The sequence below is a fragment of the Podarcis vaucheri genome, assembly GCF_965113315.1.
Source record: "Podarcis vaucheri genome assembly, chromosome: 4".
NCBI classification, from domain to species: domain Eukaryota; kingdom Metazoa; phylum Chordata; class Lepidosauria; order Squamata; family Lacertidae; genus Podarcis; species Podarcis vaucheri.
Genome location: NC_138762.1, coordinates 71,845,737 through 71,917,825, shown reverse-complemented (window position 1 = coordinate 71,917,825; position 72,089 = coordinate 71,845,737). Strand labels below are relative to the sequence as shown.

Genomic DNA, 72,089 nt, shown 5'->3' with positions numbered 1-72,089 from the left:
CTAAGGACCCTGAGGTGGAAAGTGAGGCCATAGCAAACAAGCTGTCTGTACTGGCCAGGGATTACAAATCATTATCATTCAATCACCTGACAACTCATGTACTTCTAGGAGTTTGCTTCCTGTCCCATTAGCACTAACCTCTGTTTGAATAAGCTACAAAACAACACTCCTGAAACACATCAGCAACAAACCTTTTAAAAAAGAACGAATGAACTGGCACATGAAGAGTTCAGGTGTGGGAGACCTTGCACCCTCCAAATGTTGCTGAAGTACAATGCTTGCTGAGGCTGATGGGAGTTGAAGTTTAGCAAATATCTGGAGGACCAAGGGTTACCCACACCTGAAAGCGTTCTTCTAAGCATGTACGGAACATGAAGTACTGCTTCAAACGATTGCCAACAGCCGAGATTCAGGGGTTCCTGTGAAATGCACTTTCCTCTGTCAACAGAACATTTGTGAACAAGGCACTTCAAACCATCTCTACCCAGGTCCAGTAGCAGCAGCTGATTTTTGAAAAACAATCCAATTTGAAGGCAGGTGAATGGCTAGTTGTCCCGACTCTCCTTGATTTAAGCACATTATGTGCAATTAAATGCGGCTGTTACACATATTTTATATCTTTAAAGAGGAGATTAGTCTTAAATGACAATTATGTTACTAGAGAATAACTATAATCTCACTTCATAAATATTGATGAAGGAGCGAAATTATGGGTAAGCAGCTCTTTCGCTGATTCACAGAAACTTCCGTACATTTTACATGTCTCTCCCAACTTTGTGACTGTATTTTAACTGAATGTCATTTCCCCTGATGAGTGTTAGAATCAGTTCAACACTAGTTTTCCTGTTATATCACTAATGCATATATCTGTGTAAACGCCCAGCATGTATCCTTTGGGTTTCAGAGCCATTCAATTTATGATTTAATATTGAGTGAGTTGTGTTACATTCTAAGGTGATATACAAGGTGGAAAATAAGTTCTAATAAATACTTAGAATAAAACATGTGTGTGTGTGTGTGTGTGTGTGTGGAGGGGGTATTGTTCAGCTTTTTGCATATAGAAACCTTTTACTCAGCAAATTTCATCGTGTCCTTAACAAAACCTGAAACCAATGAACTTGAAAGCTGGAAACTCATGAGCAAGTTGACAACGCTTCACTTTTAACTATGAAGAGCCTGTCTGATAGTTTAGTTGGCAGAGTATGAGGCTCTTAAGCTCAGAGTCATCTGTTTGAGCCCCACATTGGGCAAAACATTTGTGCATTGCAGGGGGTTGGATTAGATGACCCTCACAGTCCCTTCCAATTCTACAGTTCTATTATTCTAATGCCTTATAGCATAGGGATGGAGGAGAAATTCAATTTTAATTTTAATGTAAGCCTACCTTGTTTGCATGCACTGAAACAATATGTGAACCAAAATGCACCTCCCTGTCACAATTTGCCCTTCTCTGAATTTTGCAATCCAGTTCTCCATCTCAGTGTTAGAAACTGAGATATGAAAGCTAGGAGCTAAATGGCACCTTAAACCTAGGCTATGTTCTGCAACAATGGAATGTCTAGGCAAACTTTTTTAATAGCAAGAATACAAAGCTGAAAATGAATGAGCTGCAGCTAAAATCTTATATTCATTTTTCACATGGTCTAGTCCTCATCTGAAGACTGCAGAAAAACAAAGTCATGCTCCCCCTGACCACCCCCTAATATTCTTAATAGGGGGTCTTCTCCAGTCTTCAGACAGCGGCTGGAAGTGGGGAGGCAGAGAAAGGTACTCTTCCCATTCCACTCTGCAGTTTTAATCTGAAATCTTAGGTGCAGTACCGTGTCCAGCGCTCAGAAACGCTAATGAAATTCCTTGTCGCAAAGTGCGCCTAGAACAATGGGAGTTTTGAATGCTGCTCCAGCTCCCTCCCCCTCAAAAACTGTGTACAAAAATGCATGTATTAGGGGAAAGGGAAATTTGTATAATGTTTAAGAGTCTTCTGAAATCAGCTAAGCTGGGCATTGACTGGACCAACCTAGAGAATCATGTGTAGAGCACTGATTTTTTTTGAAATTCTGAACATTTGCTGTTTCCCCAACACTTCCATGGCACATTCTTTTGCCATAGAGACTGGTAACTTCAAATTTCGAAATCGATCAATCTTGGGGGTAGATATAATTCTTAACAAAGGCAACACTGCATACACATACAAAATTGTGGAATACAAGCCTGATAACGAAGGTGAGTTTCAAGGAGTCATTGTGAAGATAGATGGAGAGATATTGTACAATAGAATACACAGTAAAATCCCTATATTGCAGTACTAATTTAGCTATTTTTCAGTATGGCATGAGTAACAGATGGTGCTCCCTTAGGGTAAAAAACAAATGTGAATGAAACCAAAGGAGTGTGCATGAGCATCTAATGTCAACTTGTAGCAGTGGTTGGTGGAATCTGATCCTTTTATGTGCAGAAAGTGTGTTTCTTTAGCAACAAGTTTTAAAACTAAGTTAAGAAATTAGCATATTGCTTTTAAATATCTCTGAAATGTAGGCTTAATTTTTCAGCATCTCATAACACAAATAATGCACTGCTCTAATGATTTTCATTAGCAGCTGAGCTTAATTTGTAGCAAGGGATTTCTGGATTATTATCGTATTTATGGGTATCGCAATTTTGTTACTGAAAACCAACTGAAGGGTAAAATGTTTAATTATTTTGTTCATAGCTGTTGAAGTCTTTAATGGCAACAATGTTTGACAAACATGAGATACACGAAGTTGATCAGTACAATCATGGACAAGTGGGTTGCATTAGGAATACTAACACACAAGTATAGTCCATTAACAAACTTGATTTAGAACATTAATATAAATGTAAAGATTAATAATGCAAATCTCACTTTCTTTCACATCTTTCTCCATATCAACACACCTAAGAATATATTGTTTTCCATCTGTAGGAGCCCTGTTCAAAATATATTTCTTTCATAATGGCAAGTGAGCCTTAGTTGTGGTGTGTAGGACTTGAACAATATGGAAATATTCTCATACCCATATAGGTTTTGGAGTACACTGTTGTCAGCACTATGCTGATGACATGCAGTTCTACTCCTCCTTACATCTGGAGGTATAACAGTGGAAATGCTGGACCGTTGTCTTGCCTTGATGGTGGACTGCATGAGAGCCAACAAACTGAAGCTCCATCCAGATAGGACTGAGGCACTGTTAGTGGGTGGTTCCCGAGAACAGATGGATGTGAGGTTGCCTACTCTTGATGGGGTTAAACTCCTTCTGAAGAAGCAGGTATTTAGCTTGGGGGTACTTCTGGACCCATGGCTGTCTTTTTTCACTACTTATTGGGACAAACTTAATGGACTCTGAGTATGCATTTCTAAGCATTATGGTAGGATTACACTTCGAGATCTACGGGTGTCAGGGACTGGCTTAATGAGGGAAAGGGACCTAAGGGGGAAGGGGACTTTAAACCAGGTTCAGACTGGTGGGACAGGAAGGAATCATCAGCAGAGTGTGAGGGTGAAGGGGAGAGACTTGAGGTAGCCACAGACGCTGACAGACAAGGAGCAGGGGAAAGCTAAATCACAGCTTTAAAAAAAATGCATGGAGGGAGATATAAATAAGGGGCAAGAGAGGATGGAAGTTTAGCTTCTGCAACTGATTTGCTTAGGTGATGGATGTGTTGTGAGCTGTCTCCTTGGTTACTGGGCAATACAGTTAATTACTATTAAGCCATGCCTGTTTCTGCTTACCGTGTTGAACCAACAGATGGAAGGGCTTTTCTGGCAGCCTGGCAACGGGTGGCACTGTGGTCTAAACTACTGAGCTTCTTGGGCTTGCCGATCGGAAGGTTGGCAGTTTGAATCCATGCGATGAGGTGAACTCCCATTGCTCTGTCCCAGCTTCTGTCAACCTAGCAATTCGAAAGCAGACCAGTGCAAGTAGGTACTGCTGCAGCAGGAAGGTAAATGCCATTTCCATGCACTCTGACTTCCATCATGGTGTCCTGTTGCACGAGAAGCGGTTTAGTCATGCTGGCCATGCCCCAGAAAGCTGTTTGTGGACAAACGCCAGCTCCCTTGGCCTGAAAAGTGAGATGAGCGCCAGACCCCATAGTTGCCTATGACTGGACTTAACCATCCAGGGGTTCTTTACCTTTTACCTACCTAACATATCCCACCTAAAAAAAATCACACTACAACTGGTGATGTGATTAGATGCATATATGATCAGTGGACTATGTACTGTACTTGGACTATCAGGCCTATGGCATAAATGAGTACATGAAAAAGTAATCAGATTACCCTTTCCTAGGCATTTGCTGCAATGTGCGCTGCACTTCACCAACATCTTAGCATATGCAAAAGGCCTCATTGTGAACTGGCCTCTAGGTAAAGGTAAAGGGACCACTGACTATTAGGTCCAGTCGTGGCCGTCTGGGGTTGTGGCACTCATCTCGCTTTATTGGCTGAGGGAGCTGGCCTACAGCTTCTGGGTCATGTGGCCAGCATGACTAAGCCACTTCTGGTGAACCAGAGCAGCGCACGGAAACACCGTTTACCTTCCCACCGGAGTGGTACCTATTTATCTACTTGCACTTTGAGGTGCTTTCGAACTGCTAGGTTGACAGGAGCAGGGACCGAGCAACGGGAGCTCACCCCATTGCGGGGATTCAAACCACCGACCTTCTAATCAGCAAGTTCTAGGCTCTGTGGTTTAACCCACAGTGCCAAATGGCCTCTAGTTCACTCCAAAAAGGAATAATCAACCAAGTGATTAAAATGGTTGGTGTCTAAATGCTTTCTGCTCTGATGTGTCTTTTTAAATGAGATGATGGCTCCACACTACAAGATCGCAACTCTGCCATTGTCCCTCCCAACCTGCAAAATTTGCGTTGCTGCCCAGAATGGCAAATATTTGCAAACTCATCTGCTGGCAGAGCTGCACAGTTCAATTAGCAACACAGAAGCTCAAGCCACAGTCCTCAGAAGCATTAGGATTTACATGCTAACCCTCTGGCATAAATTTAACCCAGCACTTCTCCTCCCCTATGGAGTTGTTCAGCAGCTGCCATTAGAAATAACATTTGCGATACATTTAATCTATAAGCCATGCTGAAAAGACTATTTTATGGTCTTCTGTGCCTGGAGCGCTATTTCCCAATGATAAATAGAGCCTAGAAAGCAGAATAATTAGTGCATCATAATCTGACAGGAGGATTACTGCTGTGACCTGTAGGCATCAAGAGATTCACTGAAACATGTAGAATCGTTTTAATTCCTTTTTTCAAGTTCCACAGAAGAACTGGAAATGCCGGCTCAAGTGCTATTTATATTCCTGAAAGACACGAGTTCTAAATCTAGCTGTAAGAAGCCCACATATATATGCCTTCATTGTCAGAAAGCTCAGTTAGCCAAATCCTTGCTTGACTTTTCATACAGAGTCCCATGGAGCTTCACATCAATGGAACCCTATAGGAATAACGTGCACATTTATACAAATGTCTGATTGTCTGAATTATTTGAATACTTCCCTGCTGATTGGGGGGTGGGGTGGGCTTTTATTGTATTGATGAAGGCATGTGGGGCATTTGGAAACGTTATTAGATACCGTTGTGTTGTTGGAAATTTAGAAAACCTCTCAAAAATTTAAAATAATCTGCCTAAAGTCTTGTCTCTCAGTGGAGCTGGACTAGTCAAAATTGTGGAATTTGGAATGCTACCATGGAGAATAAATTAGCACTTCCCACTAATGTTTCTAAACAGGGACATTTCCTCTTCTAAAAAAAAAACTGGTGCAGAAAAGAATATAAGGGGCTTATTATTATTATTATTATTATTATTATTATTATTATTATTATTTATTGAATTTATATACTGCCCTATACCCAGAGGTCTCTCTGAGCTCAGGCATGTCCCTGTATGTGCTTTGTTTCTGACTTTTGACTTACTCCTTGATTCTGACTCATGGGCTGCTTAAAAAAATAAAACAACAGCAACAGCAACAACACTTGTATGCCACTTCAAATGTCAACAGAAATCTTGAAGCAATTTACATATCCTCCCATTCCATCCACAACAACAGTAACAAAATGACAACTCCTGGTTCAAGCCTTCAGTCCTGACTTCTGGCATGATTGTCAACCAGGCATCGATCCGGATCTTGATTTCCAGCTTGCTTTCCCGCTAAGCCTGTCTTGTTCTTCCACATTCTGGCTTGTTCCTGGTTCCCATTTCTTGGCCTTCCTCAGACTGCTGCCCACACCCCATCCCTGATGCCATGAAACCAGCTCCACACAAATAAAATGTGGTATCTTGATTGATAGGTGGGCATGGAACTGCTTACTTGAGGGAGTTGAGAGGAGTGCTTTTCTATTTGCTTTTCTGTTTGGAACGATCTCTTTGACACATTGTAATTCATTTTTGTATATGAAGGCAGTTAAAGATACTGTACATAAAAATTGATTCAGCCATCATGAAGGCATCATTCAGAGGCCATAAAAGATGATCATAATACTTCAGCAACTAAAACTCATCTCAACACATTAAAATACCACATTTCCATGGTTATATTTATAATGCATGAGAAGGTTAACTCTCAAACTAGTTTTTATTTCCACAACTTCAAGCTGAATGAGATCTCTTCCCAACAAATATCATATAAGCATTATTGAGAGTTCTCATCTTGCTTTTTTAAAATGTTCTCACAAAAACACACCAAAAGAAGACTCAGGAAACACAACCATGGAGAAAAAAGGTTATTGTTTTTGGCATCCACCTGTCTCAGGAGACAATGGAAGAGTGTGCTTTTGGAGGTGAGGTCAAAGTGTTAGAAAGTTGCAGCAACTGCTGTGGCTGTAGAGACGGATCTGGGATAGACATGTTTTGTTGCAGCTGGGGCAGATGAAGTTTGTGTTGCTGCAGATGCACCATAGCATTTCTTCTCTCTGTGCTCCTCTCACAGTCATTCCTCCTCTGGTCACTGCTATGGATACACAACAGATGTCAGACATCTTTGTAACTCTGCCAACAGGCATGGTGCCTAAAGCCAGCTCCCTGGAGACCACGCCCTTGAGGATCTTGCCATCTTCCATTCTGTGGGCATGACCAAGCCAAAGTAGATGTTGCTGAGACAGGAGTATGAACATGCTGGGAATGTGAGCTTGGGAGAACACAGCTTTGTTTGAAACTATGTCATGCCATGTGATGCCCAAAGTCTCCCTGATGCAGAGCACATGGAATGTGTTGAGCCATCACTCCAGCGGTTGTAAGTTGCCCATGACTCCCTTCCATAAAACAGTGTTTTCAACATGCAAGCCTGGTAGACCTGCTGCTACAGTTATCATTCAGTACTTGTGAACATAATTCCCCACTGGCTTTAATGAAGGCCTCTTCTTATATATAAAGAATAGTTCAGTTCAGTTATTCACAGACTTGAAGTTAAGCACAAAATTGGTGCAATATAAAAATCTACTTGCAGTAATTTATTTTATTCTTTTACTCCCAGTAAAAGAAATTAAAGAGTTGGGGGTTTTTGTATAACCGGTTTTGTTTTAATTAAACTTGCATATAATCCTACATGCATATAATCCTATATTTTAGATATTTCAACTAGCAAAGCTATCTGCAATACCATCATAATGTCCTTCAATGCTGGTATAACTTTGCTCTGGTGCACCAATTTATTTACACTTCATCCTGAACACTCTGCAGCTAGAACAGGAAATCAAAAGAACAGGTTGGAGGTCACAACCCATTTCCACTGAGGCCAGCGAGATGGTGAAGTCAGATCCAACAGAACATTTTTCACTCTGGCAGTAGACTAAAGAACAACTTAAATATTTAGGGCATCTTTATTAATCTGAACTATCCGCTATTTCTCCTTTTTCACTGGAAAGTGCTTCATTGTAAACTCCCAGAATCTGGTACATCCCTAATTAAGAAAAATTCTGCTATGAGGATTACTGATAATTCAGAGCACCCAAACACACTCACACATATATATTATCAGCAGATGCCTGTTTTCTGTTTTTACTAGCACACGTCTTTACTTTTCCTTTGAAAAAAGAACTCTGTTACTTTCTGTATTTTCAAGATATAGTTTCAAATTCTTCTGCTTGACAGAATTATTAAAGCCATTAGTATTGTTAAAAGCAGCAGTGTGGAATAAATTATCTCCCTTATCTTTCACGAGCTAAAAATGGGCACATAGATCTGATTCCTCAAGGAATTAGATATATTTTCTATTATATTTTATTCTGCGAATAAATCCTGCACAAAAGCATAAGAGATTGAAGTACAATTTGTAGTTCAAACATAACCATTATTATACAGGGTGTGTGTGAAATGGGTTGGTTTGGCTGAGGTCTAGTTGGAAAAACTGGAGGCAGAATGCAGTTATCTTTCTTCCATATTCCCTAAGGCTGTGTCAGGGTTGGGCCATGACTGCCAAGACCCAAGCCGGAGCACCGATTTTACAAAATTTGCTCTAGCTTTTTGTAAAAACCATGCCTTTTCATTTCTCACAAGGCAGTTTCCATTTCAAGAATGAGAGGGGTTTTTGTTTGTTGATTTTAGAACAGGGAATGTTCTTGTTTAAATCATCAGTGGCAGCTGGTAACTAACCACCACCTTCCAACATCCACTCATTTGGTGGGTCCAGCTCGGCCTATGTAATACTTTTCCTGACTCTGGGTGGATTTAAATGCACTACCATCCCTATAATGCTTAAGGTAAGGTAAAGATAAAGGGACTCCTGACCATTAGGTCCAGTCGTGGCAGACTCAGGGGTTGCAGCACTCATCTCGCTTTACTGGCTGAGGGAGCCGGCGTACAGCTTCCGGGTCATGTGGCCAGCATGACTCAGCCGCTTCTGGCAAACCAGAGCAGTGCACGGAAACGCCGTTTACCTTCCCGCCGGAGCAGTATCTATTTATCTACTTGCACTTTGATGTGCTTTCAAACTGCTAGGTTGGCAGGAGCAGGGACCGAGCAACAGGAGCTCACCCCGTCACGGGGATTTGAACCACCGACCTTCTGATCAGCAAGTCCTAGGCTCTGTGGTTTAACCCACAGCGCCACCCGCGTCCCTAATGCTTAAGGTAGTAAAACATAAAAAACAATTCTTAATTACATTTATATCCCACCTCTCCTCCAAGGTGGTATACATGCTTCCCCTCCTCTCCATTTTATCCTCACAACAACTCTGTAGTGCAAAAGCTAGGCTGAGAGTGACTGACCCAGTGTGTTTCCTGACTGGGTGGGGATTTGAACTCTGGTCTCCCATGTTCTAGTCCAACATTTGAACCACCACACCACACTGGCTGTGTCTACACTACCCATGTGTTTATTAAGCATCTACAGTTCTTATATTTCAACATCCCAAATACACACAAACATGGTTTTTGGAAACAAGGTGTAGGTGCTTCTCTTGCTTATGACTAAATAGGCAATTCCCCATTGATTTTTAAGCTACTGGAAATGTGATGTGTGTGCATATATCACTGGGTAACCTTGGGTCAGTATAAATACTGACAACTGGGAAACACTGGCCTGCAAGCTCTCCAGTTGGAGAACAGCCTTTACCAAAGGTGTCATGGGCTTTGAAGACACTCAAACTCAGGATGCAAAGTAGAAACATTCTAAGAGGAAGGCACGCTTGGCAAATCCACACCGCGATCAACTCCTGCCCAGAAACCAATGTCCCCACTGTGGAAGGATGTGTGGATCCAGAACTGGCCTCCACAGTCACTTATGAACTCATTGTTAAAACCATGTTTATAGAACACAATCTTACTCGGCTACAAGTAATAGCCAAAAAAGAAGAAGAAAGAAGGCATATATCTACACAGAAGTGCTACTAAATTCAATAGAACTTACTCCAAGATAAGTGTGTATAGGATTGTAACCTTGGTGAATACAACTGAATACAGCCCTCAGTCTCCCCTCCCCTCACTATAAAGAAAGTTGCCATGATGAATGCATACTATGGTAATTGCCAGTGGCCTGGGGACTTGTGGAGGAAAGGAGGAGATGCTAAAAATATCAACAAACAGATTTTCTTTTACAGCAACACACCAGTGGTTATGCGTAGCTCTAAGCTCCTAATAAGAATGCATAAGCATCCTACTGTTTGACCCCCAATGGTCTGTGAGCCTTTGTGAGCATTCCAAATGAAGGCTTAGCAAGATCACACTGAGCGCTTGTAAAGCGGGCCATTGCTGGGGCCTTCCCATTTCCCCAAGGCTGAGAAACACACCTTGGGCAGGGTAAAGGAAGGCAAGAGGTGTATCCAAGTCTTTGATCTTTACTGCCACTGGGATGAAGATCCTCAGCAGAAAGCTGGCAACTATGCACATCATTTCTCCCAGGAAGGAGGCCCTCCAAGGGCCTTCTTCCTGGTAGAAATGACACATAGTCCAAGGGCAATGCAAAAAAATGGGACACTACTGGAAACCGCAGCATGCCCACTCTTTCCCTTCCTTTTTGGCTAAGTTCCTGGCCTTTGGAGCAGGGAAAGGGGGAGGCCAAGATTGCTCTCCAGACTTAAGTTTGCCTGCTTGTGATCCCTGAACAGTGTGCTCACTTTTGCTGGTACTTCTACTTACCAGTATCTCTAGTATTCAGAATGCATTACATAGTATAAAAAAGAATTTCTCTTTGATATATTATATAGTAAGACCATAGTAAGACCCTTTGCGGCTGTTTTAACTGCACATTTCATTTTCATGGCCTTATACTATACTGTGCAACTCTGAGCATGATTTGGCCCAGTGAATTTATTATATTAGTGTAAAACTATTATTAACAGAGGGTCTTTTATTAATTCCCTCTGTAATCCACATTGTTCTCTAGAACAAGATGGGTCCTTACATGGTAGATGATTCAGGGAGCAGAAATATATCTGTGTGAATTTTAAATAAAGATTTCAATGCAAGGGTTTATTATGCATGATTTATTCAGCTCTGTTTTCATACATAAAATTAGCATGACTTTTTAAAGGGAGGGGTGTGTAAAAATGATGACTCCCAGTCTAATTTAAGGTCAACTCTTATGTTCTCAAGTGGTTCGTTTGCTTTTGTGTCAGTGATATCTGAATTAGAATGAGTTCTGCCCTATGCCCAGTGTTGTTTTTTTCCTGGGGGGGATGCAGGGGGGTCCATACCCTAAACATTTTATGAATCTTTGTATTTTTGTCAATTTACTGTACTGGTATTTATTTTTCCCAATATAAAATGGTGATTTTCTTGAGTCAAAATGAGAGCATCCTAAACAGTTTTTAAGGGGGGAAAGCACTGCCTATGCCTATCTCTTGCAGAGTCATTATATGTGGAAATTTTGCCCAGTGCTGGTTTCAGAAATATAAACTCCTGTAGGTCTACTTAGTGTTCCCTTTTCGGCTGCGACTTTTCCCATGGCAAAATTCAGTGAGTGCCACAACAGAAGCAAGGATAAAAGACGGCCTGCAATAAAGTCAGGTTTCATTGCATATTAGCAGAAGGGGGTATCAGATAATATTCCATGCCATAGTTCCTTTATGATGATTCATGCTGCCTAGAGTGATTATAGATCAACGCAGTGTGTTCTCGTGCAATTTGTTCCAAGTGAATCAGCATGTATGAGCAAGCTCCAGGATATTCATTATAAGCTTTCCCCCCAATATCCACAATCTTGAGCTTGCCTTTTTTCAGTCCAACAATCCCATTCCTTTCTGGACAATCTTTGAGAGTGGGCGGGGGGACAGGGGGACACATGTCAGTGTCGGGTGGGGCCAAAGACAAAAGTGGATGGAGCAATGAAGCTAAACTTCACTTTTGTACAATAGGCTAGTTTCTACAAACACACCCTGCTTTATCCTCCCTCCAGGCATTCTGAGAGTCTGAGGACACATTGCAGCCAGGCAAAAACATTTGAGGAGAGTTTGAAGCACCACCAACGTGGTGAGTGGCCTGGGGAGAATCCAAAGGGGTAGATAGAGAGTCCAGAGGGCTACAATTGGTTCTGGGACTGAGGTTCCCCAGCCCTGATTTAAAACATCAATCTTAAAGCAATACTTTTAACAATGAAATGGAGATTGGAGTAGTTCTCAGCTACTAGCAACCAAGACCCATTTCCATTTTCGAATCCTATTTGTTCCCATTTCTGTGGCACTGTTTTCCCACTTCCAGATTGATCATGTATGCTCCGAAGTAAGTCCCACTTATCTTAATTGAACTTTCTTCTGAATAGACATGGATAGGGCTGGAGACTCCTGCACAGCTATGGAAGCAATCTTGAGTGCATATGATCTTCGGCAAAGTTAAGCAATTTCAAGTCCCATTGATTTTAGTAGAGAGAGTTAAGCATGTGCTTAAAGCTCTTCAATTAAAATCAATGGGACTTCAAAGTGATTGATTTTGCCTGGGAAAAGCCCAGTATTAGCCACCTGTGATTCTCCTTTGTAGTGGAAAGATCTCTGCTTTCTCGCATTTGTTTCAAAACACAATGTAATGTTCCCGAACTTTGAGATTCCGCATTATCAGGAGTGGTGCATTCACCTCCATCCCCTTTCTAGTTATGTAACTGTAAACAGAATGCCAACTCATGTAACAAAAGAAGGTGGCGGAAGGGTTGGGCATCCACAGATTGGTACAACAAAGCAGGGGAATTCAGCCGTCAAAGAAGAAAAGGACCAATCAATGAAGTAATGTCCTGTCTTCTTTTACAGTTTATCATCCTGGACGTGCTCATTAAATATAAATTAGTTTGGCATAGTGAACTGCAGGTTCCTAGTTTTGCAGATCCTCCCCCCCAAAAAAGGAAGAGCCTTATCCAGGCATTGTTCCCCGAAAATGAGTACCATCACATGGAGGGGTGAACTCTGTGGCCCCACAGCTCTCCACCCATTGGGAGTGAATGCTTGCCCTGGAGATGTTGCTGTACCCATGTAGGCTTCACTGCATGATTTAGAAACAGCCTACACATGTAGAAAATAAGTCCAGTCCTCAACATGCAGAATACAATGGGGGGAGGAACTGCAATGCCACTGAGTGGTGGGGCCAGGGAGCATGTCTTCAGCATGCAGTGGTAACTATGTGACAGGGAATGCCTGAAGAGGGCTACGGTTTTGGTTCCAAGCGCAACCTTTCTGACAAGGATCATATCTGCTGTTTTGCTACATCTAATCTCCATGTAATACACATCACTGCTAGCTCATATTCTTGTTCTCTGTTGTCTGCACTGTTGCTATTGTTGTGCATGCTACGAGTAAGGAAACAGAAGCATGTTTGAGGTTATTTCATTGGTTGTGTGTGGTCTGGGTGCTTTTTAGTTAGGGGGCTGAATCTTCTGTTGTTGTTTTTTATTCCTAAATTTGTCTACTGCCTGAAGAGCTCTGTGAAACCTGAAAACTTCCATTTTCTTTCATTCTTCACTATCAACAAGTGGGGAGAATAGGCTAAGTGTGAGCTGATAAATTTCAGTGCATAGATTCTTCCAGGCATGCAAAACCATAGAATAAATAAGGGGAAAGTTTACATTGTTCTTGCTAATCCAGATTGCTTCCATTTTAAATTGGGCTTTAAAATTCAACCTCTCTTCTTTGCACCAAATTTCCATATAAAATGATATTCAAGTATCCCATTTTCTTCTTACAGCATTTATTATTGCTCTAATAGCAGGATTCACTCAAGCTACATGTCTGGTGGCTTTATTTAACTCCTTGCCTTATTTATGGCTGCTCAAAGAAAAAACCCATGTGCATTGCAAGGGGAAGCACATCAGCCCCAGCCTCTATTACTGTACATTAGCTGTGCCCCTATTACAAGCAGGTATGTGTTCAGCAAGCATGAGGAGAGTCCCTATGCTCATACCAACATATATAGATAGAGACCTCTTCCTCATGAACGGGATCCAGATTGGCCCAGGATTCTCTTCATGTGAAAGAGCTCTACATGTGTACATCTGCATGCAGTATGTTCATGGGGTCCCTTATCACACTAGTCACATAGTAATAGTAATAGTAATAGTAATAGTAATAGTAATAGTAATAATTTATACCCCGCCCATCTGGCTGGGTTTCCGCACTCTGGGCGGCTTCCAACAAAACACTAAAATACAATAACCTATTAAATATTAAAAGCTTCCCTAAACAGGGCTGCCTTTAGATGTCTTCTAAAAGTTTGGTAGTTATTTTTCTCTTTGACATCTGGTGGGAGGACATTCCACAGGGTGGGTGCCACTACCGAGAAGACCCTCTGCCTGGTTCCCTGTAACTTGGCTTCTCGCAACAAGGGAACCGCCAGAAGGCCCTCAGAACTGGACCTCAGTGTCTGGGCAGAACGATGGAAGTGGAGATGCTCCTTCAGGTATACAGGGCTGAGGCCGTTTAGGGCTTTAAAGGTCAGCACCAACACTTTGAATTGTGCTTGGAAACGTACTGGGAGCCAGTGTAGGTTTTTCAAGACCGGTGTTATATGGTCTCGGCGGCTGCTCCCAGTCACCAGTCTAGCTGCTGCGTTCTGGATTAGTTGTAGTTTCCGGGTCACCTTCAAAGGTAGCCCCACATAGAGCGCATTGCAGTAGTCCAAGCAAAGGATAACTAGAGCATGCACCACTAGTCAAATTTACAATTGGTGGGTGACAGGGTCAATGGACATGCCACCAGCAGGGGATGGAGGCTTGCTCACATAGTCCCACAGCCCCCATACACATACTTGAAATGTATGAAGGGGTTAATCTGAACCCCCTTTTTGTGAGATTTTAAAATCATAGGTTGATAGCAAGAATCTGGATCCAGTGGGGGGATTTTTATCAAGACTATTGCATGGTGAGAAGAATTAACCCCATCCCACTTCTCTCACACATCATACATTTAATATACGTTGTAGTTTGGCCCACAACACAGTGCTGCCCAGTACACACTGGGAATTGTAGGGCAGAAGAAACGCTCAAATAATTCTCATTTTGACCCCATTCTCCTTCATGTAGAGTCGTACGGTGGCAACACTAATGCTAAGAAGGAGGAAGGTGACAGCCAATTCCACCCCCAGGACTGAATGAAAGTAAGAATGAAGAGAAGTGGGAGGGTGGCTGAGGTTGGTGTTCTATTCATCTTAATGGTTCGGTTTCCACTGTCTTAGAGGAGGCCAGACACAAGGAATAGGGAGAAATGTTGGGCAAGGCCAACTTTGACACCCTCCCCACAGCCCTCGCAGTGCCGGCTTAAGCCTTGTAAAAAAAGTTGTTGAGCTTTGGGGAGGAGGTGCAAGGCTTTGACAGGGTCCTGGAGCCCTCCCTACTCCTTCTCAAAGCTTGGTAAGCTCTTGCCCAGCTTTGGGAAGCAGAGAGGAGGACTTTAGCACCCTGTCAGAGCCCTCATGTCTCCTTCCAGAAGCCAGGGAAATACATACTGGGCTTTGAGAAGGTGCCTCCATAGCTGCTCACCCACTGCTGCTACACCACTCGCACTGCCCTAAATCTGCCACTGACAAGGACTTGTGTGGTTAAGGATAGAAAGTTTCCTATACTGTCTTATATGAGCTTATTACTCTTGCTTCTGTCCATAATATTTTAAATATTTATTAAATGTTAAATATAAATTTAAAATATTTTCAAAAGCTTCTGAAAATACATTCTACAATTAGACCTTTCATTTCTCCATTCAACTAAACAAACAAGGCTGTCCTTAAAAAGATAGGTGTTGTACCAAACAGAATGTTTTTTTAAAACAGAAAGGCAAATAAATCCTAGAGAAATGCGCCAAACCGCTTTCGGATTAAAAACAGAAGCTTTCTTAAAATGAAAACATTTCCGTACTTCACGGATTTCTACCGCTTTTGTTTCTAAAGGTAATGATATAATTATTTGCCTGCCTTGATTTGCTCTTTATATCCCTTGAATGCCTGCTTTACGAGAGTGAGTTTTCATGTATCTGAGTAAGATTAGGCACAGATCTCATAAGTACATCACCATGACAACGGACTACAAAGGAAGCAGGGTTCAGGGAAAGCATCTCTGAAAAGGATTCACATATTAACCTCTCTTCAGCTAAGGAGAAACAGAGTTGCTCTGTGCATTCCGTATACAGATACGAACAGCCTGCGATATACTTGTGCTCTCCATTCCACATGCATTTTTCTTCCTGTAGGCTTTTTCTGTATTCTGCAGGCTTCACTGAGGTAGCTTTAGGACAGTTATAATATTCAGTTAGGGAAGCCACAGCTACATGCCTCAGGTTTTTATTGAGACCATTATATTAGGCCTACTTTGGTGAGTAATGCCAAATGCTTTACTTACCATTATCTCTCCTGTACAGGAAAAGAAAAATGAAAACTAATAGACTGCCAAAGATGACCTGGGGGTACCCTTTCAACATAAAAGTTCCAAACCTCTAAAAGCCTGATAAGCTTAAGCGTTTTCTCCCTCTTAGAAGTCAGGACACGTGTCATATGTTACAATGGGAAACTGAAAATCATCTCTCCCTTTGCAGGAAAATTCATATTTCTAGCCTCATGGCTACTGTTCAGATATTAAATCAGTGCAGCTTTTTTAAAAAAAGAAAGAAAGAAAGGTTTTATTGGCTGAAGAATACACAGAGTCTCAGGGAAGATATTGACATGAACAACATTTCCATACTAGATGCAAGGCAGACAGAGGAAGAGGGATCATCTGTTAAACCACTCTGGAAATTTTAGCTCTCAGGTGAATATGTGTCTCCCAACAACTCAGCACCCTTAGCAAACTACTGTTCCCAGAATTTTGGGTTTGGGGATTTGACTGTTTTGGGTTTTGACTGTTCAAAATGGCACATTACTGTTTTATAGAGCAAATGGGTCCTATGTCCATAGCCTTTTGTTCTACCAAGAGGCATTCAAGACAAGTTGGGGCAGCCATACTTGTTTATGTGTCTGGACTATTTACATATAAGTAAGAGATGAGAGGATAACATCTAGTTCAGCCCAAATATATTTTCTGGAGATACACATAATTGTGAAACAAAAGAAGGCAGATGACTGATAGGACCACACAAGCACATTCCTGCCATAGCAATCAGTTGGGCAGCTTAGTATGAAGAAAGAAACAGACTGTTTTTAAGCCTTCCCAAGATAATTTTTTGTTAGGTTCAAAGCAAAAATCAAACCCATCCAATATACTATTTGCACCACAGATCATTCCTAACCCCACTGGCCCACTGACTGCATTCCAAAATCTCTTTAATCCTTGAAAGTTATATTTCACCCATGACATGTCATGAAAATAATTAGAGAAAAGTGATTGTTTTCTTTATTACGATCAAGAAACCCAAAATAAAGTTGCAATTAAAGAATTACGCTATCCCCAGTGAAACGCTACAATTCCGCCTTAAAGGATTCCTGCCAAAAAAATGTTATACACGCCAATATATATTTATAGGTGTTTGCCAATGACTTTTCCCTCCTCACTGCAAGCCTGCTTCATTAATTTATTGGATGAGAAATAAATATTTGATGTGCAATTAACTGGAGATTAGTATGGAACTTTCCCACAGAAACAGATGTTCGGTGCTTTCCATGGCTGAAAAGCATTTTACAATGAAGAAAAATATAATGATATTGTGTCACTTCTGGGCAGGGGAAATTGTTCAAAACATTCAATTAGTGAATAAAATGGCTGCTCATTTAATACTTTGGAGGTTGATTAATTGCTGCTATAGAGGAAAGACACCAGTTGCCATGTGTTCACATAAAATGGGTGCCAAGTGCCCATCTACTGGAAATTATATTTAGGTGTCCGCCAGCTTAGACAACACCACTTTAAAGCCCAGTTCATAGCTTGAGTGGCATGGTAGCTGCCAGAAAAATGAACTCTATGAGCACTGCATTTGTGAGAAGCTGCTCCCTAGCAGGGCTGACCATATCATTCTGCAAAGTGAGGTGGCTGCCTCAATGACAGATACTGGAGAACAGGGAGCACTGGTGAGATGTTGAAGGGCCCAATGGCCTCCCTTACTCTCTCTCTGTGCTAGTGTGTTGCTCTCAGGTGCAGTGAAGGATGCTGTCATGCTATTAACAGTCATAATGTAAAATTCTACTGGTTTTCTTCTGTCTGTGGAATTGCAGGGAGGGCATTTCATCTGCCTCTGGCCCAAAACGTTTTCTTGTTGTTGTTTAGTTGATTAGTTGTGTCCGACTCTTTGTGACCCCATGGACCAGAGCACGCCAGGCACTCTTGTCTTCCACCGCCTCCCGCAGTTTGGTCAGGCTCATGTTGGTCGCTTCTATAACACTGTCCAACCATCTTGTCCTCTATCATCCCCTTCTCCTTGTGCCCTCAATCTTACCCAATGCTAGAGGTTTTTTCCAGAGAGGTTTCTCTTCTCATGAGGTGGCCAAAGTATTGGAGCCTCAGCTTCAGGATCTGTCCTTCCAGTGAGCAAAATGTCTTAGCCCAGTCTTAATTCTCCAGTTACATATATTTAATGCTACGGCACATGATTTAAATGCTAAAGGTCCCATGTTAAGTCCCGGTATCTCCAGGGAGGGCCGGAAAAGACTCCTGAGGGAAATCTTGGAAAGCTGCTGTTAACTAGGGAAGCAAGATGGATCTCCATTCTGACGCAATATAATATAGCTTTCTATGTCCCTACACTCTTTGTATCTGTGCTGGATTATAATATCAATTATATAATGATTTGTAAAAGTTTTCATTGGCTGACACATCTACTGGATATCTTGGCTCTTCTATACATAAGAAAAAAATCCATTGGCTATTAACACCCTTCTGGAATTTCCTTTGCGATTCTCAGTGCTAGTTTTCTAGAAAAAGGGGTGCCGGAACTCACCATGGATGTCACCCTTGTTCTCTTATAATGGTGCCCACCTGAGAGGTTCCAGAACTGAGTTCCTATCAGATACCCCTGAAAAAAAGCCCTGGTGATGCTAAGGAAAACCAAGAGGAAAGCACTGGATTATTTGACACGGCACATCCCAACAGCATTCACAACTCTATCATTTAAAAGCCATATGCTCAATGACAATCACAATTTGGGCGAGGAAGTAGTCACTCGCAATGAATGATTTTGATCTGCATCATAAGACAGCATCTTACAGAATGAACAGAAAACCTAAATGATCTTCATTGTGTGTCAACGAGAGCATAGTAGCCAAGGCAGATGTTGTTCTGACCTCTATTTACTGAAATCTGACAGCTAGTTTAGGCACCATCTGCCACCCTTTGGGGATATCCACTTGGGAGTATTAAACTGCTGATGCATCATTATGCCAGGTGTCATCACTGGTCAGGTGCATCATTTTGGGTGCAATGAATGGAAATCTCCTTTTCATTCACTATTGCAGAAGACCTTGCATTTCACCGGGCTACTCCTCATTAACTCAAGAAACCGGAGACTTTTCTAAAGGTAGAAGTGGGGGGGGGGCAAAGAAATAAATCTCTATACTGCTTACTGTATGTTCAAGTCATCTGTTGCCACATTAAGACATGTGGTCTGAAGCTACTACAGAAACCAGAACTGAGAAAACCAAAAAGCTACACCTGTGTAGAAGTCTAAGGTGGTCCTTTGGATTAGATTATTAAAGAGGTATTTTATTATAAAATATAAATTAAAAACCTCTGTTTTCTGAGAAAACAACTTATCCTATGATGCAAAACAAAGACCACTGGTTTGTCCATGAAAATAATCCCCTTGGGGTTAAATAAAGTACCAAATAGTCACTTGGCGAATGTATTACTCTGACATGTCCATCTTTTGATGCTGCAATGGGAACCCTTTGAGGAATGACAATACAAAGGTGTCTCTGCCACACAGACTACAATAGAAAATATGGGTGAAGAAGAGATAGTAGATAAAGTAACAGTATCAGCAAAAGGTAAACAAAATGAATTGTGATACCAGGGAAGTGAAAGTTTGAAGCAAAGGAAGAGTATAGGTTGATATTCATTTGCTTGGTCATGAACAGCTCCTTAAGAGCAGGCGCACCCAGAAGAGGTCCAGATTTCCATGGCTGCACCTGGGCAGCATCATGGATTCAGCTGACAATATATCATACCTGCACAAAATAACAGGATGAATCACACATTACCCACTGTAGTATTACACCTTCCTCCATTGCATCTTTGAATTCTGCTCAGGCGATATTTGAATCCAGTTCTGGGTCACTGCAGTTCTGAAGCAGTCGTTGGAGATAATTTTAAACCTTGAATTGCTGCGATAAATACTCCTTTGTTAGTGGTGTAGGTTTCATTTGCATTTAAACATTTAAAACCACACTCTCATGCAATCCAGCTGAGCTTTTGCATCGCTGAAGGACTCTGGTAACAAATTCACATCAGTCTGGTGCGCTTGAAACAGAATTAATTTAGTGACGGCGAGAGAACCAATGCATTACTCCTGTGACTAAACAATTGCAACAAGTTTGCTGTTTACATGGGCTTATATACACTCAAGGAAAAAAGAGAGAGCCAAGCTATTTGCAATTTACTTAATTCTGACACACATGTTAAAGAATCTGAATTACATTCGCTTCTGGACCATCTGTTTCTTAGCTTCCTCTTGGCTTCCTTACACAGAGAGAAACTAGATATTCAATTGGTACTCCTGAACATCTGTGATTTTGTAGCTGAGGACATATTTATAGAGTTGAATGCATGAAAGGATGATACTAGTTTTCAAGGCCTCATTTATGTTAAGCTGAATTTAGTGCAGAAGAAAGGTGATAGGTTAACACCACTAAAGCTATGCCCCCCCTGCCATTTCCCCCAGGCATGGCAGGAGCAGGGAAAGAACCCTATTTAAAACACCAAGATTCCTCCTTCTAAGTCTCATCCCTTTCCCCCACTTTTCATCAAGTGAATCACTATTTCTGTTTATGAATCAGTCACAAGTTATTGTAACAATTTTTAGAAATTGGGCCAGTACTTGAAATGTTATGTTGATTGAAAGAATTATAGAGCCTTGGAGACACACATAAGGGTTTTTAGATGCAATTTAATTTGTATTTTTTTAAAAAAAAAAAATCCATCTGTTCCTCTTTTAATAGAAAGAATGAAGATGTTCTTCATCAGCTTGCCGGTGGTGAAAAGAGAAATGGTCTGTGTGTGCGAGAAGAAGCCTTAGGCTAACAGAGAAATATGGTTATTTTCATAAGGGATAGGAAAGAGAAATCTCCAAGATGAGGAAAAAATGATGTTGACTGTTATTCTGTCTCCTTTATTGGGCAATTCAAAATTCATATGATAAATTATCCAGCTTGATAAGCCTGTGTTAAGATATTCAAGATAAGTTAAGTTACAGCTGCATATTTAGAAATTTTTTTCCAATGTTCTCTAATTCTGTGCAGAGTGATGGACACAGAGGCACTTAATATGCTTTTGCTTCTCAAACACTTGATTTGTGTTTTTTTTATCTCTTGCTGTATATTAATTAATCTTACGCTTCCACAAATACAGAACAATTTATGAAGGATGCAGACAATGAGATTTTCCTAAGGACTTTAATGCAGGCAGAGATGAATTGGGCCTCAGATGAGATCAGAGACCCTCTGCATCACCCTACTAATTAGATTGCTATTACTTTACATCTGCTACTGTCATTTTAAATGTTACTGATGCTTTAAAACTGATCTTGTTGCTTCAATTGAGGTGGCTATTTACTAGCCCTACTTCTCACCTTTGCACAAATCTTTCACTTTCAAGACACACTTAAACAAAGCAGTCATACTGGATTCCTAGCATCTTGGGGAGAAAGATTCTAGGCTATATAGCTCTCTGATTAGTATATGGAGGTGAGATGGTGCCTCCTCTTAACTACAGTGGTAACTTGGGTTAAGTACTTAATTCGTTCCGGAGGTCCGTTCTTAACCTGAAACTGTTCTTAACTTGAAGCACCACTTTAGCTAATGGGGCCTCCTGCTGCTGCTGCGCCGCCAGAGCACAATTTCTGTTCTCATCCTGAAGCAAAGTTCTTAACCTGAAGCACTATTTCTGGGTTAGTGGAGTCTGTAACCTGAAGCGTATGTAACCCAAGGTACCACTGTACTGGGGTTTTTTTTGGGGGGGTTGTTTTGTTTTTTTGCTTTTTCTAAGGCTCTGTTACTTGGAGACTTAAGTTAAACAGGAAAAAAAGGTTTTAATTTACAGAACAAAGTTGGTAAAACAAAAGATGTGTCAGGAGATGGAAAACTTGCAAGAAACTGTGTGTGTATGTGTGTAAATAATATGTATACACACACAATTTAGTGGATCTTACAGATATCAGACCAGGGGATCACCACACCCCTCCAACTGGTTTGGGATTCTTCTTTTTGTTCCATCCCCTCCTTACTGAAATGAGACCCAAGTAGAGTGTTACCAAAGAATTCTACTTCTCCTGTCTCCAATTTAGCTTTCCAGTTTTTCTCTTGTCTGTATACAGTGGTAGCTTGGTTTACGAACTTAATCCGTTCTGGAAGTCCGTTCTTAAACCAAAGTGTTCTTAAACCAAGGCATGCTTTCCCATAGCAGCGGGGGACTCAATTTACAAATGGAACACACTCAACAGGAAGCGGAACATGTTCCGCTTCCAAGGCAAAGTTCACAAACCAAAACACCTACTTCCAGGTTTGCAACGTTCTTAATCCAAGTGGTTCATAAACTAAGCTGTTCTTAAACCAAGGTACCACTGTACTCCCCATGGTGGCATACAAATGGGGGTGCGGTGGGTGCGGGTCACCCAGGGTGTCATCACTGAGGGGGCGTGGCCACAGGGCCTGGCCTGCAGTGCGCCCAAGCCGCACATCTTTCCTGGGGAGTGATGTGGTGGCTTGGGCACTTGCAGGCTCCGCGTTGCCCCAAAAAGCAATGTGGGGCTTGCAGACTCCATGGGGGTTCCACACAGCGTGCTCTTCCCCTCTTGCCCTGCCTCGTGGGTGGCTTGCCCCACTCCTGGGTTCAGGGCATTTACGCCACCCAGGGCCCCCGAACTGCTAGCTGCGGCACTGACTCCCAAAAGACAATAATCACTGTCTTTCAAACTAAGCTCAGAGACTTCCTTCTCTGGCTACAGATATTTACCTCAAAGTTGATCTTATGCACAACACTCAGGAGCTATATCCCTATCCAGCTGAACACAAAGAACCTGCCATATGTCCACATTTTCCTGGATATTACTGGAATTTCAAAGGCGGAATTGATGACCGGGGGGGGGGGAGGATTTCAGAAAGGCGGTGCTTTGTCCTGGATCTTAGGCAGGTCAATCAAAAAATCATGGTTCAACAACTTTGTCTTTAAAAAGCTCAAACAATTTTGGAAATATGGCAACCCTAACCTAGACTCTCCACTGCTTTTCTTTTCACTCCCAAAGTGCTGTCTCCACCCGCTCTATCTAATCTGAGTGAGCTTTCCAGCTCAGCACTTTCCAACCTCTTCTACTCTGGTGGAATCCCATTGCACCGCATCATCAGACTCTGGTCTTTCTGAGTTTTCTGTCAAAGCAGGCTAGTATATGCAGGCTAGTATATGCAATAAATCTCTCTCTCTCTCTCTCTCTCTCTCTCTCTCTCTCTCTCTCTCTCTCTGTGTGTGTGTGTGAAGGAGTATTCAGACACATTATACCTCCGCCCCATCTGTAGACTGAACAACACAGTCCAGGAAAATCCTATTTTTCTATTGCAGGTGTAGGTTAACCATTAGGCCCTAAAGATTCATGCTACAGTGTATATCTGCAGCACTGACATAACTTTCATACAAAGCAACAAGTAACAACACTGTTAGCCTTTTGCAGAGGAATAACTCCATCTGAAGGTTGTGTTTCATGTCAAAGCAAATATTGAGATTGAGCCTGGAGTAATTTCAGCGGCATTTCATTCAAATCCATCCTTGAACTTTAAATGGACCTCAACTCTCTAGTTGGTTCCTAGGTTGTGAATCATTTGTGCTTGGCTTCAGTTGACTGACAATAGCTTAAGTACATCTGGCATGAAGGAAAATTATTTGCCAGTTTTGCTTTATAGCTATATACTCACAAACTGAGGGAGGTTAATTTTGTTCTGCAAGACGCTCATTAATATTCCAAGTGTCTCATCCACAAATTTGACAAGACAAACATGGCTGGTCACCTACTATGCTACATGAAAGAGGCCTTCTGGAAGCTTGGGGAGGGAACCTTACTGTGCGTTCTGAAGCTTCTGACAGCATAAAATGGTGACAGAAAATATATTTTGCACTTCAAAGCAGGAGGGTTCAACCTGACAGGAGATAGTGAGGAGGCCTGAAACTTGGCCAGAAAGCTTTCAATTTGCCTGACACTTCTCCTCATAAGCGGTATATGTCATTTACCTCGTTACTGTTTTTGCTTTTCTTTTTAAAGATTTTGTTTGCATGTGAGGCCAACATCTTGCTGAGTCAGACTCAGATATGTTTATGCAAAATGCTAGCATGCATCTTCCTCCAGGACAAGAAATCATGCTGGCAACAAGTAACATTCTTCCTTGATTAATGACTGGAAGATGAAAGGTGACACACAGAGTTTTAAATGCTCATCAAAGAAAGGGATGTAAAATCAAATATTTATTCATCCTGCTTAATTATTATTTTTAAAGCAGAGCTTCCTTAAAAACCTATGAGCTTCCTGTGACTCAGAAACTGCACATGGTTCCCAAGATTGTTCTGGTCCCTGTTCTGGTCCCTGTTGAAGTAGCAAGTGGAAGGTAACTAGCCAGGAAACTCATTAGGAGATGGCCATCAAACCTCTGCTGAAAAGTCTCCAATAAAGGAGAATCTACCACCTACTGAGGAAGTCCATTCCACTGTCAAACAGCTCTTACTGTCAGAAAGTTATTCCTGATGTTTAGTCAAAATCTCCTTTCTTTTAACTTGAATCCAATGGTTTGGGCCATGGTCTCCAGAGCAGGAGAAAGCAATTTGTTCCGTCCTCCATGTAACAGTCCTTTAGATATTTAGTTGTATTGGCTGCAGTTGTGTAAGCCAATTTATTAGCAATCTCCACTGCTTCCTGCTGCCACTCATTGGTGTCTACCTCCTGGTAAGCTTTGTAGGGCACACCAGGGTAAGCAGGCAATCGCTGGAGGCCACCAGACCCAGATCCTTTCAAACATGGCCCTTAATTGTCTAAAACAGTAGCACCTATGGATCAGTCTCTCCAACTGCTTTGTTCATTTATAGGAATTTGAATGTCTTATAAAGAATAAGACAGTAAAATTGAAATGGGTCAGGTAGAGATGCTTTTTGAAAAAATTGGGGTTTTTTAATTCTTCCTTTTTTGCAAGATTGCAGATTCAGAGTCAACAAAAATGTTCACACAATTTATCTTCCAATAAGGTTGCATGAACACATCCCCCGAATGGGCCTAAAAGCACATGATTCATGGAAAAAATAGATTGTGATTTGGCTGTTTATTCAGGGAATATGCTTTTCTATACATTTGATCCAGGCCTATTTGCACATTGAGGGGGGGGGATATCTATGCAATTTAATTTCCCAGTAAAAGTGTCAGGATTTCAGCAAAACCAGCTAGAGGAAACAAATTAAGAACATGTTTTTGTTTTCTATTTTTCCACCTCCATAACTATATTCTCCCTACTCTGGCAAACAATAGACATTAGAGAGCCTGCAATTCGAGAGCAAGAGATTACTTGCCGTATTTTAGTTTAACTATCTGATTTATTGCCAAAATGATGCATAAATGCAACATTATGCTTTGTACAAAAGCTAAATTTGATGCTCCAATTGACTGCCAATCTTGAATGAGTTCAAAATGTTTCATCCAAGCTGCCACTAGATTTGCTTGTCGTCTCTTTGGATTTTGACCTGTCTCATCAAATAGAGCAAGACTGATCTCACACATGTCACTTACATTGTTGTTGTTGTTTAAATATTTTTTACTAAAGATTTCTTGGTTTACAAATATGTGCAATCTCTCTTTTTTTCAAGTTACATTTTCTACAGATCAATTTCATTTGTTGAGACATTAGTGTTACATTAGGAAGAAAAGGGGAAAACATGTGGAGCCACAATCTCATGGCTGGTGTGCATGTGTGAAAGACAGTGGTTTTAAATGTGCTTCCATCAGTTATTTAAACTGATTCACATATGTTTTACAATCACATTTCAACTGATTTGTCACCCGGAACAAGGCATAGATGTTCTTCTGTAAATGCATCTGCAATTCTCCATCTTCTCTATACGTTGCGTGCATTTTTACAAATTTTGTTTGCTCCTCATTCTTGTCACAAACAAACTGGAATTTCAAGAGTTCTTTCTGATATCTCAAAATACTTCAGTGAGAAAGAGGTGGCAGCATTGTTCTGATTATGAAATAAACAAGTCATCTATTTCACAAGTGGAGAAATACCCCCATCCACCTCTTAGCTCTTAGGAACCACAGCAAGCTGAGAAACAATATTCTTTTCATGAAGTAGTCAGGAAAATCCATCCTCTTGTTTTCATTTCTAAAACTGTTGTTAAGTGGAGAAACATGGTTTCTTTGTGAAACGGACTGAAATTCTGTTCAGTTACTGAACAAAAAACTGGGGTTCATTGCACTAAGAGGTTTCATTACATGAGAAGGTTTTTGCATGTCATGGGCAATTCCATTTATAGACAAGTTGTGAATGTCTTCTCCCTTACCAGCTAAAAAGGCGGTAAGTGTATGGAGCCAAAGAGATAAGAGAATATACAACCTTTGGAAGACAACTGAAGCCAGCCCTGTATAGGGAAGTTTTTAAATGTTTAATGTTTTATTATGTTTTCATATATGCTGGAAACCACCCAAATTGGCTGGGGCATCCCAATCAGCTGGGCAGGGTCTAAATATGATGATGGTGATGGTGATGGTGATGGTGATGGTGATGAGGATGATAGAATAGGACATCCCTATTTTCATCAGAGAAATGTTGGAGGGTATGTTACTTTCAGGTAAACATGTACAAATTGCATGCACAAAGTTAATTAGCACCCTGCTTGTGAGCCCCTGAAAGGGGGCATCTGGTTGGTTATTGTGTGAAACTGGACAAAAACAGGCATTTGGTCTGATCCAGCAGGACTTTTCTTGTGATTACTTAAAATGCAGCTGCAATTCAAAGAGGTGGCTGAAAGAACTGGAATTTTTCAGCCTAGAAAAGAAGGGATTCAGGAAGCTTTGTACTGAGCAGGTATTGTACCAAATGTATAAAATCACTGGTGGATTATTCTTTCTAAAAAAATAATAATCAGTTAATAGCCATCTGTTATTTACTCTTTCAAGTGAATTTGGTAATGCACACAAAAAGCCTGATGAGATCAGTTCTCAGCAGTGAGAGACTGCATGCAGTTTGACAGTGAATAATCAGGTGTGAGCATTTCCATGCAGTCCATCTTGAAACGAATGCCCTAGTCTTGGAAGAGCATTGTTTTCGGACTGCAGTAGTCACCTTTTCAGTAATAGAGGTCACTGAGGATGCATGACCTCAATGATCTTCCTTCACTGCTATCTGCCTATTGAAGATCAGGTCAAAATCAAGGTCTTTACAGCCTTTTTAAAAAGGAGGCCAAGCTGCTTAAAAGGAATGTCTTGCACTGAAGTCATGATCTACCACATTAGGACTATTCTTTAGAAACTATGGAACTGTCAACTACATAACAGAAATCTGAAAGAACAAAGCAGCATGAGGCATTATTGACTGCTTATTCAACACAAGTTGTCATAGTTTTATACATCACCGCTGCCACACCTCAGAAAGTCCATTTTGTAAATTTGCCCTTTACATCAAATCAAATTCTCTTCGTTCCAATTTTCATTTCAGCCATTTTAAGAATGCAGGATACAGCAGGGGTCGTTTCATTTCAAACATATATAGCACATATCTGGAAAAGGCAGAGGAAAAAGCGACAACCAAAGTGATAAGAGTTTGGGGCATTCCTGCCCCAAGAACGATGCAACTTCTTAATGCAGTGTCACTCCAGGTCAAGGTGGCATTCAGGGGAAACCTGCAGTCAGTTTTGCAGTTACTACAAAAAAATGGTGTGTGGGGAGTGGGAAATCTACCATGGAAACAATTCACCATTTCCAACAATAACTTTAAATACCCCTCCTCAAAAAAACTTGCCTTGGTTTTTTTTTAGGGGGTGGGGGCTGAATGCTCTTACTACAGAAATTGCTCTAGCCTCTAGCTTAGTCTATCTCCTTTTCTCTTAATCATCAATGCACACTGTTTTACAATGTTTCATCAATCCTTCTATGGGTGCTTGCATCAGTATATTTTTGTGTGCATGCGCCCTTGCATGCATGGTTAAAACACTGCACCAAATCTGATGATAAGATTTTGTGTGGTGTTTTATTAGTACAAGACAACTTGAGTAAAACACTACCCCAAAGAATTTTGAACAGGAAGAAAGAGGTGAAGCTTAAGCAAAAATAAAAATTAAAAATGCATGCATCAATTCTAGAATTAATTTTAGAAATTCTCCTGGTTAAACGAGCATTCAAGAGAAGCAGAGCAAACAACAGGGAGATGAAAGGAATGAAATATCCCTAAAGTAAGTCCCATTTCTATCATTCCCAAAATGCTAAATTGTGGGGGAAATTAACATACATATTTATAAAAGAAATCTCTCTCTCTCTCTCTCTCTCTCTCTCTCTCTCTCTCGTGTGTGTGTGTGTGTGTGTGAGAGAGAGAGAGAGAGAGAGAGGGAACAACCCTGGACCCAAACTACAATGTAAAGTGAAAAACAGTCCACAGCTCTACTCATTGGCTGTACACATTATTCTCCTATGTGTGTACACAGAGCATCTTTTTATTGAGTTCTTTAAGTTCAAACCAGGTATTGGAAACAACTGAATGATTGACAGAGCACAATCTGGCTAGGTTTCCCCAGCCACTCTGGGCAGCTTCCAACAAAATATTAAAATACAGCAATACATCAAACATTAAAAGCTTCCCTAAACAGGCTGCCTTCAGATGTCTTCCATGTCTGGTAGTTGTTTTCTCTTTGACATCTGGTGGGAGGGCATTCCACAGGGCAGGTGCCACTACCGAGAAGGCCCTCTGTCTGGTCCCCTGTAACTTGGCTTCTCACAGTGGGGGAACCGCCAGAAGGCCCTCAGAGCTGGACCTCAGTGTCAGGGCTGAACGATGGGGGTTGAGATGCTCCTTCAGGTATACTGGACCAAGGTCGTTTAGGGCTTTAAAGGTCAGCACCAACACTTTGAATTGTGCTTGGAAACTTATTCATAATCCATTAAATTATATAATCTGAGCAAAATCATTCCTTTTGTGCCCCAAATATGTGATGGTCAGAAGCAATGAACACACTGAGACAGGTCCTGAGGACTACCTGGGTCACAAAATGGCAGCCTCACTCAACTAAGAAGGCTGATTGGCTCCCTCCCTGCTAACCACAGGAAGCCGGGTCTTCAGACATTATACCGGGAGAACAATTGCCACTGGAAACTTAAGCCCTGCATGACTCCTACTTCAATTTGGGCAAATTCCCTCCTTTGGGGGAACTTTGTCAGCAAATATAAATAAATTTAACTGCCACCTTTTTCCCCGCAAAGAATTATACGTGACAGAATGCAAGAATTAGTCATTTGAAGCACTGCACTACGCAAATCCAAATGTAGAAAGTTATGCAGTTTATTTGAAGAACAAGATGTACTAATAGCAAAATCCATATGCGTAACAATTAAAAGATATGCAATTAAGCTGTTTTGTATCCCACTGCCTCTTTATAATTAGAGTTCATGCTTCAGAGTACACAGGGGAAAAAACAATAAAAATGAAAATGATTAAGTCAATTAATGGGCACACAAACAGGATTACTTGCAAAGAACGTGAGTTTGCAACTCTGTGTAGAAAGGGTATATTTTCCAGCCACAAACTGAACATATATTTAAAATCTAATTAATGTCAGCAAATCATTTTTGAGCATTTCCATGGCAAGAAAAATAAAAACCCTTTGATTTTCTTTCTTTCTTGCTGCCCTATTAAACAGATTCTCTTACTATGCAAGCACAATTCCATTGCATCCAAACCTGTTTACAAATTCCATCCAATACACCTATATATAAACACTTGTTTGACAGCGACAGATGCAATTCCTATGGCATTCATTTTAGATAAACAGAAATTGTGACAGCAATCCCTTCGGCTCTGTTGGAGTGTTTGTAGCTTTGCTCTGACAGCCATCAGACTTTGTTAATTTCCGACACATATAATCTATTCAAACCAATTTTCCTTTAGTAAAAAAAATGTATGGCATCATCATATCCTTCCTGGTATAGCGATACCATCTTCTCCTGGCTTGGTGGGAAAAGAGCCTGGTGGAGTCTTGCAAAGTTCTCTAAGGAAAAAGACAAATGAAGGATCGGGACCATTTCTTTTGTTTGGGCTAGTTTTCCTTTGAGGTAACATATCCTTAACTATAGTAAGTTTTCGTGAAGGGTGGTATCCAACACTTACTGTTTTATTATCATTATAGGAGACGGGAAGACAGAAGTGACTAGAGGGAAGTGGGAGGCAGCAGCGGACCATATGCCCATCGATGAACATGGTCATAATGGTGTGTCCATTAGTGCTTCCAAGCTTCTATGGTTGGATGAGGGAGGTAAATTCACAGCCCTTGGTCTTCTAATTTTAGGGTTGCTGGATTGTTATTATTTTTTAATGATAACCAACATCCGCAGTATACAATCCTTAAAGTTGAAACCACTCCGATCTTTCTGGATGGCCTGATTTTACTGCTATGCTGTTAGTAAAGTAAAGTGGTCACCCACTTTACTTTTAGAGGGGAATATTTGATAAAGCCCATTTGCCATGACTTGAGCTACTTGGAAGAAGGACCAGATATTACCCAATCTCTCAGACAATTAGCCTTCTGAGAAGTTACCTTATCCAATCTTCTAGCCCTGGGACTAAGAGGCTGTATACTTTCCAGTGAGGGAGATTCAGCTAACTCTCTCTCCTCCTGTTCTGTCTTTTCTTGTTGTTTGCCTCCCGAGTCTGTCCAACTCCCGTCTTCCGAACTGTGACCAGGTCAGTACTGCTCTCCTGCTCAGGTGAAGTCCCAGGATCCTGGTTCTGAGCAGGGAGAGAGAGGGGTTCCTACCACTCCTCATCAGAATAGTACTCCCCAGCCTGATCCCTGACAATGAGTGATGACCAAAGCAGAACAGTCTCATTTGCCTGCTCATGAATGAATTGATCAGTATCCGCCAGTGTCATGACTATAAACGAATCTGGACCTGGATTTCTAACCTTTGGGGGCCCATGGGAAGATTTGTGATGTTTAAGAGAATGCCATGAGAACCGCCCCCCCTCTGGTTGGTTCTTAGGCCCCTCTCCCTGGCCACTTCTTCCCCTTCAGTCCCACCCCACCTTGCAACACACAATTTGCTTGACCATGGAATCTTGGTAAAAGCTGGGTCTGGTGGATTAAAATGGATCCTCTTAAATTTGCATGATTTTAGAAAGAGTTCTCCACCATAAAATCAAAGCTTACACTGGTACACAGTACAAGAAAATGCCACAGGTGTGCTTCTTGTCAGCACCAAAAAAACCCAAACACTGATCTTCATATATCATGATTTTTGCATAGGAGGACAACAAAACCACCAAGAATACAAATGTGGACACAGAAGTGAACTATAATCTGATGACTGTTTTTAGGAGGTCCTACGTAAAAATTCTGATTTATAAAGGTCCATGTCTCACATCCATGTTTTTACACTTTGGCACTGGTAGAAAGCACCAGTTCTACACTTTTTAGAGTAATGTCAATGGGGGAAGATGTGATCTGTGATTTGATGATGGATGAGCAGGTGAAATCTGTGCAAAAAGATGCAATTTCAAAAACAAAAACAAAAAAGCCAACCCACACATTTTAATGGATTTAATCTCTCTCTCTCTCTCTCTCTCTCTCTCTCTCTCTCTCTCTCTCTCTCTCTTTCTCTCTATCTCTCTATCTCTATCTCTATCTCTATCTCTATCTCCTATCTATCTATATCTATGTATCATCTATCTATCATCTATCTATCATCTATCTATCATCTATCTATCTATCATCTATCTATCTATCTATCATCTATCTATTTATCATCTATCTATCTATCATCTATCTATCTATCTATCTATCTATCATCTATCTATCTATCTATCTCTATCTATCTATCATCTATCTATCATCTATCTATCTATATCTATCTCTCATCTGTCTGTCTGTCTGCCTGCCTATCTATCTATCTATCTATCTATCTATCTATCTATCTGGTATTCCATTCTTTCTCCTGACTGGTGGGGTCATTCTTTCCTCTTCCTTCCTCCCCAAAGTCACACCATTTCCCTTCCTACAGCATCTCGGATTGCGTCTCCCCCCCCCCAACTCTCTGCTGTCAATTTAGCAGCTCAGGTCCCAGTCTGAGCCTTGAAAAGCACACTGAGTTGAAAGAGGAAGTAGGAAACATAATCAGTCTTCTGAGTGTCTCTTTCAGCTCTATGTACTTTTCAAATGGGGGATAAAAAAATCCTAACCATCCTTGCCACCTAATAACAAAAGGAGCAGTGAGGTGGGCAGGGACTCAGAAGATTAGCAGCATCATAGGTACCATACTGGCAAACCTTCATTATAATATAACTAGACTCTTAGGTTTTTTAATTGTCACTGTTATTTCTAATCAGAACAGTCTGTTCCTAATAAGACAAAGTCAGCCCTTAATCACTGGTGTTGTTTTGAGTGAGTGCAACGTCTTGGCTTCAAATTAACATCAAATTTGCAATGCCATGAACATACAGAGTGCAAATATAGCAATAATATTTCAAAGATGAAGACATTGTTTTCTGCCCAAACTCTTGATCTTTTTTGATCCAGCTAATGGCTTTAGGTACCCTTTGGGATTATTTCACTTCAGTTCTGTGTATATAGACAGTTCAGAACACCACACACCAAGCCTTGCATCTTCCTTGTGCCAGCATGTGAGTGACTGAAGGGGCTTCCAGATGGAAGTTCATGGTAGAATCAGTACTGCCTCACGTATGCAAGTTTTTTTGTATACAAATCTAATAAATAAAACAATAATAACAAGGTAGAACTGGTACTGCCCCTTGTTTTTTGCAGTGACAACACCACCACAACATCAAAATGCCAGCATAAACATTAAAAAAAATCCAGATTTCCCTTGTTGCCGAAAATTCAGTAAGTAAAAATAACCTGTTATAAAATCTGAGGTCAGTGTTGGGGTGGAAGCTCATTGTCTTCGTATAATGATATTTCCAGTGGGTGGTGTTTTATACTACACTCCTACTTCCACCCAAACTCCCTGCAGCCATTTTGTTTCTTGCAGCCCAAACAATACAAACATGTCTATTTCCGCCAATGGCAACTTGCTAAGGCACGTTCTAATTTCAGCAATCCAGTTAGGCGGAGCTGTGCTCTTAAGAGCTTCACATAGTAGAAGTGAGGGATTACCTAAGACACCAATCAAAATACATGCATGGGGCTCAAAAAGTATTTTGATACAGAGGTCTTGTGAAGACCTCTCCATCCCTCTAGTGCAAGCCTTAATCAGATAGGTAGATATCACTCTTGCACAATATCTCAGCATTTTAAAAAAATGTGAAAGAAAAAAATGGGAATAATTGAAATGAATATTCCATGCTGCCCATCTCCCCCACCTGAAAAAGCATGGCATGATAACTGAGAATGATAACATTCATTATTGCACATTTCCAGGATCTTCTAAAGAAGTGTGCCTCTCCAGGCAGAGGAATACTTGCACACATGCCAAGAACAAAACAAAAAAGCAGAGGGGCAGGGCCAGATTGATTGAAGTGGGAAACAAAAACCATCCAGATACATTCTATCAACCTCTGTCTCATTATTCTACTTGTGCTTGTCTTCTGTTGATCTATCATCCAAGTGCATGCCATGCAGTCAACTGTTTATTTGAAATTACATGAATCTAGGATCTGCTGTCACTAAACTTCAAAATTTCCCTTTGGAGATGCTAATCAAATGTAAGATTTTGCTGCACTTCCAAATGAACCTTTTTTTGTGTGAAGAACACCTTGCTTCTTTACCCCACTTTCCCTTCTCCATCCTCTCAACGCCATTCTTAAGGTGCCCCTGAAAGTGTTTATTACCTATTGAGTGCTGCAAGCTGTGTGAATGATTCACTGGAAGCCATCAGAGCGTAACAAGAGCTTTTATGATATGGTTGCCAACAGTGCCAATAAAGCATAATGAGTTTAGCAAGATAACTGACTTCCTAGGCGGCCAAAAATTAGAACTGACAGACAGGTCCAAATCAGAGGTCAGAGCCCAGAGATGGTGGTCGTATTTATATTTATTTTATTGTTATTTTGACTTTAAAGTTCAATAGATACCCTTAGGTGGAGCAGTATATAAGCAAGACAAGCAACAGTCTATCCCACACACATCACCGTAAGCTAAGCTGAATGGCAGAATCTCCTACATCAGGATTGCTTAACAACTCCCCAATGCCTCTTCTCTTTGTTTACAATCTGTGGCTTCTTGACATCCATGTGATCAAGGACAAAACTTCCAGAGCAGAATGAGAAAGGAGTCCTCCTGCAGGTTTAAAGATCCAAAGCTGCAGGAGGAGAAGTCTTCAGGAAGGGATGGTGAGCATTAATGGGCCAGCAGGGATCCAGCTGAAGCTAGACAGGGTGACCCCCCAAGAAGGGAAAAGCAGCCTTGGGTGTTTCAAAACCTGTAGCAGGGATAGCTTTGCTCTCCATTTAAGATGCTCTCTCATCCCCCCCAGAAATAACATTTACTCTGCTTTCTCTTGCTGCACCAGACCCTCAAACGCACTCCTTAATAATTCATAGGCTATTGGATTTTGAGACATTATTTCTCGTAATCCACACACATATATTACAAGCAGGAGCGATATTGTGAAATAGGGTGTAGTTAAAATCCACTTAAAAGAGGCACATGAAGCATGAAGACTAAGCTTAATGGAATATACACCTGCAAGTAAATTCAGGTATCTAAATCTATGTAACTATGCTGCGCTCATTCATTTTAGAGGGCCCGGTGTTGCTTCATCAACCACACAAAGTATAAGCGGATGGGTAAATGAATAAAGGTCTGTCTTTCTCATCCTCTAAACCATCATTCAGCAGAGCACTCCAGCCTTGCAGGGGACCATTGCGACAAAATCCTACTTTAAAAATACCATTCGTATCTGAAGATTAGCAGGCCAGGTTAGCTACAGGGGTGTCAAGAGTTATGCTGTGGCTAAAGGGGCATCTCTTCTGATTAAGTAGTCTATATATTTTTCCTAACTAAATCGGGAAGAAGAACATACCTTCCAACAATTGTAGATTCAGGTAGGTAGCTATGTTGGTCTGATGCATATAAGGGTCTGGTGACCTCTGTTTCAATGTATCTGAAGAAGTGTGCATGCACACGAAAGCTTATACCCAGAACAAACTTAGTTGGTCTCTAAGGTGCTACTGGACAATTTTTTTAATACTCTCCAACATTTGTCAAATGAAAATAGGAACATCCTATTCCATTCCCTTCAGCATTTCTTCGGCAAAAATAGGGACATCCAGGGCCTTTTTTCAGTGGGAAATCACCAGAACTCAGTTCTGGCACCTCTCAGGTTAGTGTCATTGCTATTCTAAGAGAAAGAGGGTGATGTTCATGGTGAGTTCCGGCATCTCTTTTTCTAGAAAAATAGCAGTGAGGACATCCTATTCCATGCCCTCCAACATTTCTTTGATGAAAATAGGAGCGTCCTACAAGCTGGATGAGCATTGTGATACATATACCGTATTTTTTGCTCTATAAGACTCACTTTTTCCCCTCCTAAAAAGTAAGGGGAAATGTGTGTGCATCCTATGGAGTGAATGCAGGCTGCGCAGCTATCCTAGAAGCCAGAACAGCAAGAGGGATCCCTGCTTTCGCTGTGCAGCGATCCCTCTTGTTGTTCTGGCTTCTGAGATTCAGAATATTTTTTTTCTTGTTTTCCTCCTCCAAAAACTATGGTCTGGTGCGTCTTATAGAGCGAAACATACGGTAGATGTCTCTTGCTTTCTTGGAATGATTATCAAGCCCTGTCTTGGCCTTTTGTTAGCATTTTGTTCTGACATAAGAACCAGTTCTTTTACGCACTTACAAAATCACAGGGGGAATCATTATTTTTAAAGGAAATAAAATAGGGCCAATTGTGAGCATTGCAGAAGCATTTAGATCACACAGTTCTTACTTTAAACAGGTCAGCAGTCCTTCTTGAAGCAACATAGTTACTCAACTGAACTGAATGACGAGTTCTCAGGACACAGTTAATAAAAAACCAAACACATAGACCCTGGAGACAGTCGTTCATTTCCATTTATAGACGTGATCTGCAGCTCTCCTACCTTAACAAGATCCTCCCTGGAGGCAAAATTTGAAAGCAAATGATTTTTTTCCATTTTTAGCACTAGTGACTGATACAAAGAGCCGATTTTCTGCTATCTCATGAGCATTAGGAGGAAGAATTGAATCAATGCAGCCCCTACAGAAAAATAGAATGATAAACATTAGTCAGCCTTAATAATTAAACACCATCTAAATAATTTAGGAAGGATGGAAAGCGCTGTTTCTCCACAGTTATTACAAGACGCCATCCACACAGAATCCTCTCAGCAGCATTTCTCTGGGGCTTTACATGAAACCAAATTTAAGAGGACATTTGTAAAAAGAAATACCCACCTAAGTTTTGTCATAGCTTGGTGTTAGTGGTCCAAAGTATAGTTTTCTAGGATCTTCTGCAAATTCATAGGTATTTTTGGTACACTCCTGAAAAAGACCCCTCCCTCATAAAAAATATAGTTATGTACAATGCTATTTTTCTATTCATTTCTTACAAACTCTACAAAACATATTTCTGAAATAAAAACATTTGTACCATAATAAGCATAATAAGCTAGTTGAGTGGGAAAGATTAGGCAGTTTTTGTATTTGTTTTTATTACCATTGAATCCACATTTCTTAGGACTCTCATGATCAAATTAATCTGAAAACACACACAATTTCATTTCTGCTTACCTACAAATCACTACCTTTGTTTTAATAAAATGTTTAGTGACACCTGAAATTCTAGTCAGCCAAAAGACCATGTACTGAATGGGAAACTCTTATCGGATCCTTCACAAGCAAAGAACATCGTTGAATAGACTGAAAGAATCATGCAGATTTAAATCACAGAAAGCTGTGGGTGACAATTTTCAGTTATTTTTAATGCCACAGACTAGGAGTTGTAATTTACTAAGATGAATGCTCATTAAAATGCAAAAACAGCTTAAACAGCTGCAGGTAGCATATGGGCAATACCCACGGCAGTGGAAATTTAAGAGAAAATTAGTTAAACAGCAGTGATTTCCCACCACTTGCAAAAGCCTTTGAAAGGGTGTGACCAAGGGTACTGGCAATGGCCTGGGGAAAATATGATACAGAGAACCAAGGGTGGTAGTGTGTTTTTCGGATCACATGGCAGGTTCAACAGATGACTCCTGATCAGATATAGACTGCTGTTGGGCTTCAGTGAGAACCAGCAGCAGTAGCACTGAGATAACTGAAAGAGGAAGAACAGAAACTTTGTTGTACTGCGATTTAAAGAAAATGGCATTTGCCTTGAACTGCGGAGTCACAAACATTGTTAGCACGTACTACAAGCAGCACGTTCCACAGAGTCACTGAATTGCTGTGTTGTTAAAAAATACACTTCTAATTATAGATGCTGTGTTTAGCAGTTCTGATTTCTGAAGCAGATACTGAAGTTCCACTAGTGCAGATAATTATCATGAACCCACTTCGTGTCAGATTCATTCAGATTTATATTCTGTTCCAGGGGCTGGTGGATTGTTAGGGTAGATTTACACTGAGAAGTCGTATTATCAGGATGTGAATCGAAATGTTCCTTCAGATGTGCGTCCCATTGAGCTTATCAGGCAGAGTCCATGTTGGCATGCCTAAACGCAATTTCCCGCAGTTCTTTAAGGAAAAGATATACAAAAGGGGCAGTTTGTTAAGCAGCTTTGCTACGGAGCATTTGAGCAAGGAGGAAAATGTCCGCCCTTACTACAAGCATTGTGTGGTGGTCAATGGAACACCACAGTGTACAAGCGAGCAGTTGGATGACTGGATAGCTATGATCACTGGCATCATCCATACAGTTGCAGGTTGATTGCTTTCCATCATCTCCATCAGTTTGCAGGCCCAGCTGGTGGCTCACACTAGAGAAGGAGTGGGACAGCTTAGGTTCTAAAGATGTGGTTGGACTACATCTCCCATCAGACCCAAGAGGAGCCACAATCCAACAATATTGGATGGGCGGCAGGCTCTCCATCCCTGCTGGCTTCCAAGTACAGTGGTACCTCGGGTTACAGGTGCTTCAGGTTACAGACACTTCAGGTTACAGACTCCGCTAACCCAAAGAAAGGACCTCGGGTTAAGAACTTTGCTTCAGGATGAGAACAGAAATTGTGTGGCGGTGGCACTGCTGCTGCAGCGGGAGGCCCCATTAGCTAAAGTGGTGCTTCAGGTTAAGAACAGTTTCGGGTTAAGAACGGACCTCCAGAACGAATTAAGTTCTTAACCCGAGGTACCACTGTATATGCAAGGTTGTGGGGCAGAAAATGAGAAGAATCTTCAGAAACAAAGTGAGAGGTTTTACACATTCCTGCTTCTAATCTTCCTGGCTTCTATGAGTGCCTTCACATCACTTCTATGAGTGCCTTCACATCACTTCTATGAGTGCCTTCACATCACTTCACATCACTGTGAAGATCTGTGATCCGCCCTGACTTCTTTTGATGATGATGATTTTATATATATATATATATATATATATATATATATATATATATATATTCATCATCATCAAAAGATATATGTCATAGATGGCTTTGCTTTCTTAGTTATCTCTAGCTACCAATTAGGAAAACTGAAAACGACAAATCATTAATTACCAGGAATAAGCAATTACAATTACTAATTACTAATAATGTTTTCATTATTTTTACAAACAGATTGCGCCTACATTGTCCATTGTCACAAATACTTACTTCTGCATACATACTACAAAGTAACCAAGTAAGAATTAGAAAAGTAATTGTACAGGTCAAAAAAAATATTATTCACTGTCACTGCCCATTTCCCCACATATAATCTTGCAACACACAATATAGGCAAAAGGGTGACAGTAAAAGATAAGAGTATGTTTCATAAATCTATCACTGCTCCAAAATGTTTAATTTGGAATATGCTAGCAAAAGCATGTAGCTGCACTGTAGGTGTGCAAGATACCGGTCATATTATTATGATTTCAGTTGATAGCATCCCAAATGAGTAGATTTAAGCTATCTTTTAAAGATTTGCAGGTTCTTTTTCAATTACCTCTATATTTTCGGGCACTGTTAAAAGAACAGTGGCAGTCACAGATCCTGAAGAAGCTCCTGCAAAGGCCTTCACAACCTCCAGTAATTTCTTGCCATGTTTGGAAAGAGCATATGCTGCCCCCAAGTGGTATATCTCTAGAAACCCATAAGCTGCAAAGAACAAGCTGAGGTCATTCATTTTTGCTCTGGAAAGAAAGTTTAGAAAGGATTGTGAAAGATTTTTCACCCCCCCCCCAAAAAAAAAAAAGAATTTTCCACTCTGATGTGTGACATAAGGCTTAGACTCATCAGGACATTTTTCATCTTTAAAAGATACAATTAAGTTCAGCTTCCAAAAATAATTGGAAACTTGCATTAATACCTTTGAGGCTCTTGTCAGAGGTGCTTTGAAATACAATTTAACAAAGTGTTACATTTTTTTCTACTTCTCTAACTGTAACTTTATTTTCTATCTTTAAAATTCACTCTGACAATTTACTTTCATATTCTACTGTAAGACTAAACCAGTTCTTACTCATACCTCCAACCACTTAGCTGCTTATTCAAGCAGGTGTATTAAACCAAAAAAAATTGTAAATACTTGCAGTCATTACCCAAAATATTTCGGAACGATTGGTGCTGGCTAAAATGCTTACAATCCCTAGCTACTCCAGTAATTCAGCTGGCCATTCAATTCCTTTTAAGCATTTATATTGAACAACTAAAGTTGCAATCGCATATAAAATTTTCTGGGAGTAAGCCCCACTGAATGCAATGGGACTTACTTCCAAGTAAAGATACATATTAGGGGGCTGAATGTCACATCTATAGAGAGATGTAGCTTCTCACCCATGGCCCTATTTTCATGATGTTTCTTTGAATTAAAAAATGCTACAATCAGCATCTTGTACAAAATTATAATGAACTTTTTCTTATTTAGATTAACTGGAAGACACAAAAGTTCTCGTCTCTGTCAGTATGACAACAAAATGATAATATGGTAACATAAGGGTTTCTAACAACTTCCATCTAGAAAGAGAGGAATCTTCATCTAATAAAGATATCAAACATACTGAGTTGGTTGGAAGAATCAATTAAAACTGATCCCACTTGCTACTAAATATTGCATAACTGGCAGTGCAGTGAGACACTAAGCATGTTTACTCAGAAGCAAGTCCTAGTGAGCTTAGTGAGACTTATCTGAAGACAATGAGGTTCACTTCTATCTTTATGTATTGATCTTTGCAAGGCAGCTTAGGGTTTCTGCATTTTAGATACCACCTACATCAGCCTTCCCCAATATGGGGCCCTCCATATGCAGTGGACAAGATGGTTGGACAGTGTTCTCGAAGCTACAAACATGAGCCTGACCAAACTGCGGGAGGCAGTAGAAGACAGGAGTGTCTGGCGTGCTCTGGTCCATGGGGTCACAAAGAGTCAGACACGACTAAAAGACTAAACAACAACAACATATGCAGTGGCCATTAGCTCTGGGGTTGATGGGAATTTTATCTTTATGGTTCCAGATTGAGAAGGCTGATCTAGATTTGAGGCTTGATTCACATTTTCATTGCAGCATGGAACATCTGATCTTTTCAGCTGTGTCAATAGTGAAATGCCGTTGTGTGCAGGTACTGGCTGTTCATTCATAAGAATGAAAAGCAGCCAACATATAGTCAACATTAGTTGGATCACAGCAAATAAAATGAAGTCACAGACTGGAAGTAGACTTTGGGCAGCCACCAGAAGTAGTACCTCTCTCTTCCTACTGATAGTGATTACCAATACAAACCGCATGATGTTACGCTGTCATATTTCAATTCCCAGCCAGCAAGATGGGACCGCAAATTGTGTGGAGTGGCAGCAAATTGTGTGGAGTGGCAGTGGGAAAACTCATTTGTGCGATGACAAAGCATCATGCATTTCACATCAGAAAATATTAGGATAAGAGGAGGAGTCACAGAATGGCCTTCATTAAGGCACAAGATCCACTACCTTAGCTTAGAACAAAAATTGAATGGCTGGCCAGAAAGCGCTAGAAATGGAGTATTTTGTGGGGGCGGGGTCAGATAAACTCAAAATAACAGAAAGTTCAAAAACAACACATTCATCAAAAAATGTGAAAATTTCCTGAAATGTCTGAGCAAAAGTATTGTAGGTCTCCATAAAGTCATTGCATATTCCAGAATTAGGAATATGCAGTATTAGGTTGTTGGAGCATCTATATTTGCTTGCAGTACTACAGGCATTTCTGTGTGCTGCGCTGGTGCCGGCTCGCCAGAGCAGCTTTGTCACACTGGCCACGTGACCCGGAAGTGTCTCCGGACAGCGCTGGCCCCTGGCCTCTTAAGCTAGATGGGCGTGCAACCCCAGAGTCGGTCACGACTGGCCCGTACGGGCAGGGTTACCTTTTACTACAGTGGTACCTCGGGTTAAGTACTTAATTCGTTCCGGAGGTCCGTACTTAACCTGAAACTGTTCTTAACCTGAAGCACCACTTTAGCTAATGGGGCCTCCTGCTGCTGCCGCGCTGCTACCACACAATTTCTGTTCTCATCCTGAAGCAAAGTTCTTAACCTGAAGCAATATTTCTGGGTTCACGGAGTCTGTAACCTGAAGCGTATGTAACCTGAAACGTATGTAACCCGAGGTACCACTGTATTTCTATTACTATTGCTATTAATTAATTAATTAATTAAATTTGTATACTGCCCTATTCCCATAGAGATTTCTCAACATAAACTTACAATATAAAAAAAATTGGTGCAGGTGTACTTTTTCATTAGATTAAAAAGTTGGATGAAAAGGTTGGCATTCCCTATTCTAATTCATGTGAGTTCAAATTACCAGCAAAAAACTTGGATTAAGGCAAAAAATATAAACTGTGATGGGAGAGGGGAGGAAGGGGGAGAGGAAGGCAGCGTTTGGTTTACGCTTCTCTCTAAGTCTCCAAATACCATTAGCTCAGAGAATATAGCAGTCTACAAAAGATATGTAAATCTAATTAAGTATATCTTTATATTTCCTGTAGTGAAAGCTGCTGCTTGTATTACCAAAATCCACTAGAATAATAAGCTTTAAAAAATATATAATTTTCCCGATGTAATCCACTTACCGCTCTGTCTTCTGCACATTTTTTTCCCAATCCAAAAGTAATATAAAACAAATGCAGAAATTAATCATTTGGGGCTGCATTGTGTTTTCAAGATTAATTGTCTGGAATTACACTAACAACATTAGGCAAGCATGGGTGCTCAACCACATCATGACTCTCCAAGTCTCACCAGCATAAATAAAGTCAAAGGCAATGGTGATGAATGTAGGAATCCCTGGCAAATGGCCGTCCAACTTCTGTTTAAAAACTTCCAATGAAGGACACTCCACCACCTTCCAAGGTAGTCCAGCTCTTACCATCTTACCATCCTGATGTTTATTTGGAATCTCCTTTCTTGTAATTTGAATCTATTGGTTTGGGTCCTACCCTCTGGAGCAGCAGAAAACAAGCTTGCTCTCTCTTCTGTGTGGCCACCCTTCAGATATTTGAAGATGGCTTTCAGTCGTGTCTTCTCCAGGATAAACACCCCTAACTCCCTCAACCATTCCTCATAAGGCTTGGTTTCCAGACTGTTTATCATCTTGGTCACCATCCTCAGCATACGTTCCAGCTTGTCAACATCCTTCTTAAGCTGTGATGTGCAGAACTAGACACAGTACTCCAGGTTGGGGAATCACAAGACCATTTATTTATTTATTTATTTATTTATTTCGTACATCTTGTAGCCTACCTTTCTTCCAACCTGGAATCCTGTGGGGGTTGCCTATGTGGTTCCCAGGCAGCCTTTCATCCAGGCATTGACCAGACTAGACCTGTTTAACTTCAGCAATGCTTAGGCATAAGACCCCAAAGCTGATGTCCAGGCCCAAGAGAGGCAAGCTTTGCCAGCAGCTCTGTTAAAAGGGTACAGATGGGGCTAAGGCATTTAAAGGGGGAGAGCCCAAAGAGTCCCAACCTACAGACTTTATCCTGACATGATCCATTACATTCTATATGATATCAGGATCTGAGGGTATGTGAAGGTTGTTGGAATCTCCACTCGGCCAAGCTGATAAAGCTCATCTTCCGGCCGAGTCCTTCAGAATCGCCCTCCAACGAATAATTAGAGACCTGAGCCTCTGATAAGGCCTCGGGCATGTTCCCCCATTCAGCAGAGTTTCAAAGCAGCAGAAGTGATGAGATTCATGGCTACATCGCTATGCTTTATTTCTTACTACGCAGACAGCAAATAAATATCCATCCTCTCTCTATGAAAGCAGAGAGCAACTGAGCAACAAAGGAACAGGAAACCCACTAACGTCACATCCGTCTCCCTTCTCCTGTGAGACTTCCAACAGCCTGGACTGCTTCTGGAATGTAAACAGAGTCCTGTGACTCTAAGTAGCTGCTCAGTGGCAAACAGAAACTAACAAAGCTAACACCTAGCTGAAGCTAAGGGTCCGGGTCTGGTCATTGTCTGCATGGCTGACAACCATCGAAAGCACCTTCAGGTACTCTGCCTTGGGTTCCATTACAGAAAGAAGGCAGCGTATAAATGTTAATCAAGCAATCAAAAAATAAAATGTGCCCCAAATTCACAGGAAACACTTCATCTTGAAGTAATGAGCAAACATACCCTTCCAAAAAAATTGCAACATTGTAAATAAGCACAGATGTTGATTTTTTTGAAAAAAGGAATGCTGATATCGCTTATCATTTTTGTAAAAGAACCCAAGAAAGATCAGCTTCCAAAAGGAAACGAACCATTACTCTCTTCCATGTAAACACAGTTGAGATCAGGGAGCAGAAAATACCACTGCTTGTTTCCACCATTTTCCTAGCTTAATTAAGATGAAATATTTATATGACATTAATTAGTTACAATTACTTGGAAGCATGCTCTTTTCTAAACAGAGTTGTACAATAAAGCACTATGGAAATCTAGAATTAAACCCAGCCAAGTAGTCAGTCCCCATGCAAAAAAGTGTCTGTTGCTGGGCTGTACCATTTCTTTGGAAAATGTGGTGAATTGGAAGATGCAAACATTCATTTCCTCCACCTGCAGTTTGAAATGATAGAGTCCATCACCTCCTGCCCACCCCACCCCCACCCCTCACGTTTAACAGCAGTATATTCAGTCAGGGCGAAAAGCAACACTTATGAAATTATAATTTATAAGTTAATAGGCATGATTCTTGAGACAGACTGCAGACTAAATTAACCATGTAACAAGCAAGTAAAGCAACATGTAAGAGAGAGGTAATGGAATAATATGAATATTTTATGTGGACAGAAGGGGGGAACGAAAGAAGACCCCCCCCCAAAAAAAGGAATTGGAAATGCCTATTTTAAAACAAAAAAAAACAAAGACTGCAGAAATATCACAGGGAACAAATTAAAACTTCATGTGCTCTGCATGCGAACTGCAGCCTATTAAGCTATGAAGATAAAAGGAATTGTCAACGGACAAACTGAGTAAATCGGACCATAGTTAGAAAAAGACTAAGAAAAATATCCAAAGGCTAACCTGTCAATAAGGTTCAGTTTGTACATTATATTTTTAGCTGTACACTCCTGCCTCGGGGAGGATAAACACACATCTGAAGCCACTGCTGTCCTGACTGAGAGTGCAGATTCTTCTGCCTGCTTTTACAGGACAACACAAACCTATTCTGGTTCTCTCACGATACAGCTGAGGGAAATGCCATGGTGGGGACATAGAGCTGTGTCCAACAGTCATCCCATTAGCGCAATAATTTTTGCCTGTAGGAGGCTCCCTTGCCCTCTCCTCTCCCTCTCCTTATGCACCTCCCTGTTCCCCTCAAAAGAACCTGTTCTGGGGTTTCCTCAACCCTCTGGAGCAATTCAGGGGGAGAATGGGGGAGGACATGCAAAGAGAGGAAGCCCAGTTCTGCAGGCAAAAGTCCCTATAACAACAAGGTAGCTTTGCTGCATACAACCATGTCCCTACAATAGTCTTTCTCTCCACTGCAAAGTGAAATATTGAGAATACTTTTGTGGTGTCCTGGAAAAGAGGAACCAAGAGCAGCAACCTTAATCAGGATTGTAGTGGCTTCAGAGTTTCAGTTCATTTTCATTTCGCTTTTAATTTGTATACCACCTTTCTATAATAAAAGAATCGTAGAACTGTAGAATTGAAAATGCTATGCCGAAGACAATTTGTGTATAGGTGAAGAAACAACAGAATATACAAGAAAGGTAAATCATCTTACAACAATCCAATCCAGTACAGATAAGTGATAATAATAAAATACAACTTAAATAAACTACTTATATCAAATAAAATAATATTCAATAGTCCATTAGAATATAACAGTACACAATTAAATTAACTCTCAAAATAACAGCAAATAATAATTTAACAGAAATTCACTTTCAACCATTACAATAAATCATTACTAAATTATAATCAATAAAAATACAGTGGTACCTCGGGTTACAGACACTTCAGGTTACAGACGCTTCAGGTTACAGACTCCGCTAACCCAGAAAAACTACCTTGGGTTAAGAACTTTGCTTCAGGATGAGAACAGAAATCGCACAGCAGCGGCGGGGTGCCAGCAGGAGGCCCCATTAGCTAAAGTGGTACCTCAGGTTAAGAACACTTTCAGGTTAAGAACGGACCTCCAGAACAAATTAAGTTCTTAACCCGAGGTACCACTGTAACAGCAAATTTACAATGTATGAAATACAATACATGTGTGCTTATTCATTCCAAAGAAGGACCATACATCTAAAAATGTACATAAGGGTTCTGTACCCTCCTTGAGTGTTTGTGCCTAGTTTGAATGTGTCCTCAGACTCTGGCATGTGACCTCCTAGAATGGAATGTAGCCCTCAAGCTGAAAACGTTTATCCACTCTTGTTTTCTTGCTAAAGGGATGAGCCGCAGCAAGCCTAAGACTTGTATATGGATACTGCAGTTGCATGTAATGGTAAAACCATGGTTTAGCATTACAGGACCAATCCGCAGCAAACCAAGGGCAGCCATACTGTCTTCTACTCTAGCAGAGCTTGGAAGCTTTTGCTTACTTTTTAGACTAACTGCAGCTTGTTGGGATATCTAGATCCAGAAAAACTGCAGTTAGTCTTAAATATGGCTGGTGGAAGCAACCCAAGATCAAACCATAGCTAATGAAGCTGACTAGTTTTCACCAGCCCTTGCTAATATAAACCCCCACTTGAGATGCTATAATAAGCTTCTATTAGTCTAAATTGGAAGTGAAAGTTTCCAAGCGCCTCTTTGTGCTCATATTGTGGGGCAGGGGCGCTAACCACATCTTGTCCTCATAATGTTAAATCACAGTTTAGTGTGATGTATGAACTAGGCCACAGTTTGTTGCAAAAATGTAGCAAAGAACAATTTTAAAAAAGATTAATCAAGACAAATTTTCATTCTGTCAGTCTGTATTCACTCCAGAAGTACCCTGGCTGATATCTTCAATATTTTGACAAGGTACCGAAATATAAATTTTAAGCTCATTGATACAGGGGGTGCAGTGGGGGCGGAATTCAAACTGTCAGAGTATTTTAATAAAGAAAACTGAAAACTAATGTAGACATCTGACAACAACTCTGCGGTACTGCAGTACGCTCACATTTATTGAATAAAATTACCATAAATAAAATTAAAAAACAGCTTCAACATAAAACAGAACATTGGACAGAGAAACTGAAACATTTGAATCTGAAGGTTTTTCATCTAATCCAGCAAGTCCAGTATTTGAATACCCTTTGCTTCCTAGTAAGCATCTCAAGCTCTTGTTTAGAAAATGGAAGCTAAATACTTTGATCATACAAATCATCATAAATCCAGAAACTATGTCCACCATCTGTCCTTGGAATGCACCAGGATGGATTTACTGCAACATTTATTTAGTAAATCATGGCAAAATGAAAGGTGATAAACGAAATGAAACAAAAAACAGAAACACAAAGGACTAATTTTGTTTTCTTGCAATACCCATCAAAGAGAGAATTCCCATCTTCAAAAAGATATTTATTTACTTGTCTAGAGTGCAACTTCCGCCAATGAATTCAGTCAGAGCAGTTAGTCAAACAAAATCTTTTTGAGTAAGAAAGGTCAAAGATCACTTGACCACAACGGCAGACTTCTCTTGAACTGTGACTCGGGGCAGCAAAAAGCACAATATTGCCTGGCAAAACACCATTTCTAAACAAGACCATTTTCTTTCAGAGCAATCCTATCCATGCCAAATGTCGGCTGAGGGGAGCTATGAAGAAGCAAAGGGACATCTCCACCAGCAGGGAGCAGTCATTCTGTTGTTGTTTTTTAAGAAAATTTTTATTGAGTTTTCACATTTTACATTGACATCACAAACACACAGAGACAAAGACAAACATGCATAATTTCAAAACCTTACTTTCTTAACCACATTCTCTGACTTCCCCGCACCACCCCCTCATACATCCTAATTCCAGTAGTTGGCTCAGCAAGTTCTTACTCTCATCTTCAAAACATTAGTATAATCTCTTTTTTTTACTTGATTCTTCTTAATTAACCAATTTTAACTTATACATCAATTCTAATCTTAACATCCTTTTCTAAAGTCGACCTAAGTTCCCTTCCACAAATTTCCCAATTTTAAATATTAGTTACTAAACACCCTAAACTTAAACATCATAAAATTCTCCTCCTTTTGGATTCAAAACCCTCCCCCCCCCCTCTTTCCCGGTTACGATCCCTCAAAACAAAACAAAAAATAAAAATAAAAAAATGTCCACAATATCAGTTCTTAGCCTGGATTTCTCACGTCCGAGGCCTTCAAGTCCCCATCAGTCCCTCTCCGCCGATTTTGTTGATAGTCCTTTATGTTGGTCATCGGGTCTCGAAGGAGCTCTTTCCCAATAGGATCCAAGTTTCTTCCAACCAGTCCTCCATATTCCAAAAGGGAGCCCCAATCATATTTCTTGCTTCTTTTAAGTCCCAATGATCCAAATGTCCCAAAGGCTTCCCCTTTCATCTCCATAAAGGGATCACTCCCTACTTCATACTCGATTTCAGTCCAAATTCTCATCATCCAAATCTTATTTTCTTTGTAATTCACAATTTCCTTGTTTTCTTTATATACCACAATTGTAGGCTTCTGGTTGGCCCTTTCCACCAGCAGTATTTCCACTCCTTCTTCCTCTAGTTATGAAAGTATCTCTTCTGGTTCAGCTGCAGAGTTGTTTTTTGTCAAGTCCTTAACACAGTCAGCAGAATTATTTACTTTAGAATTCAAGGTCGCAAGTTTTGTAGCCATAGCTGTGTTCTGGTCTTGTAGCATTCCCACGAGAAAGAACATTTTTTTCTAACTCTGCTTGTAATTTTCCATCTGCAGCCATTGTAATGTCTCAGAATCCCCCCTAGAGGGATTCTGGTTACTTAGTATTCCTTCTCCAACAGTCAGTAACTTTATTTATTTATTTCTTCTTTGTTTCCAACAGCTTAAGATCAAATGTAACTCATCTAGTCTCAAAGATAGTAAATAACAAATTTTTCTAGCTTTAAAAACTCGTTTGACAGCTCTTTTGACAGCTGTCAAACTTCTTGTGTCTCTCAGCAGGCTCACTCCCGGATCGCTCCCGGATCCGGGGAGGGGGGGTTTCACATCAACTTCTAAAATTCCGTTCTCATCCTCCAGCACAAAACTTCTAATGCCAATCGTGAAATTAATAACTTTTGTCTCACAAAGAGATAGATAGTCTCTCCACCTTAGTTATCCAATTCTTGCTTTAAATGTCTGCAGAAAGGGGGAGCGGACTTCCTTTTAGCACTCCCCCGATCGTTCCAAATTCAAGAAAAAAGAGATTTTTAAATCCAAATTCCTTACTACTCACGGGTTCTTTCTTTTTTAGTCCAAATGTTCAAGGAAAAAAGTCAGCGCTCTCCGGCCATGGCTCGCGGCTTCACTCCACTGAAGTAGCGGTCTACTCACAGCACCGTGCCGCTCTCCGTACCCTCTCCAAAGCCTTTAAAAAGGCTTCTTTGTGGGTCGGGGGGTGCAAATGGTGCCCGCCGAGTCACCAAGTCCACAGGCTTCCGTGCCTGTGGTTTCTGAGGGTCCCCGTGTCGCGGCCGCGGCAGGACCCGTTCTCAGTAGAACCGATTCCCTCCGGAGCTCGGAGGGAATCCGCCATTGACCGATCGCGCTAACCCGGAAGTCCGGGAGCAGTCATTCTGAAGGCTCCAAATACTCTCATGAAAACTCTGTGGGCAAAAATATAGTTCCACCAGTGCTTCCATGGCACAGCCAAATCTGGAACATTCTAGAGTTTGCTGGATCCATCAAACCTTTGCTCCTCAACTGTACTGGGCTCCTTGAGTGTGCCAGCCTGAAGCCAACATAAACATTCTTTAAAAGGTGAGAGGTGTGGGGGGAGGGGGGAACCTGGCCTCCCATACTAGGAAGGTTTTGGAAGTGGCAGATTGTTCTTTACTTAGGATTGTTCTGATATTTAGTCAGGAGATTTGGACTAAACATTAGGAAGAACTTTCTGACAGTCAGAGTTGTTCGACAGTGGAATGGTCTCCCTCAGAAGTTTGTGGACTCTCTGTCCTTGAAGGTTTTTAAGTAGAGGTTGACTGGCCATCTGTCATGGATGCTTTAGTTAAGATTCCTGCATTGCAGGGAGCTGGATTAGATAGCCCTTGAGGTACCTTCCAATTCCACAATTCTATGATTCTATGATTGCAAGATGATTATGTATTTGAAACACCTTGAGCACACACAAAAAGCTAGCTATTGTCTATTGAGAAGAAAAATGTTCAGTAAACAGCATCGGGACAACATTCCAGGATTTCCAAATAGTGATCAATTTCAAGGAACATCTAGGAAACAGCAAAAAGAAAAAGTTGGCAAGCATTGATAAGAGCCTGCCAACAGCTTTCCTTCAAAGACCTGAATTTCCACTCCGTTGATGCATTAAGACATAAGCTCTTCTAATAAACCTATTGAGACTAATTTTCTTGCCTTCAGCATACTCTGAAGAAGTTCTAAAAATACAAGACAATTGCATTACCGTTTAAAACTAAGCATGACCCACACAGGTTACTCAATACCACCCATCCGGCATATTGAGCCAGCTTTTTTTTTCCTTCCATAGAATTTACATGAAAGAGTCAATTAACGCCTAGGCTAGGGTAATTGAATAAAATATGAAATGCGGCTGGGGGTGGAAATCAAGTTGCAGATGGTGGTGGGGAAATAGGCTGGAATCCTATACATATCTATTCAGAAGTAAGGTTTATATTACCTAAGGTTTTTTTATATACGTATATAACTGACAAATTTGATTTGTCAGACATATGGAGAGTTAGAAATCCAACAGAAAAAAACTTTACTTTTTTCTCAGGACAAGCCAATTATTTTTGAGAATCGACCATCTATGGATATCCAGAGACTTGGTTCCTAAAGTGCTAAAAACTGAAATTTGCCCTAAAACTTGCTCTGACCATAGTGCAGTTTTTGTGGAACTGAAAATTTTCTTACAAGGTTCCTTCAGATGGAGAATGAATGATGATTTGTTGAGGAGTACTCCAATTGTAAATAAAGCCCAAAAAGCCCTGAAGGATTATTTTGAACTTAATGTCAACCAGGGAATGGAAACTAAGGTTATTGGGGATGCCAGCAAAGCAGTAATGAGAGGATTCTTCATTCAACAAAATTCAATTAGGAAAAAGACACAGAATGAGAAAAAAGATAAAATTTTGGAACAACTAAAAGACAAAGAAAAGAAGCTTAGAGGAAACCCAAAGAATTTGCAGATACAAAAGGAAATTAAAGCCCTTCAGAAGTAAGGCTTATAGAATTCAGTTAGATTTACTGCAAGATAAGTTTGTATAGGATCAAAGCCCGACAGTCCAATCCATGCAGAATCCCATCCCATTCTACTGGAGTGATTCAAGGAGACTCACTTCTGAGTAAACATGCATAGGATTGTGCTGGAAATCTAACTGAACTGATTGGGACTGACTTCCAAGTAGGGTTGTGCGTGACAGAGCCATTAAAACACAAAATGCTGCAAATATGCCTGATAAGGCTGGACCATTATGTGGTCTTTTTGTGGGGGCAGGGGAGCAGAATTCTGAGGCACTTGTTTTGTTTAACTCTCCCTCTGTGGGGCTGCCAACTATTTCCCTGGTGCCCACAAAACTTGTGACCCCACCCTTTTGCTGATCATGATGTGGTTCTCTTTTTCTGCCTTGAAAAGTACACAGAGACTAAGGAAGAAGTTGAAAGAGTGACAGTCCTTCCCACTTTCAACTCTATGCACTTTTCATGGCACATATTAACTCTACTGGAGATGAGATCAAAGTTTTCGTGTCCACATGGATGGGAAGGAGTGCTGATTCAGAACAAGGGAGAGGGAACTGAGCAGAGGATGTGGCAACTATGGAACTTGCTCAAAAATCCATGGTCCTTAAAAAGTTGGGCATCCCAGTTTTGTTTTTTAAGTGACACACTTTTTCATCAGTGTTCACTGAATACCTTCCATCTCATCTTCCTGCAATGGTCCTAAATGTTATCATATTATACGGAATAAGAATAGAATATTTTTCTGCACATAAACAAAGAATTCTTATAAGAAATACCCAATACTATTTGATTTTATTTAGGTGAACACAGTCTATCGTAATCCATATACTAGTATCCTGAAGATAGGTATGTATGCACACAGATATGCTGGCATTAATTTGCAAGTACATGTCATTGATAAAAGGTAGCTGATTTTAATGATTTTGAATCCTGATAGATGGCAATACTTGTATGTTTATTAACAGGCACTTTTGTGGGATTTTATTGGGATGTGTTTCAGCATCTTTCTAATCCACTTGCCTCATCTGCTATAGCATTTTATTTGCGAGCCCATGCACTAAACCCTATCCTTGGAGCCTCCCCCCCCCCAAAGAAAGAGACTAGACACCAAGGTATGGGTTCAAATTAGGACACAACTTTATTGAACTTCAGATGTAGGAAACTTGACCTTGGCCTTGGAAGGTTTCCCTCTCAGCCCACTGGGGCTGAGGATGTACAGGGTCAAACAGGTGCCGTGTGAGGGAACTGCAAAGCATGAACTTACACAGCATGCCCACGTACTGCACCTAAGTTGGGAGTTTGACCTACTTGCCACCGCTCTAGGGCCAGTGACTCCCGCAATCACCCTTTAACGGGCCCTGCAGATGCCGCTGCATAGGGGTGCATGAGATGTTCTCTACCCCAAACTCGAAGATAGACTAAAGGATACCTAACAAGCAGTGGCGTAGCGTGGGTTGTCAGCACCCGGGGCAAGGCAAGTAATTTGCGCCCCCTAACCCGTGGATTTGCACCCCCTAACCCTAACCCCCAGATGTTGCGCCCGGTGCGGCCAGCCCCCCTGCACCCCCCACGCTACGCCACTGCTAACAAGGCCCAAAAAAACCCACCAAAGTTGTGACGAATTGCTACGAGGAAGGCAAAACCTGCCAATGCAGGGAAAATTCCTTCCCAGTTCTGAATACAGCAACCATCTTACGACCATAGCAGCGCCCGCTGACCTGGAACTCAAAAGGTTAAGCTGCAAAAGAAGAAAATGGTGACAAGAAAGCCAAATTTATTATTTAGGGAGGGTTGGGTGGGTGATCCTGAAAAAGAAGGAAGAAGAATGAGCATTGGCCGAAGGATCGGCCCGGTACCTGTCCCAGGCCACACCCCTGCCTGCAGCCCATTGGCGGGCCAATTACACCCTGTTCCCAGGTCGGTGGCACCAAGCCAGGCAAGCCCCGCACGGCGTCGCAAACTCCGCCCACCCATTGGGAGGAGGTGAATGGGAATTATCACATTTGTATCCCAACCTTCCTTGGAGGTGACCAAAGTTAAAATCCATCTCAATTTATTATTGGATCGCTTCCTCTGAAAGAAAAAAAAAAAAAGGTCCACTTAGACAGCTTCACACCTGAGCATCCACAAATATTAGGATCCACATGCAGTACGATCTAGACAGGTCTACTCAGAAGTGCTCTGAAGTTCAGTGGGACTTCCTACTAGGTAAGTGTGTAAAGGATTGCATGCACCACAGAGGCTCTAACACTTTACTCTGAAAGCTACTACCCACAGTGGTGTTTACTTCCAGGTAATTGCTCAGGAGCAGAATGTACCACTTTAAAAATCATAAACTACAAAAGGAAAACTAAACTATTCCCGTGAGCAGCATAAACAATATAATTGGGAATGCGTATTTTTGCCATTTTAAATATACTGCACAGATGCTAAAGAGAATATTACATTATTTTTTCTTAACCTTGGCTTGCCTCTCTCCCTACCCTCCAAAAAACCTGGGCTCCATTCAACATGGGAACTTCCTCAGGGAAACACAATATAGGGGACTCATTATATATAAGATTTCTGCCTGCCAAACATCGTTTGAAGGCAGTCCTAAAAGATGTGGCAATACTATCAAAACTGTGGGAAGTGGGATTTACTACTGTGTTATGTGTAGGAAAGGTGGAAGTTTGAGGGTCCTGCTCCTTATTGTTTTTTGTATTTGACTGACAAGAAATATAGAAAAAAAGAGATCTAGTGCCAATATGCCTTGCTCTTGTACACAGCAAGTGCCTATTAGTGTCAGTCACAATTTGTTCTTAAGGCATCGCTAACAAGGCCCAAAATGGAGCCAGCAGTCTCGAGATTTAAGGCATCATAATTTACTACTTATTTAGCTAAACCACCGGGCACCTTTGTACAATTCTAACAAATCTAATGATCTTGGCCAAGTAACTGAATTTAAATCATCATCACCATCACATTGATCTAGCACACGGTAGATCTGGCAAAGCACAGTTCCCACTTGGCAATAAGGTGCCTTCTCGGTCTCTGAAATGCAAAACCAATGTTTTAATCTGCTTTGTGACAGGGAAGGTTGAAAGGTAGTTGGGTCTGAATTTCAGGCTTCCTCTGAATCTGCTGCTATGGTTCTTCACGCTTTCTACATGTGGCCTCCAGCCTATGTTCTGAAATGAAAGAATTTCTCCCACTACTAGTTCAGCAACTTTAAAATAAAAAGGTGGCCAAAGGGCCTGGTGCTTGAAGCCAGCTCCCTGTCCAGTGCATCCTTGGGTATCCTGCCATCTTCCATTCTGTGAACATGACCAAGCCAGTGTAAACATCGCTGAGACAGGATTGTGAACATGCTGGGGATAGCACATCTTTGTTTGAGACTCTGTCCTCAAATCTTCCTGATGCTGTGCATGTGGAAGACATGGAGGTGTCACTCCTGCCAGGTATAAGTTGCTCGTGATTCACTTCCATAAAGCAGAGTGCTCAACACGCAAGCCTTTCAAACCTTTACCTTGGTATCGGTCATTAGCATCACATTCTCCCATAACCTTTTGGAGAGGTGAGCCATTGCAAAATAAGGATTTGATTGGTTTTATTTATTTATGGGATTTTACTACTACTCATTTTGTGCCTTCCATACTTGTCAGCACAGAAATATTTTCATAATTCAAACAGTAGAGCTTAGTGTCTGCACATATGGTATATTTTACAGTGCCATTATTTCACTCCTAGTTTCTATAGTTAACACTTCCTGGCAGGAATGAGAGCTTGGGAATTAAGTTGGAATAAAAAAATCTGCTTGGCATTGCTTTTGGCGGCCAAATATTACAGCACTAAGCTTATTTAGGTCCCATGAACTTAATGCAAATGTCTGCCAAAAGTAGCCGAGCATCGTTTCCCGCACTTAAAAACTGCTATAAAATGGCAGATTATACTGGAAGGCCTTTGACATTTTAATGTGTGTTTACAGGGAGAGAAGTATTTTTAGATCAGGTTTCACCTTTGAGGTTTCATAAGCAACTAAGCAGCAAAACCATCTCAGTATTATTCCACTGTTTCAGTATCAGGATGGCAGGTAATGAGATAGTATAACAATAAGCTTATGGCAAAAGATGATGGATTGTTTTACAGACCACTTAATCCACCTGGCTCTAGATGGTAACAAGGCATTTTCTTCCAGCTTACAATATCTGAAAGAATATTTTTCTTTAAAAGTGTAGTTGACTAGGTTCTTTTTGCTTCGGCAAGACAGTTACAGTGAGTCAGGCGATGGATACGGGGGCTCTACTATCAATTTAGAGCTCCACACAAATGAAGCCCATACTGTCCTCTGCAAATTAGAGACGGCTTTGTGTGTTGATATTTCCTGGGCGTTTTTTCAGGTGGAACTCACAGGAACCCAGCACTTCTCGGGGGTGGCCATTGCCATTATAAGAGAACGAGGGACATGCTCATGGTGAGTTCCAGCACCTCTTTTTCTAGAAAAACTGCACTGGGTATTCTCTAATTATTTGTGCCAATCATTCATCTGCATGGACAAGCTCATCCAGATTTGTCCTCGTTCCTTGGCTAGAAAGCAGGGCTCGAGGCAGTTGTCCCACACTTTCTGGACATGGGGTCCAAGCGGTTTTGCCCTTGTCTCACTGCTTTCTCTCTCAAAACCCACTCTTTAGTGATAAATCTGAGCAAATGTCAATCTAGAGAAAATCCAGTTGACATTTGCACTGATTCAGCAGTAAAGATTGGGTTTTGAGGGGGAAAGCAGTAAGAGAAGGGCGAGCCTGGATGAGCCCAAAGAGAATATGGAAAAAGCCTTGTTTGCAACTTCAGATCATGGTAAAGATGACAACTTTAGATCTGTATTCTTCCTTTCCTTGAAAGGTGGTGGCCATGCCATTTCAGGCATTCCTGAATGACACATCCTACCTTAACTTATTATGAGTGGAAGCTGATTGAACCTAGACCTGGTCAATTGCCTAGGAGGTCAAATGGGCAGCACCCAGGAGATTTCCCTGCTAATTCTCCTTGACCTCTCAATGGCTTTCAATACCATCCACCATTATCCGTCTGGAGCGGCTGTCTGAGGGGTGGTTAGTTTCCAGGCCCAATTCAAATTGCTGGTTTTGATCTCAGGACTGCAATACCTCAAGGACCACCTCTCCCCAAATGAACTGACCCAGACCCTGCACTCATCAACTGAGGCCCTTCTTCATGTGCCTCCTCCACGAGAGGCCTGGAGGGGCAACACAAGAACGGGCCTTTTCTGTGGTGGCTCCCCATTTGTGGAACGCTCTCCCTAGGGAGGCTCGCCTGGTGCTTCTGTTACATATCTTTAGGCACCAGGTAAAAATGTTTCTCTTCAGCCAGGCTGATTAATACTATGGCTTTTAAAATGTGCTTGTGGGGAGGGGTTTATTGGTTTGTTTTCGTTTTTTTGTTTTATTGTGTGTTTTGTATTCTCATGTTGCATTTTTTTCTGTTGTGAACTGCCCTAGGATCTTTGGATGGAGGGTGGTATACAAATTTAATTAATTTATTTATTAATAATTATGCACAATTATGTAATTGGCAGGCGGTGGCACAGTTAGCATGACGCTGTTACATTAGCTCTTGTTTCAACTACTATATTCTTATCCCTTTTAAAAAAAAAACAACTTTGCTGCTAGGTGTGTGTGACTACAAAATTCTGATGTACCTGTGGCATAGCACCTGCCAGGTTAGCAGAGCCATAGGATTAGAACAACATTATACTCATGTGTTCCTCAGCATTCATGCAGCACATTTGCAACTCTATTCTTTTCCCCATGATGGCTGGTTCTCTTGACACAGGTTAAATTTATCTTATTTCCCCATCATTTTTGGAAGTGCTTTTACTGTTTTCTTTGTCATCTCTGAGCATCCAGCCACTGTTTGCTCTTACAGTTTACCTGCCAAAGTTTATGACATTGCCTTTTACCTGAAATATATTCTCTCTTGTAGTTCAATATTTACTGGCATTATTTCCAAACATCTTTCCTGGAGGTTTCTTACACTCTCCTTGTGATGTCCAACGTAGTGCAAGCGTGCAACTTAAACCTAAAACCTGAGTGTTGGGAGAAGACCCTGTGGAGCAGATTTTGGGGATCTGCATGAGCCTGGAGAGGGGAAGAAAAAACAGATGCAAATGTTTCTGCATCCCACAAACACATAGACGTCTTGGGGGAGTTGCCTGCTGTATTAAACTTTTAGCACAATGTCATGTAATTACGTTTCATGAAATGACAGCCCAAGATACTTTGGGGCCTGGGGGGGGGGAATCAAATTTCACCTCCATTGTGGGTTAAGATACTCTATCATAACTTACTCAATTATTGACAGCAATTGACAATTTATTGCACTTTAATGATGCCCAGAAATTTCTGCCTGAAGAAGGCCAGCTCATACCAGATAGGGCTGGTAGTGTGTCTGGCTGTTAACCAGGAGGTTGGTGCTTCGAGCCCAGCCAGAGACTATGGCCAGGATTCCTGCATTGCAAGGGGGTTGGACTAGATGACCCACACATACCTTCCAACTCTATAATTCTATGATTCTATGAAATACAAATACAGTCTGCACATGAGCACCAGTCAAGTACAGTGGTACCTTGGTTTAAGAACAGCTTAGTTTATGAACAACTTGGATTAAGAATGCTGCAAACCCAGAAGTTGATGTTTTCCTTTGTCAACTTTGCCTTGGAAGCAGAACATGTTGAGTGTGTTCCATTTGTAAATTGAGTCCCCAGCTGCTATAGGAAAGTACGCTTTGGTTTAAGAATGCTGTGCTTTAAGAATGGACTTCCAGAATGGATTAAGTTCGTAAACCAAGGTACCATTGTAGTTGAAAGGCAAGTTTCCAAATTAATTGTTTACAACGACTTGATATGGGAGTTCAAATAATAACTTTAAAATTAGAACAGTGAATTAAAATAATAGCGTCCTCCCAGGAATTCAGCTAGGCGTCATGCTAATTACCACTTATTCGCAAGTTTGAAGTCAAGGCCTGTTGGCTTTGTAAATGTAAAAAATCTAATTTTAACACTTCCCATGGTACCAAGGGAAACTTAGATTAAAAGGGTACATTTCTGCTGCCAAGTATGTTGTTATTTAACAGACAAATTAAAACCCTGGGGAAAGCTCCTATCTCCTCTCAGATTCTGATTAGATGTAAGTGTTTTTAAATGCTGATTTGGTATGCTAGAGCCTACAGGCAACAAGGAGGGAAGGAAGATAGAAAGATACAGAAAGACCCTCACAGCTGAAGTCTGGATGTCCTGAGGCAGAAAGGAATATATTCATGTGCCAGGATCCCAGTGGTGGCACAGGGTGAACACTGTGCCCTGAGACAACAAGAATGATCAGTATTAGTACAGTTTTAATTTCTAATTAAAGGCTACACTTTCAATAAAGCAAAAATGTTTAAATGAACCAGTGTACGTGCAACATACGTGAACAAAAGAGCTCTTAAGGGACATAGAACTCTTTGAGAGAAGGAAATGGGTCTGATCTCTACAAAAACAAAGCCAAGGTTGATTGATTCCCCCCCCCCATTGTTTTGTTATTCCATTGCTAATTATTGTTCCATCACAAATGACGTTGTGATTCATGTTTTAAAATCAGGGCTGTGAAGAAAGCATTGACTTAATAACAAACACCGCCAAGTACTGGCTGAAGACCAGTGTGGAGAGAACCTTATCACTTCCTTCCCTCACTTTGTGTCCAACTGTGTGGTAAAATTCTCTTCACCGCTTGACATGATCCTATGCAGCCAGCCAAGTGGTTACATCCACTTATCTGTTTTCACAGATGTTTGGGACCTAGGGAGAGTGGTACTACTTTGCTTCTGGCTGTCCGATTGTATTTTATCGTGGATCCGGGTTTTTAACAGTTACTTTTTAAGACTGTACTTTTGTTTCGATAGTTAGCCACCCTGGGAACCTTTGAGAGGAATGGTGCAGCACAAGAACAAGTAATACTGGAGGCTTGGTATCACGGATGAAGCAGGAAAGCTATGTCTGACTGCAGGTGGCCAGAAAACAGACAACAAAAAAGGCCTCGCTTGCTCCTGTGTTTTCAACACAATTTTAACATGGGGGGGGGGGGGACACCAGCAATTGAAGCTTTCCACTGCTTCTAATTCCTGCACATATAACAGTTATTGGCACAAGTTGGTAGTAGGGCACAGTTATTGGCACAAGTTGGTAGTAGGGCACAGTTATTGGCACAAGTTGGTGGTAGGGCCTCACATGACAGAATGCATATATACAGTGCTTTTTTCTATATATATATATATATATATATATATATATATATATATATATATATATATATTTAAAAAAAGTTTAGGGGTACTCTCATTTTCCTACTCATATTGAAATACTGCCCCTTAATGAGGCCAAACTTAGCTTCACAAAATGTGCCCCCCCGAAAAAGCGCTGTGCATACACACACATACACACACACACACACACACACCACACACACACGTGTGTGTGTGTGTATTCTCCACATAGAATGCTAAATGACAGAGACAAGTGTTTAAACTAGGGGTGAGGTAGCCTGGTAAGTACTGCGGTGAGGTGTAGATCATCAAGTTCAACAGGGGTCTCCATGGTTATTGACAGGTGGCATTAGGTGATGTCATCTGGGTGACAGGTGGGCATAGTTTACATAAACAAGATGGCACCATGGACCCCGTTCCTGGTTTCAACCATCATGTGAGCCATTATCTGCAGTTAAGCATTTGAAATATCAAAATTCAGAGTGGCGCAGATTCTTCAGTTTGGTGAGAACTGGTAAATGGTTAATTGTACTGCTTGTTCTTTGTTTATTTTTAAATCATGTAACTCCGAGGGGAAATATGCCGTTATAAGATACTTGTACAAATACAATAATAATTTAATTAATTCTAGGTTATTTTTGCAGAACCAAAAGAAACACAGTGGTGATTAAAATATTTGATTTTCTACCTGAGTCTGACTCTGCATTTCCCAGCACAGGTCACACACACACACACACACAATCCAGACCTATCAATTTTATATAACATGCTATTATCATTTGATTTATGCATGTGATTTCGTAACATGCAATAAATAAATGCAATAAAGTTAAAATGAAATGCTGGCACATATATGATAAAAATAATTTTATCATAAACTGAGTAGCATTAAACATTTCAGGATGGCACTTATGAAACGGATGTATTTTCAGTGACACATATTCTGGATTTCTCCTGCAGAGGGCAGTGTAGTACAATAAAAGAATGCAGGGACCAAGCAGTGCAATTTTCTCCAGGTTATGCAATATACCAGATACCTTTATACTACACAGAAGTGTAGAGGGTTGACTCTCAGTTCTTTTCTGTTTCACAACTTTATACTGCTAGCTGTAGTGAAAAGACACTCAGAGGCCATTGACCTTTCTACTTTCTACTCTCCATTCTGTGGAGAGTAGATCTATTGTGATCTATTTGGAGAGAAGCATGAATCGATCTTGTCTCTTGACTGTGTGGCTGTGCTGTTTTCAGGAGGATGCTAGACCACCTGAGCAGGTAAAACATCGGGATGGGGAAATGCCATCAGTCTCATCCTGATATGTGAACAGCAACTGCCTAAAAGAACGAACTCAACCATGTTTTGTAAGGGGGAAACCATTTTTTGACGCATTCTTCTTAGCTTCAGTGTCAAAATTCATCCCCTGCTTATTTCAACTTCTGCTAAAACAGTGTGAACTGTTCCTGAGCATGAAGATTATACTTTTTGGCTATCACATCTATTATTTAATTAATTAGTTTACCTATGTAAAGTTAAAGGTAAAGGGACCCCTGACCGTTAGGTCCAGTCGTGACCGACTCTGGGGTTGCGCCGCTCATCTCGCTTTATTGGCCAAGGGAGCCGGCGTACAGCTTCCAGGTCATGTGGACAGGATGACTAAGCCACTTCTGGCGAACCAGAGCAGCACACGGAAACGCCGTTTACCTTCCCGCCAGAGCGGTACCTATTTATCTGCTTGCACTTTGACGTGCTTTCGAACCACCGACCTTCTGATCGGCAAGTCCTAGGCTCTGTGGTTTAACCCACAGCGCCATCCGTGTCCCATTATATGCTGCCAATTATGAAAGCACCTCAAGGCGATTTACAATAACACCCATTAGAAATTACAGGTGTTGGAATCCGTCTGTCTCAAGAGGCAATGGAGTGTGCCTCCAGGGGTGACGTCAAACTGCTGTGTTAGTAGCACAGAAGGGACCTACACCAGGCATAAGCATGGACAGCGTGAATGGAGGTCCCGGGCTGCCCAGATGACAAGACCTCCCTCTCTTGGCCTTGCAGATGTGGTTCAAAGGAAAGCAGAGCAATATGTTTGGCAACAGCTTGGCAGCTGATTTGCATGCAGAAGTAACTGCTTTTCAAGCAACTGCTTTTCATGCAGAAGGCCTCAGGTTTGAGGTTCAGTATCTCCAGAAAAACTGAAACCCTGGATAACCATGATCAATAACTGTGGACAATCCTGAGCTAGATTAGTAGTCTGACTCAGAATAAGGCAGCTATCTCTTGCTAAGTTTCTGCGTCCCCATTCATTTCTGCTTAAATGTGAGAGGAACATGTCGCACAACTTTATCAGATTCTCAGGTTGCGTAGACAGATATGGGTCAAAGTCTCTTGCAGAATTTCTCCTGCAGGAGACTCAGCACATAGGGTGATGTGCACCAGGATGTTGGGGGCAAGGTTCTGTGTGCGCCCCTGATTCAGCTTCACATGTTCAGGTAAGCACTTGAACACACCTTCTGTGTTACATGAGAATATCCCTCCTTGAGCTAGGACCAGGATTTTCTTGATCTCAATGCCACTGCCTTTCACTTCCAGCAATTTTGTATTCTGAAGATGTGAGAATCATGTTTGCCCTACTAGATCTGTCACACAAATCATAGTTTTCTAAAGCTGCCGCATTCCCAGTTTATCTTTTCTTATCAGAAATCCCAACTGTTTGAGAGAATTAAAAAGGGTTACGTGGCAACTTGAAGACCTCTTACTGAAAATCTCCAGTGAACAACCTCTTAGAAGTCCATAACCCCACTTTAAGTGCACTAGATGTGACTCCTTAAAGAACCTTAAATTGAGCAAGGGAATAATTAAACCAAAGTAAATAATCATGGATAAACACTTTAATTGAAACATGACAGAAACAAAATCAATTAAACTGTATTATATAAAAATTAAGCCTACTAGGTAAATATCTACTCTATTAATCTCTTATGAGGTGAAGATTCAAGTTTCATTACTGGTTCATCATGGGAAGAGGCCTAGGAATGAGTAATCTAGCTAGGTTTTATTTCATGCTAAGGATTTTGTATTTATTTCAATGGAATCAAACACTTTTCAGACTCTTGTGCTAACCTACAGTCCAAATCTTTATGAAGTGATGATGAAGTTTTGCCTTTCACTACGGCTGAAGAGGGATGAAGCATTTTCGCTTAAAATACAGCACCCGTATGACAACATTTTGAAGAGATCAATACGATATGGGAAATGCAGGTAAAAAGCACTTGTAGCATGCTTCTGCTGATTAGCTGACAGAAGAATTTTACAAAGTCACATGTTGCAAGACAATGTGATATAGTTGATAGACTGCTAAACTTTGACTTCAGTAATCCGGATTTAAATTCCTCCTCAGCTAAGAAGCTCATTAGGTAGCTTTGGGCAAGTTACTGTCAACCTTCCTCATAGGTTTGTTGTGGGGATAAAATGAGATTCGGCAGCCGGGATTACCCTAAAGTATACAACCCTGAGTTGTGTGGCGGAGGGGTGGGATCCAAAAGCGCTAAACAGTAAACATAATTCACAGACTGGAAGCAATGGGTTTGGCTAGTTTTAGAACTTCAAACTACCGGTATATTCTAACAAAGTAGCAAGCAGGATTTATATCTTGCAGGCATATTCCCTTTGGCTTTACTAAATTTAGAGAGAGAGAGAGAGAGAGAGAGAGAGAGAGAGAGAGAGAGATCACTTTGTATCCATATTTGTGTCCCTCTTTTGTCTATAATACAGTGGTACCTCGGGTTACATATGCTTCAGATTACATACGCTTCAGGTTACAGACCCTGCTAACCCAGAAATAGTACCTCGGGTTAAGAACTTTGCTTCAGGATGAGAACAAAAATCGTGCTCCGGCGGCACGGCGGCAGCAGGAGGCCCCATTAGCTAAAGTGGTACCTCAGGTTAAGAACAGTTTCAGGTTAAGAACGATCCTCCAGAAAAAATGAAGTCCTTAACCCGAGGTCCAAACCAAGCCTGTGCCCTTGTAAGGCTGCAGCTTGTAGAAGAAAGGACTGCTGAAGTGGTCAAATCATCTCTTTGTTAAATTTATAGCCCAAGCCAAGCACCCAATCTACATTAGTTGGCCATATTGCCATAAGAATAACTAGCTTCCAGAATGACTAGGTAGGTTTTGCCCTAGCTCTCCAAACTTGTCTGGAGACCATGTCATTTTTTTGGAGGAAGGAGAACAACAGGCCAAAATCTAGCATTTGTTTTGGTCTGTGCTGAAGCTGGAAACTGAAAAGAGACAGAGCATTGGACTTGCCACAGTCTAATACAGGATTAAGCAGGCTTTAGTCTATTCATTACAATGGGCTTAAACATTCTTAATTTTATATTGGGTTGTGGTCATTCTCCGTGTACAATGTACCTTATTATGGAGTGGGTCTTTTAAAAAGTAGGAATTATGTGGCTGCCCTTTCTGTATTCCTCCCGCAAAACTGAATTTCAGAAGTTATGTAATTACTTCCAATGTCCCATCTGTCTGCAGTCCTGCTGGCTGTTCATGGACAAAAACCATTAGTACCCTAGAAGAGCAGCAGTGAATTTAAATACTTCATTTTTGGAGAAATGGTATCACAGTATAACAGAAATGCCAAAATACATGTAAACCTGAAAGGTCTAGGATATAAGCATAAAAAATAATATGCTGAGTAGAATGATGGACATTTGAGGATCTGTAGCCCCAGAAGTCTTCATTTCACAGTTTTCCTGACACCATTAAAAGAATAGCTTTGCTGCTATCTGGCAAAGGTGCCTTTTATTGTTTTTCTGTTGCTTCTGGGCAAATAGATTTGTAATTAATCACCAGTTTTTCCTGACGATAACTTTGTTCTTTCCCTAAAAATGAAAAGATCATTAATAATCAAGGGGAGTCATTCCTGTTGAATTCAATGTAGAGTTATAGAGGTCCTCAGTTAGTTTAATTAGTGTGCAATAGTGGCAATGATGAATAAAGTGTCATCTTCAAATGTCATTCTGAAGTTGAGCAGATAACTCTGTTGAAAGGAAAATGATAATTATTATTTCCATACTTATTTGCATGTGTTTTACAGAGGGGGGGGGACCTATTCAGGCCAACCGTGTGGATTTTAAAACAATACATTTAATATGAATATATACATTACATTTTTGAAATAAAATGCTCACTTTATTTCTAGCACTGTAATTTAGTATTTTCATGTGATGCACTGTGATATTATCTAGAGAGTGGTTGGGCTTGAGGGCCACATTGCTTCCTGTGAAACCTTCCGAGGGCCACACAACAGTGGTGGGGGCCAACAGAGGCAAAAGGGAAGGAAGCAACGAATGTACATTTCACTTTTGTGCAGTAAGCTAGTTTGACACACACTCACACATCCTTCTTTCTCCTCCAAACGGACTAGCAAGAGGTGTTTTCACAGTTCAAGGACACTTTTCCAAACACCTGGGGTGCAAAGCAGAGCTGGTGAGAATCCCAAAGAACTGGGGATGCTAAATTTCACACAATTATTTGAATTGACTAGCCTAGTCTTTGGCTACTGTGGTAGGGATAGATCCAAATCACAGAGCATGGTGAAAAGAGGAAGCCTCAAAACAGTTTGCAGAGAGAGCTGTTCAACAAATCAGGGGAGATCAGCCTGGAGGAAGCCTCACAGGATGGAAGTGCATTATTCCTTCCTAGATTTGCTTGCTTTTGCCAGCTCTGGCAACCCAAGTCAACCTTGGGAATCAGTTTGCAGATCCCCCTTCATTTATGTTTCTTGGTATCTTTGTGTGACTTTACATGCACTATGGAAACATCATTTCCCCCAGTCTTATGAAGTAGTAGCTCCCACATCAATTCCCTACAGAAAATCATGCATCGCCTATAGGGAAAATACATGAATCCCCCTTTTCACTCAGTTTATAGAACTATGATATGTGACTCACTTACACATCTGCTTTCACATCATGTGCAAATATTATCTTTAATATGAATATTTTTTTAAAAAAAACTGTCTTTTGTTTCCCATCATTAGTCTCCTCGTAAAAGCCTGAACCAAGTCTCATCCATCTTAAGAAAAAGAGCCATGTTGTGAAAGAGAACATTTTTTCTCAGAAATGGGACAGGTTTTACCAGGTGCTTCAGCTAATTGTCTGAAATAATGAGACACTGTCTAGGAAGAATAAGTTATAGAAGAATGGCTCCAATTAACTGATAAAGACCAAGGTGATGATAACAAAGGGAAGCTGGCAACAGAAATTTCCTGTTTGAAAACTTATCCGAAAATGCTCTTTCTAATATCACAAGTTAATAGCCATGGCTTAGGTCTGCCAACCTAATAAAAAAAAAGTGCCAGAATAGAATAACTTTTTATGTCCTTCATCATTTACAGACACCACAAGAGTCAACAAATAATTCCAGAAGGCCTTCCCTAGTCAGTGAGAAAGATTTCTGGATGGTTTATCAACTACTTCAACATAGAATCTTTGTCAACCATTTTATCCATTAGCTCAGTTGGCCTAGAAGTATGAGCTGGGTTTTTGTGGGTTAATTGTTACTCCTCTCCACAACCGCCTCTTGTACTGGTAGTATCTTCCTCTCAGAATCAGGTGCCTAGGAACAAGAGTTTGGAAGAGTTTTCCCTCCAGTTTGACCAATCCCAATTAAATCAAGGTTTCTTTTCTGTTCCCAAACACTATTTGTTGTGCCAAGGGGACAAATCTGTAGGAATACACACAAACACAAACACAGACACAGTATATAATTTCCAACGTATAAAATGCAGTTTGCTGCAAATATAATGTGACTTGTAACTTGGCCAGTTTCACACAGATTGCTGTGCATGCCCATTGTAAATTCCTCTATGACAGTTTTCTTCTTCTTCAATGAATAGCCATTCATATGTTTGAATGGTAGAATACAAGCCAGTTCCTGATGCCGAGAAGTTGTCGTAGAAGATCCTGTCGAGTTTAAGGCCAATTTCTTTAAACCACAAAGCTCTAAAGGCAATAGACACTGTGTCTTTCATACTAGCCACCATTAGCATTGCTAATTTTGCCATTTGATACTGTGTTCAATTGATCTCTGGACTGAATGGTGTTATGTTTACACATTTCTCCATATTATGTTTTCTTTACCACCATGTTCCATTTTGCCATGGGAGTTCAGACCTGTTGTGCTCAGCTATAAATATTTGACCCCACATTCTCTCATTTGTCTGTTTTCCCCTGCTGAGCCATTGCCTTGTCTTATAAAAGTCAGTGGGTTTGAGTGAGGCCTGTGAATGATAGCCTGTCAGGGGCGGCTAACCTTGTTGATTTACACAGCATTGCCCCTCAGCAGGTAACATCCTGGAAAAGCAATGAGTGTGACAGGTTCAGAACAGAAAGGGCATGTCTTGTTATTACAATAAAGGACCAGTGAACTTTTATGTTGCCTCTTTGTGTTGTTTTCGTTTTGTTTTATCTTTGATGGCTATCAGTAAACAGAGCCAATGTCCCTGGTTACCTGTCCTGGGAGAAATTAAGCTTCAGCCTGAAAACATGTGAGCTCCTAATTAGATCCTCATGTCTTTAGTGTGAACATTTGAAAGATCTTCCTAAGCATGTTCTATTGAACTTGCTTAGAAATCTCTTCATTATCAGGAACGCTTGTAAGATGGTTTGCGTGTCGAGGTCCCCAAGCCACCCCTCAAATAACTCACAACACACACATAATTTTTGTTTAATGTTTTTGGCATAATTTTGGCCACAACTTTATTGAAATACATAAATGTGAGTGGTTGCTTAGGCATTGGTTAAGACTATCTGTCCCCCTGCCTGGGGACAGAACTGACTTCCGGACACCAATGAAAGTCAGTAAGGGAAGACTCCTTATTGGGTTAGCAACACAGCCAAGCAACACAGTTGGAGCTTCCCTCCTCCCTGGCCAGCAGGCAGGGAGGGAGAGGAGCTGCTTCCTTTGAAACCCGGGAAATTTAAGGTACATCATCAATAAGGGACAGCCTAGGGGCACAGCGCTGGGATAAGGGACTTTCCCACCAAATAAGGGAAGGTTGGCAGCTATGCTCCAAGTGCCCCTATTTTCCAGGGATGTCCCTGATTTAAAGAAGCCATCCTGGTTTCTCATTTGATCCCCGAATGTCCCACTTTTCCTTAGGATGACCCTATTTTCACTGGACAAATGTTGGAGGGTATGAAGTTATCCAACCCCTGAGCCATCTGAAGGCAATCCTGTATAGGAAAATTTCTTTTAATGTTTAATGTTTTATTCTGTTTTTATATGTGTTGGAAGCTGCACAGAGTGGCTGGGGCAACCCAGTAAGATGTGTGGGGCATAAATAATAAAATAATCATTATGGGATGGGACGTCCCTATTTTCACTGGAGAAATGTTGGAGGATATGTAGGTGGCTTTTGAACAGTTCAAGCGCAAAGAAATAGAAGGTGCTACTTTCCTGTGCATAAGCTAAGTGCATTTGGCTACTCATTGCCACTTCAAATAAACTGGGAATGAGGGAGCCTAGTACAAGGAGACAAAATAAGGAAAAGGAGGTGGAATCATAAAATGCACAGGGACTCAAGACTGGGGGAGAGAGAAGGGACAAAGCCTGGACGAAGGCTCGGGAACAGAAGAAAGAATTTCTGAGTGCATTGCTGAAGCAGTCATTGCAAGATGGCACTGACCAGTCTCTGAAGCACACTCCCACGCCACTGACATTCTGGAACTTACAAAGTAAAAAAGCAACAACTGTGGCAACCACACCCATTTCTCCTGAGGACAAGCACAGTTTGGTGGGCCAACCTCTCATGCGCTAAAGCAAGGGGTGGAGCCAGCAGAAAGTGCCTGGGAAACTGGCAGCAGGTGAGTCCCAGAGAGTGGGGAAATGAGATTTCCACTATAGAAGGGCCCTGCTCTTGATAGTCAGGTTAGGAACATGCCAGCAAATGCCAAGTGAGGCAAGCTGGGAGCCCTTATATGGAGGCTGCAAGGCAAGGCGGTGTAAGGCAGTCCCATCTCAAAAAAATTCCCAGAAACACCTGGTCTTATGGACCACCCAAGAAAGGGAGGGGGTTCTTTGGGACAAGGAGAAGCTCTGGGCATTCCCCTTCTTTTGTTTCCATTTCTTTACTTTTAAATCACTACTTAATTAAAACAGAAGCAGCACTCTGTAGCTGGCATTGAAAGCCCACTGCTACCAGATTTCATGAATTACCTCACTTAGGGAAAGCAATAGAGGGACTCCCTTTTCTGTTCTGTGGTGGAGGGAGTGGGGAAATAGTTGCAGTAGGAGAAAGGTGTTGATGAAGCAGCAGAGCTGATTCTCTGACTTGGTTAAACATACAAAGACTTTGTAGAAAGCTCTTTGGCTTGGAAATATTATGTCTAAAAATTGAAGGGGAAGACTTGTGGAAAATAACTTGGAAGCGTTTGATATCAACAGTGGGAATTTTCTCTCTCTTACCCATATTTCATCTGTGTGTAATTTCTCTGACAGTATACTCTTTCATCCTAGTCAGAGTTAATACAAGCTCTACCGCTGTCTACCAACTTTAAAAAGTTGACTACTGCTAGCACTGTATGTACAGACACATCTTCACCCAACAGTGAAAATGATTGTGTTTTCTCCATTCCTTGAAGAAAATGTGTCAATCAGATTTGCCCTGGGTTTCTCTGTATACTGTGCAAAATCAGTCTAAGCCATGTACACACAATTTCTAGACCTATAGGAAAAGATTACCCTGCCCTCCTCCAGTTTATTCACCTCTACATCTTCTTTCCAGGAAGCGGAATAAAATGGGGGGATATTAAGTGGACTAGGAGCTGGGAGATCAAAATTAAAATCACCACTCTGCCATAAAGTTCACTGGGTGACCTTGGACCAGTCACTGTCTCTCAGCCTAACCTACCAGACAGGGTTGTTGGGAGGATAACATGGGGAAGAGGAGGTCCATGAATACCACCCTGAGCTCCTTGAAGGAAAGGTGGAATGGATACAAACTCAATAAGTAGTAGTAGTAGTAGTAGTAGTAGTAGTAGTAGTTATTTATTTGTACCCTGTCCATCTGGTTTCCCCAGCCACTCTGGGCAGCTTCCAACAGAGATTAAAAATACATTAAAACATCAGTCATTAAAAACTTCCCTAAACAGGGCTGCCTTCAGATGTCTTCTAAATAATAATAATAATAATAATAATAATAATAATAATAATAATAATGTTAATTAAAGAAGGTTAATACAGCAATAAAAAGTATATCTCCAGCCTGCCTGTCCTGATTTTGAAGTGGGGTAGGGTATGTGTGTAGCCAGGTTTAGAATCATGATGCCCCATTGAAAAATCATAGGATGGGGAGTAAATCAGAGCAATTTGGCCACACCTCTGTGACCTCATTGGCCAAACCTCTGTGAACTCGTAGCCCCACCAGTTTCAATGGACATCAGCCTTCACTGTGCGCAAGTATAGACACTTGCAAAGTAATGCCTACAAAAGTGCTTTTAGAAAACCCCAATCCACAGTGCTTCAAAGGCTGGAATGTGTACACAGGCTTAGAAGAGAAAACTCGCTGGGCTAAAAATAGAAATATTCCACTAGAAGGAACATTGGTACCCAAACCACTTTTTCTTCGGCCAGCTGTGATTTTTGGCAGAAACAGGAAACATGCACAAATGTTCGTTTATTAATTCAGGATTTATCACAAATACCTATTCACAAAACTCTCTATGTGTGTTTCAACCACCACGCCCAGGTACTGCTAGTATCTGGCAAGGAAATAATGAATGGTTCAAAAGCTGCTTTGCAGAATTAAGGTTTAGTCTTCCTTCTGCAATACACAAAATGGGTGAGGAAATTCAGAATATAAAAATGTTGAAGAAAACATGTGTAGATTGAGATCTGATACACACTGTACTCAACAGATGCATTTTTGTTAGTAAACTGTGTGGAGAGAAGAAGCATATCTGTAAATGTGTGTGTGCCAGGGAACTGTGACAAATTGCAACTCCCTGGTCACCACATGCTCATCCATGTGTACTAGCGCTGATATTGAGAGATAAAAAATTAGTAATTGCAACTTTTTATAACACAATGTGTCCATGTCTCATTAAATGGGGGGGGGGGATTTGTAGCAAGTTTAACAAGCTTTTTTTAGAATACAAATTAGTCATGATCTTCCAAAAGAAAGACCATACAATAATAAAAACAGTATATAAAAAAAGCCATTTCCATTATACTAACTTCCACAGGTGTCTTAGAAAGTTAATAGAGGAATGGTCTTCCTAGGCACTTTGGTAAACTTCATTTGGTTCTTGCTAACCAGAAAACTTTTATCTGAAAGGCATTCAGTAGCAAAGTCCTTTTTTGATCCCACTCCCCACAGGCACACTCATGCACAGTTTTACTCAAGCTAGCATTTCAACTTGTCATCATTGTAGTAAGAGCTCATGTGTGATCTGTCTTCTTTTTGGACTTCTGAAAAAAAGACATCTCCCACATCTCCTTCATGGTGAGATGTGCAAATTATCTTGAGAGGAACATAAAAAATCAGATAGGTGAGACTCTTGGAGCTCCTATCATTGTTTCATCATAAAAACAGCCAGCATATTGGCAGGTGTACTGCATATATGCAATAAAGTAGTTGGTTATGAAATAAGAGCATTCTGCAGGGGGCGTTTCATAATGTGGACCTGCAGCAGTTACAGGGCATACGATTCAAGCGAGTGTTCATACAGGCCAGAAATAATATGGGAAATATGACTTCTGCTAGATTACTTAAGTGATTTCTAAGTCTACAGGTTATCTTGAAGTGTGTGTGTGTGTGTGTGTGTGTGTGTGTGTGAGAGAGAGAGAGAGAGAGAGAGAGAGAGAGAGAGAGAGATGCTATTCCCAAAGAAAAGAGTGGATATTTGTACTTTGAAGCCTATGGACTGATGGTGATCTGAAACAGGAAAAGGAGTTTTAGTTCGGTGATCAAATATTTTCCCCTAAACGTAAACCTAATGCAGATCTTTCTGAACTCCCTAGCCAATGGCTATGCTGGCTAGGACTGATGAGAATTGGGAGTCCAAAAGGCCCGTCATTCCTGCTATAGAAGCGATGTAGGATAGGCGTTCACCCCATGATACAAAAGTATAAGTGGGAATGCTCACTAGTGTCACCGTCCATAAAGCCATTGGTAATGCAATTAATCCCAACAAAATGTGTCCACAGCAGAGCCAAACCACTAAGATTCAACAATGCAACAATGACTTGGGGCATGCTGACAATTCCATTGCTATGGTGAATATATAATCTGTTTTTCACACTGGCACTTTCCCAGATGAGTCAGTTGAAATACAGGAGGAGGCTACTAAATCTCTCAAGGGGGTTGATGGTCTTGCAGAATTGAGATGCCAAGTTCTAGTCAAAACAGCATTTTCGTGTGTTTATGTACAGGAGGTGTCCTTCAGCCAAAAAGTCTTGATTTCTAAACAGAATAATAAATGCCATGTGTCCAACTTTCCCTACCACATTTCAGTTAACCTTGTTAAGCAGGTTAGTTGGAAAAATACTGGTTTAATATATCACAGGCAGTGACCTGACCAA

The 72,089-nt window shown here is 41.0% G+C and overlaps 1 protein-coding gene across 1 annotated transcript; it reads right to left on the bottom strand.

Annotated features, from left to right (window-relative positions):
* Window positions 1-30,165: 30,165 nt before the first annotated feature.
* PNPLA4 (patatin like domain 4, phospholipase and triacylglycerol lipase) lies at window positions 30,166-40,189 on the bottom strand (the record flags this gene model as incomplete). Its single annotated transcript, XM_082221169.1, is given in 8 exon segments — window positions 30,166-30,195; window positions 30,198-30,368; window positions 36,337-36,384; window positions 36,386-36,473; window positions 36,671-36,679; window positions 36,681-36,757; window positions 39,356-39,542; window positions 40,122-40,189. Coding segments are annotated over 8 exon segments (678 nt in total).
* Between the last annotated feature and the right edge of the window lie 31,900 nt (window positions 40,190-72,089).